The sequence below is a fragment of the Pelophylax lessonae genome (assembly GCF_965119305.1).
Source record: "Pelophylax lessonae genome assembly, chromosome: 8".
Classification (NCBI taxonomy): domain Eukaryota; kingdom Metazoa; phylum Chordata; class Amphibia; order Anura; family Ranidae; genus Pelophylax; species Pelophylax lessonae.
Window position 1 is genome coordinate 204,587,511 of NC_138775.1, and position 72,089 is coordinate 204,659,599.

A 72,089-nucleotide genomic window follows, 5' to 3' on the forward strand; every position below is an offset into this window, starting at 1 on the left:
TCCAGAGGAAACGGGTGTGGAGACGTGTGAGTTGAGTAATTAGGGCGATGATAGTGGAGAAGTCCTTAATAAATCTCCGGTAAAAATTGGCAAAGCCTACAAATCTTTGGACTCCCTTTCGGTCTGTAGGTGCAGGCCAGTCTAGGATTGCTGTGACCTTCTGGGGATCCATAGAGATTCCCCCAACGGAGATTACGAGGCCCAAAAATTGAATAGATTGTTTTTCAAAATCGCATTTCTCGGCCTTGGCATACAAACCGTGCCTGCGGAGGGTACTCAATACCTTCTTGACGTGGATTCGGTGGAGCTCGAGAGAGGGGGAGAAGATCAGGATATCATCCAGGTAAACGATCAGAAATAAGTCAAGGTATTCTCGGAATATATCATTGACCAGGTGTTGAAATGTTGCGGGGGCGTTGCATAACCCAAATGGCATTACGAGGTATTCAAAGTGGCCAAAGCGTGTTCTGAAGGCCGTTTTCCACTCGTCCCCCACTCTGATGCGAACTAGATTATAAGCCCCTCTTAAGTCCAGTTTCGTAAATACCCGGGCCGCTCGAAACCTCTGGAACAACTCCGGAACGAGGGGAAGAGGATACCTATTCTTGATGGTAATTTTGTTGAGCTCCCGGTAGTCAATGCAGGGTCTGAGGGAGTGGTCTTTTTTTTTCAACAAAGAAGATGCCTGCACCAGCAGGTGAGGAAGAGGGACGAATGAAACCTTTGGCTAGGTTCTCATCTATGTATTGTCTGAGAGCCTCCAATTCCACCTCGGACAAAGGGAAGATGCGCCCGAAGGGAATTTCCGCTCCAGGGAGCAATTCAATAGGACAGTCATATGATCGGTGTGGAGGCAAGGTTTCGGCTTTCTTTTTGTCGAAGACGTCAAGGTAGTCATGGTAGACTGAAGGGACTACTAGTCTGGTGTCTGTTGCTGGTTGTATGGTCAGGCAGGTATGGGGGTTGGTTACCGTGAGGATACCGCAATGCTGGCGGCAGTAGCTGGATGAGAAGGTGACCTCCCCTCGGGACCAGTCCACTGATGGGTTGTGGGCTTGTAGCCATGGGATTCCAAGAATAGCTGGAAAAATTGGAGAACTGATCACATCAAAACAGAGAAGTTCCTGGTGCCCGGTGTCTGTGGTTGTGAGAATAGGGACTGTTTCTTGGGTAACAGGTCCTGAACTAGGTTGACTTCCATCAGCTAGGTGTATGTCTAGTCTTTGATCCTTGGTAGTCAGAGGAATGTGCAGGTCTTTAGCCAGGTTGATGTCCAGGAAGCAGCTGCAAGCTCCAGAGTCAATTATTGCCCGCAGTTTGACCTCCCTTCCAGCCACCTGCAGAGAGATGGGGAGAAAAATGTGAGTAGATAGTGATCCGGACAGCTGAAGATATGTAGGGTACAGGTGCCTGGACTTACTTGGCCGAATCGGACAGTTGCGAAGGTAGTGTCCTGATGCTCCACAGTAGAGACAGAGATTGTTTTGCCTCCTGCGTCCTCTTTCTTCTGGGGTTAAAGCGGGTCGAAGCAGACCAATCTGCATTGGTTCTATATTGGAGGTATTTAGAGGAGCAGCGGCAGGAAGTGTTGAAACCGGGACCTTGGGCAGTACCCAGGTTGGCCGAAAGGTCTGAGAACGCTCAAAGCGTCGCTCCCGCAGACGCCTATCTAGCTGGATGGAAGTTTGGATCAGAGTCTCTAGCGTGGCGGGAGCTTCAGATCTGGCCAGCTCATCCTTGATTGTTTCAGATAGGCCTAAACGGAATTGATACTTCAAAGCTGCATCATTCCATCCGGTATCAGCTGCCCATCTACGGAACTCCCCAATGTAATCCTCTACTGGTCGTCTTCCCTGCACCAGGGAGTGAAGGGCAGACTCTGCGGTGACAGTTTTCTGTGGGTCATCATATAAAGTAGCCATGGCTTCAAAAAACATGGAGACTGAGTTCAGCACCTCATCCTGTCGTTCTAGGAGGTTATGGGCCCAGAATTGTGGTTCATCAGATAGAAGGGAGATGATGAACCCCACTCGGACAGTTTCTGAAGCGAAGGTCCTAGGTTGCAGGGCAAAGTAAAGTTCGCAGGCATTCCTGAAAGCTCTGAACCTCCGCCGGTCCCCTGAAAAACGCTCAGGAGTGGGAACTCTGGGCTCTGGAGAAGGCAGTACCACAGCGGTTGGAGCGGCAACAGCTGATGTGGAGGGCGCTGGTGTAGGGGCGGGGCTAGAGGCTTGGTTGGATTCGGTGGAAGTCATGGAACCTGTGAGGGCATGGAACCGCCCCTCAAGTTGGAAGTAACCCTCCTGCAGATTTTTGACTGCTTGTGTCAGAGCCGCCATCTGCTGACATAGGGTTTCAAGTGCAGAAGCACCTCTCTCGGCCTCAGACATCCTGGCTGTTTGATACTATCAGGTATCAAGTGCTGGAGGCCAATGGAGAGAGGGCTTCCCTTGCAGCTAAGTGCCAAACTCCCCTGGAGATGAGACAGGAGGAGTTAGGCCCAAAGTCGCACAGGTCGCCTGCAGAGTTGCTTGCAGAAACGGGTTCAGGAATACCGCTGTGGTGCTGCGGGGTTACTGCAGGCAGGTGGCACCTGTGAGATGAAGCAGGTACTTAGGATCGCTGAGACAGAGGGTGGTTGATTCAAGCCGAGGTTCGATGCCAGGTGGGTAGCGGAGGAGACAAGGTCAAGTGGTAGCCAAGGTCTGGACAGGTAGCAGGCAGAGGAGATCCGTTAAACAAGCCGAGGTCAAAGTCAGGAAGCAAGCTGGAGATGGAGGTGTAACAAGCCGAATCAGGAACCAGGAATCACAGGAAACAGGAAACAGGATGTTGGTAGAAGCTGAAGATCAAACAGCACTTAGAGAAGGGCTGGCTTCCTTATAAAGGCCCAGGTAAGGGGCTGACAGAGTTGCTGGGTCCTAGAGCCCTTCTCCTATTCTGACGGACACTGGGTCCTAGAGCCCTCCTGCTATTGGTACCCTGACAAGTGGTTTTGCACAGGGCAGCCAGGATCCTCCTCTTCTCAGGTCCCTCTTCACTATTCCCGGCCCCACCCTCCTGTCGAGTGCCTCCACAGCAAGCAGCTTGCTATGGGGGCACCCGAGTCGAGCTGCAGCTCCGTGTTTTCATTCAGACACGGAGCTGCAGTTTGACCCCACCCCATCTCTCTCCTGACTGGCTAACTGACTTTGATTAACAGCCACAAGAGCCAATGGCGCCACGGCTTTGTCTCAGCCAATCAGAAGAGAGAGTCCTGGACGGCCAAGGGACATGTGTACATCACTGGACAGAGATGGGGCTCAGCTAAGTAATAGGGGATGCTGGGGAGGCTACTGCACACAGAATGTAATTTTATATATTTGCGCTGGAAAAAATTACAGAAAAGCTGCTACCGTAGAAAATAAATTATGTACTGTGTGATAGGTATCAGGTGCGCTAATCCATTACTAACAATTATGTATAAATATAAAGTACAATCAACACAAATATTGATCAATAAAGATTGGAGGGACAAAATCCTATAAATACCAAACCAAGTGCTCAACAAGGTGAACAATGAAAACAAAATCAATGGTGGATCAAAACAATAAGTCCTTAAGTGATCTATGTTGATCTGGTTGCTATGACGAATCTTGTATGCGTTTCAGGAGAGTGCAGAAAGTTTGTGCGGAACGATTTCTGTAGTCATACAAGATTCGTCATAGCAACCAGATCAACATAGATCCAAAGACCTTGAAGCTTTAGAAGAGGTAACCCACACAGGTGGATTTTCTTGCACAGATGCAATATCATTCTTGTAAGAGGCTGACCTACTCCTTCCCTTAATTGGGATTAGCTTGTGGGATCCTTTTCTTAATTTCCTTGGGCTACACTTTCATTGGATCTGATAATACACACGCCCTTGTATTATCGCATCTGGTAAGGGGCTAATTCATTCATGGTGGAGGGCTTCGCTGCACCCATCTATTGTGTTGAGTTTTGCACCTGGAGATACTTCACATGCATGTTGGATTTATATGGACATCATATTCACTTATGGACTTATTGTTTTGATCCACCATTGATTTTGTTTTCATTGTTCACCTTGTTGAGCACTTGGTTTGGTATTTATAGGATTTAGTCCCTCCAATCTTTATTGATCAATATTTCTGTTGATTGTACTTTATATTTATACATAATTGTTACTAATGGATTAGCGCACCTGATACCTATCACACAGTACTGCACACAGAAGGCTTTTTATCTAAATGCATAGAATGCATTTAGATAAAAAAAAAAAAAAACGTCTGCCTTTACAACTCAGTTCTACAAAATCCCAAACTTTGTGCAAGTGTACAAAGTGTTCAAGTGTAAGAATTTATGCTGGTTTGAACCCAAAGGGTAGTCAGCTAAATACTGATTTGATTTAGATTTTTCTTCTGTTTGCTCACTTTGCATTTTGTAAATTGGTAAACATAAACAATTAAAATACATATTTTTGCAAAAAATCTTACTTTACAGCATTTCTTCATACCTAAGTAAAACATTTGTGCAGTACTGTATGTGTGTGCTTGTTTGTGTTTGTTTGTGTGTCAGCTAGTTTAGAGTTATGCCTAGTACACACGATCATAAAATCGGACATAAAATACCGCTTTTGAATCGATTCAATTCGCAAGATAATCTGATCGTTGGTACACAGTTTTCAAGAACCGATCATGACAAATTTCCCAAAATTGTCCAAAGGGACATACGTTACCAGATCATATGATTTTCATTTCATGAGTACAATCTTTGTCTGAAAATACAATACAAATTCAATGCAATACATTACATCACTTCTGAATATTTATTCTGTTGCACGAAGAACTTTGACTAGAGTTGAGCGGACACCTGGATGTCCGTGTTCGGCGGGTTCGGCCGAACTTAAAAAAAAGTCCGGGTCCGTGACCCGGACTTTTGCCGAACTTTTCCCAGACACCGAACCCCATTGAAGTCAATGGGGACCCGAACTTTCAGGCACTAAAATGGCTCTAAAACACCAATGGAAAGGGCTAGAGTGCTGCAAATGGCAGCAAAACGTAGTTAAGAGCATGGCAAGTGCTCTGCAAACAAATGTGGATAGGGAAATAACTTAAAACAACAAAAAAAAACAGAAAAATAAAACAATGTTCTTCATCTCTGAAGGACGAGGCCCATATGGAGTAGGAGGGAGGTTGAGGTGGTGGTGGATGTGGCGGTGTCATAGGCGTGCGCACAGGGTGTGCCGGGTGTACCTGGGCACACCCTAATCACCTAGGGCACATTAGCATTATCGCTCTGTTTGCCAGTGAGGAGATGGGAAAGATCTCCCTCAGACCTGCTCTGCTCTATTTCACTTTGCCAGAAGGGAGAGTAATGTATCGGGGCCATGTACATGTAGGCAAACACATGCATGTGTATTTCAACTTTGGGGTGCACACCCTAATGCAATAGGCTGCGCACACCTATGGGCGGTGTAGGTGGAAGCGGCGGTGGAGAAGGACCAGGGCTGGATTAAGAGCATCATGGGCTTGGTGCTGAGGATTTTGAAGGGCCTTAAGGGCCGTGCCTTGGCATGCACCCAGAGGAGGAAGGGTGCAGCCATGCATGCTTAATTCAACATGGGATGCTGTCTCTGTAGCCCATAAACACATCCATGCATCGGCAACTGTCCCTCCTTGTCCGGCCTTCGTGCTGTGTGGGGAGGTTCTGAGGGAGCTGCCTGGGGAAGCGAGCATAGAAGCCAGACTTCTGTGTTTACAAGTGACAGAAGAGCGGTAACAGTGAATATGGCCAACCCGGGGCCTATATTAAGGTAGCCTGGAGCTGCAGCTCCAATAGTCCCTATGTTAATCTGGCCCTGAGGAGGACGAGGTAGCCAACACTGCTTTTTTTCAGAAATTTTAAATGAGGGTACACCCCAAAAGAGTGAGAAAGAGCAAAAATAGAACAATGGCTGGGTAAGGTCGGTATCCATCGCTATTCTGCACAAGGTACGGAAAAGTCCCGTGGGATCCATGCCTGGTTAATTTTAATGAACGTGAGCTTGTCCACATTGTCTCTGGACAGGCGGCTGCGCTTGTCTGTGATAACGCCCCCAGCCGTGCTAAATACCCGTTCAGATAATACACTGGCTGCAGGGCACGCCAGCACCTCCAAGGCGTAAAGGGCAAGCTCAGGCCATGTGCCCAACTTGGAGACCCAGAAGTTGAAGGGGGCAGACCCTTCATTCAGTACGTCTAGGCGTGTGCACACATACTGCTCCACCATGTTGGTGAAATGCTGCCTCCTGCTAAGACGTTCCATATGAGCTGCTGGTGCTGCTGTTTGTTGTGGCATGCTGACAAAGCTTTTCCACATTTCGGCCATGCTAACCCTGCCTTCTGAGGTGCTGGCGGTGCCCTGGTTGCGTTGGTGACCTCTTCCTCCTCCTCCTCCTCCTCCTCTGCCTTGTGCTTCCACTGTGGCCCCGCTGTCAGGTGGGAATGCCAGCAGCATCGCGTCTACCAGCGTGCGCTTGTACTCGCGCATCTTGCGATCGCGCTCCAATGAGTGAATTAAGGACGGTACGTTGTCCTTGTAACGGGGATCCAGCAGCGTGGCCACCCAGTAATCAGCACAAGTTAGAATGTGGGCAACTCGGCGGTCGTTGTGGAGACACTGCAGCATGTAATCGCTCATGTGTGCCAGGCTGCCCAGAGGCAACGAAAGGCTGTCCTCTGTGGGAGGTGTATCGTCTGTGTCCTCTGTATGCCCCCAGCCACGCACCAGTGATGGCCATGAGCTGGCCTGGGTGCCACCCTGCTGTGAACATGGTTCCATCTCCTCCTCCAGCTCCTCCTCCTCATCCTCCTCATCCTCCAGAACTGTGCCCCTGCTGGACAATTGTGTCCCTGGCGTTTGTGTGTGCAGGAACCCACCCTGGGAGCCCCTTGTGAATGACTGCCCTGAAAGCCTTGGAAATGTTACCTCTTCATCCTCCTCCTCCTCCTCCTCATTCTGTGCCACATCCTCTTCCATCATCGCCCGAATTGTTTTTTCAAGGAGGCATAGAAGTGGGATAGTTAAGCTGACAACGGCGTCATCGGCACTGGCCATGTTGGTGGAGTACTCAAAACAGCGCAACAAGGCACACAGGTCTTTCATGGAGGCCCAGTTATTGGTGGTGAAGTGGTGCTGTTCCGCAGAGCGACTCACGCGTGCGTGCTGCAGCTGAAACTCCACTATGGCCTGCTGCTGCTCGCACAGTCTTTCCAGCATGTGCAAGGTGGAGTTCCACCTTGTGGGCACGTCACATATGAGGCGGTGAGCGGGAAGGCTGAAGTTACGCTGCAGCGCTGCCAGGCGAGCAGCAGCAGGGTGAGAACGCCGAAAGTGCGCACAGACGGCCCGCACTTTCTGCAGCAGCTCTGACATATCGGGGTAGTTTTAAGGAACCTCTGCACCACCAAATTCAGCACATGCGCCAGGAAAGGGATGTGCGTCAAACCGGCTAGGCCCAGAGCTGCTATGAGATTTCGCCCGTTATCGCACACCACCAGGCCGGGCTTGAGGCTCGCTGGCAGCAACCACTCATTTGTCTGCTGTTCCATGCTCCTCCACAACTCCTGCGCGGTGTGTGGTTTTTCCCCCAAACAGGCAAGTTTTAAAACTGCCTGCTGTCGTTTACCCCTGGCCGTGCTGAAGTTGGTGGTGAAGGTGTTACGCTGTCCGGATGAGGAGGCGGTAGAGGATGAGGAAGCGGTAGAGGATGAGGAAGCGGTGTAGGAGGAGTTAGGAACAGGAGGCAAACTGAAGCGCCCTGCAATCCTCGGTGGTGGAAGGACATGCGCCAAATTGTTATCCGCCTCAGGCCCATCCGCCTCTGCATTTACCCAGTGTGCCGTTAGGGAGATATAACGCCCCTGACCGTGCTTACTGGTCCACGTATCGGTAGTTAGGTGGACCTTGCCACAGATGTCGTTGCGCAGTGCACACCTGATTTTTTCCCCCACTTGGTTGTGCAGGGAAGGGATGGCTTGCCTGGAAAAGTAGTGGCGGCTGGGCACGACGTACTGTGGGACAGCCACCGACATAAGGTTTTTAAAACTGTGCGTCTCCATCAGACGAAATGACAGCATTTCAAAGGCCAAGAATTTTGAAATGCTGGCATTCAGGGCCAGGTATCGCGGGTGGGTAGGGGGGTACTTCCTCTTCCTCTCAAGTGTTTGGGAGATGGAAAGCTGAATGCTTCCACGGGACATTGTGGAGATGGTTGGTGACCCAGGAGGTGGTTGCTGACAGATCCTCTGTTTGCGGGGTGGCAGGTGCCGGTATCACTACAGATCTGGCTGGAGCGGCCGAGACTGCAGCAGAAGAGGAAGCAGGATGAGCCAGAGACGTTTCTTGGTTTTGAAGGTGTCTACTCCACTGCAGCTTGTGCTTTGCACTTAGATGCCTGATCATGCAGGTTGTGCTCAGGTTGAGAAGGTTTATGCCTCGCTTAAGGCTCTGATTGCACAGGGTGCAAACCACTCGTGTCCTGTCATCAGCACATTTTCTAAAGAACTTCCACGCTAGAGAACTCCTTTGAGCTGGCTTTGGTGCGCTCGTTCCCTTGCTGCGTTGGGCAGTAGCAGGCGTAGTGTCTAGGGCACGGCCGCTCCGCTTCTGCACCCTGCTCCCTCTTTTGCTGTGCTGGTGGCTCTGTGCGACCACCGCCTCTTCCTCCAAACTACTCAGGTCACCTGCATGACCTTCATTCCATGTGGGGTCGAGGACCTCATCGTCCTCCACATCATCTTCCACCCAGTCTTCACCCCTGCCCTCCTTGTCGGTCTCCACAATTCTGAATGCCGCAGCAGTTGGCACCTGCGTTTCGTCATCATCGGAGACGTGCTGCGATGGTCCTTGCATGTACTCATCTTGAGAAATAAGTGGTTGGGCATCGCTGCACTCAATCTCTTCCACTTCTGGGGCAGGGCTAGGTGGATGGCCCTGGGAAACCCTGCTGACAGAGTCCTCAAAAAGAAGAAGAGACTGTTGTATGGCTTGGGGCTCAGACTGCTTGCCTGATTTGCAAGGGGATGAGGTGAAAGACGGTTGGACATTGGCTGCAGGTGCCAACTCTGACCTTTCTGCAGTAGACTGGGTGGGAGACAATGTGAAGGAACTGGAGGCACTGTCAGCAGCAAACCAATCTACTATCGCCTCAACGTGTTCTGGCATCATCACTTCTAGAGACGTATGATGCCCTACCAAATACTGATGCAGGTTCTGTCGCCTACTAACACTTGAGGAAGGTGTTTCACTTGTGCGTGTAGCTGGCACAGATCGACCACGTCCTCTCCTTGCAACAGGAGCTCTACCAGCAGCACCACGACCCAGGCCACGGCCCCTATTTGACGGTCTCCTCATATTTCTGTAATTTATGATCTTGCCCTAGAAAGGTGTTTATTGAATAGCGGAACAAAACAACAACAGTATCGCACGGGTGTATCTCACAGTCAAATATGCAAACTATGCCACAATTTAATGTTTTTTTACCCCAAAAGGGTGTATATTGAATAGCGGAATAGGAAAAAGGATAAAAAACGGTGTATCTCACACGTACAAACACAGACTAGGCCCCGATTAAAATTTTTTGTACCCTAAAGGGAGGATGAGGAAGAGGAGTAGGAGGAGTAGGAGGAGTTGAGAAAAGGAGGCAAACTGAAGCGCCCTGCAATCCTTGGCGGTGGAAGGAGATGCGCCAAACAAATTTAAAAGGTGTATCTCACACGTACCGATACAGACTATGCCGTAATTTAATTTCTTTACACTCCAAAAGGGTGTATATTGAATAGCAGAATAGGAAAAATTTTATAATACAGTGTATCTCACATGTACAAACACAGACTAGGCCCCAATTACAATTTTTTGTACCCTAAAGGCAGTATGAGGAAGAGGAGTAGGAGGAGTTGGGAACAGGAGGCAAACTGAAGCGCCCTGCAATCCTCGGCGGTAGAAGGAGATGCGCCAAACAAATTTAAAAAGGTGTATCTCACATGTACCGATACAGACTATCCCGCAATTTAATTTTTTACACTCAAACAGGGTGTATATTGAATAGCGGAATAGGACAAATTTTACAAAACGGTGTATCTCACACGTACAAACACAAACTAGGCCCCGATTACAATTTTTTTACCCTAAAGGCAGGATGAGGAAGAGGAGTAGGAGGAGTTGGGAACAGGAGGCAAACTGAAGCGCCCTGCAATCCTCGGCGGTAGAAGGAGATGCGCCAAACAAATTTAAAAAGGTGTATCTCTCATGTACCGATACAGACTATCCCGCAATTTAATTTTTTACACTCAAACAGGGTGTATATTGAATAGCGGAATAGGACAAATTTTACAAAACGGTGTATCTCACACGTACAAACACAAACTAGGCCCCGATTACAATTTTTTGTACCCTAAAGGCAGGATGAGGAGTAGGAGGAGTTCGGAACAGGCAGCACCCTCAAATCTTCAGAAGTATGAGATGAACCCCAAAAATTGGAAAGGTGTATCTCACAGGTACCAACACAGACTATCCCGCAATTTAATTGTTTATACCCAAAGGTTTTGATTGAATAGCGAAATAGAAAATATTATCAAAAAAAGTGTATGTATCTCACACGTACAGAACCAGACTAGGCCCCAATTACTATTTTTTATACCCCCAAAGGCAGGATGAGGAGTAGGAGGAGTACAGAACAGGCAGCACCCTCAAGTCTTCAGAAGTATGAGATGAACCCCAAAAATTGGAAAGGTGTATCTCACAGGTACCAACACAGACTATCCTGCAATTTAATTTTTTACACTCAAACAGGGTGTATATTGAATAGCGGAATAGGACAAATTTTACAAAACGGTGTATCTCACACGTACAAACACAAACTAGGCCCCGATTACAATTTTTTGTACCCTAAAGGCAGGATGAGGAGTAGGAGGAGTTCGGAACAGGCAGGAGGCAGACTGAAGCACCCTCAAATCCTCGGCAGTATGAGATGCGCCCCAAAAATTGGAAAGGTGTATCTCACACGTACCGACACAGACTATCCCGCAATTTAATTGTTTTTACCCAAAGGTGTAGATTAAATAGCGGAATAGAAAATATTATCAAAAAAAGGTGTATGTATCTCACACGTACAGAACCTGACTAGGCCCCAATTACAATTTTTTGTACCCCCAAAGGCAGGATGAGGAGTAGGAGGAGTACGGAACAGGCAGCACCCTCAAATCTTCAGAAGTATGAGATGAACCCCAAAAATTGGAAAGGTGTATCTCACAGGTACCAACACAGACTATCCTGCAATTTAATTTTTTACACTCAAACAGGGTGTATATTGAATAGCGGAATAGGACAAATTTTACAAAACGGTGTATCTCACACGTACAAACACAAACTAGGCCCCGATTACAATTTTTTGTACCTTAAAGGCAGGATGAGGGGTAGGAGGAGTTCGGAACAGGCAGGAGGCAGATTGAAGCACCCTCAAATCCTCGGCAGTATGAGATGCGCCCCAAAAATTGGAAAGGTGTATCTCACACGTACCGACACAGACTATCCCGCAATTTAATTGTTTTTACCCAAAGGTGTAGATTAAATAGCGGAATAGAAAATATTATCAAAAAAAGGTGTATGTATCTCACACGTACAGAACCTGACTAGGCCCCAATTACAATTTTTTGTACCCCCAAAGGCAGGATGAGGAGTAGGAGGAGTACGGAACAGGCAGCACCCTCAAATCTTCAGAAGTATGAGATGAACCCCAAAAATTGGAAAGGTGTATCTCACAGGTACCAACACAGACTATCCCGCAATTTAATTGTTTATACCCAAAGGTTTTGATTGAATAGCGGAATAGAATATATTAGAAAAAAAAGTGTATGTATCTCACACGTACAGAACCAGACTAGGCCCCAATTATTATTTTTTGTACCCCCAAAGGCAGGATGAGGAGTAGGAGGAGTACGGAACAGGCAGCACCCTCAAATCTTCAGAAGTATGAAATGAACCCCAAAAATTGGAAAGGTGTATCTCACAGGTACCAACACAGACTATCCCGCAATTTAATTGTTTATACCCAAAGGTTTTGATTGAATAGCGGAATAGAAAATATTATCAAAAAAAGTGTATGTATCTCACACGTACAGAACCAGACTAGGCCCCAATTACTATGTTTTGTACCCCCAAAGGCAGGATGAGGAGTAGGAGGAGTACAGAACAGGCAGCACCCTCAAATCTTCAGAAGTATGAGATGAACCCCAAAAATTGGAAAGGTGTATCTCACAGGTACCAACACAGACTATCCTGCAATTTAATTTTTTACACTCAAACAGGGTGTATATTGAATAGCGGAATAGGACAAATTTTACAAAACGGTGTATCTCACACGTACAAACACAAACTAGGCCCCGATTACAATTTTTTGTACCCTAAAGGCAGGATGAGGGGTAGGAGGAGTTCGGAACAGGCAGGAGGCAGACTGAAGCACCCTCAAATCCTCGGCAGTATGAGATGCGCCCCAAAAATTGGAAAGGTGTATCTCACACGTACCGACACAGACTATCCCGCAATTTAATTGTTTTTACCCAAAGGTGTAGATTAAATAGCGGAATAGAAAATATTATCAAAAAAAGGTGTATGTATCTCACACGTACAGAACCAGACTAGGCCCCAATTATTATTTTTTGTACCCCCAAAGGCAGGATGAGGAGTAGGAGGAGTACGGAACAGGCAGCACCCTCAAATCTTCAGAAGTATGAGATGAACCCCAAAAATTGGAAAGGTGTATCTCACACGTACCAACACAGACTATCCCGCAATTTAATTGTTTATACCCAAAGGTTTTGATTGAATAGCGGAATAGAAAATATTATCAAAAAAAGTGTATGTATCTCACACGTACAGAACCAGACTAGGCCCCAATTACTATTTTTTGTACCCCCAAAGGCAGTATGAGGAGTAGGAGGAGTTCGGAACAGGCAGCACCCTCAAATCCTCAGAAGTATGAGATGCAACCCAAAAATTGGAAAGGTGTATCTCACAGGTACCAACACAGACTATCCCGCAATTTAATTGTTTATACCCAAAGGTTTTGATTGAATAGCGGAATAGAAAATATTATCAAAAAAAGTGTATGTATCTCTCACGTACAGAACCAGACTAGGCCCCAATTACTATTTTTTGTACCCCCAAAGGCAGGATGAGGAGTAGGAGGAGTTCGGAACAGGCAGCACCCTCAAATCCTCAGAAGTATGAGATGCACCCCAAAAATTGGAAAGGTGTATCTCACAGGTACCAACACAGACTATCCCGCAATTTAATTGTTTATACCCAAAGGTTTTGATTGAATAGCGGAATAGAAAATATTATCAAAAAAAGTGTATGTATCTCACACGTAGAGACCCAGACTAGGCCCCAATTACTATGACCGAACATGGATTTTTACCCGAATATACAGTAAAGTTTTCGGGTCCGTGTTCGGGCAACAAAAATTCAATTATTCGGTACGAACACGAATAATACAGTCCGTGTTCGCTCAACCCTAATTTTGACAGATAATAACCTCTTCATTTTTGATATGGAGACTAGCATGCAAAAAAAAAAAAAGAAAAAGGGGCAGTCATCAGTTTGATAATCTCATTGTTTGTACCAGGCATTAGGGGCTGTAATCTTCAGAGGTGGCTTTAACCTACATTCTAAAACGGTTTAGTTGGATATTTTTGCTGACTAGTTGCTGATAATTTTTTTTGTATTGTTCAGCAATAAAAACTTGATATAGGTTCTTACATTTCTGTACACTATACACAGCTAAAAAATTACAAGCTTAGACTTGAGCTGCACTTTAAATTTTCAGCCTATAAATAAGCTTATTCCTAGCCTAAGGATTTCTCTTTGCAGTGCACACATCATCATCACCGGCGTGATGAGGAAGGGTCATCCACTGATTCATTCCTCACATTCCTCTCTCTCTTCTCTTTGACTATAGAATCCGTTTTCTGCTTTTTTTCCTGCTAATACCTACTGAAAGCCATGCAGGCTACACTGAAGGAAGCTCTATACTTTCTGTTTTCACCTTTAAAATATGTCTGATTGATTAATTTGTGCCCATAGATCCCACAAAAATCTAATCCCCTCTTTCGCCATGCCTTGTCATGAAGTTGTCCTCCCTCTGTCTCTCTCTTTCTTTTTTCAGTGAGAGGACAAATACACTCAGGTAGAGATAAAAACTTGCAAATACTTGAAAAACATTGAAACCCTGTGCATTTTTAAGTCAAATGTCACTACATATAATTTTTATAAAAGCTAGGCAGTTTAAAGTATTAAAAAATAAATAATTATATAATAAACTTTTGTATATATATATATATATATATATATATATATATATATATATATATATATATACAGTGCCTTGCGAAAGTATTCGGCTCCCTTGAACTTTTCGAGCTTTTGCCACATTTCCAGCTTCAAACATAAAGATATAAAACTGTAATTTTTTGTCAAGAATCAACAGGAAGTGGGACACAATCATGAAGTGGAACAAAATTTATTGGATATTTCAAACTTTGTTATTGTTAACAAATAAAAAACTGAAAAATTGGCCGTGCAAAATTATTCAGCCCCTTTACTTTCAGTGCAGCAAACTCTCTCCACAAGTTCAGTGAGGATCTCTGAATGATCCAATGTTGACCTAAATGACTAATGATGATAAATAGAATCCACCTGTGTGTAATCAAGTCTCTGTATAAATGCACCTGCACTGTGATAGTCTCAGAGGTCCGTTTAAAGCGCAGAGAGCATCATGAAGAACAAGGAACACACCAGGCAGGTCCGAGATACTGTTGTGGAAAAATCTTAAAGCCGGATTTGGATACAAAAAGATTTCCCAAGCTTTAAACATCCCAAGGAGCATGTGCAAGCGATAATGTTGAAATGGAAGGAGTATCAGACCACTGCAAATCTACGAAGACCTGTCCGTCCCTCTAAACTTTCAGCTCATACAAGGAGAAGACTGATCAGAGATGCAGCCAAGAGGCCCATGATCACTCTGGATGAACTGCAGAGATCTACAGCTGAAGTGGGAGACTCTGTCCATAGGACAACAATCAGTCGTATACTGCACAAATTTGGCCTTTATGGAAGAGTGGCAAGAAGAAAGCCATTTCTTAAAGATATCCATAAAAAGTGTCATTTAAAGTTTGCCACAAGCCACCTGGGAGACACACCAAACATGTGGAAGAAGGTGCTCTGGTCAGATGAAACCAAAATCGAACTTTTTGACAACAATGCAAAACTTTATGTTTGGCGTAAAAGCAACACAGCTCATCACCCTGAACACACCATTCCCACTGTCAAACATGGTGGTGGCAGCATCATGGTTTGGGCCTGCTTTTCTTCAGCAGGGACAGGGAAGATGGTTAAAATTGATGGGAAGATGGATGGAGCCAAATACAGGACCATTCTGGAAGAAAACCTGATGGAGTCTACAAAAGACCTGAGACTGGGATGGAGATTTGTCTTCCAACAAGACAATGATCCAAAACATAAAGCAAAATCTACAATGGAATGGTTCACAAATAAACATATCCAGGTGTTAGAATGGCCAAGTCAATGTCCAGACCTGAATTCAATCGAGAATCTGTGGAAAGAACTGAAAACTGCTGTTCACAAACTCTCTCCATCCAACCTCACTGAGCTCGAGCTGTTTTGCAAGGAGGAATGGGCAAAAATTTCAGTCTCTCGATGTGCAAAACTGATAGAGACATACCCCAAGCGACATACAGCTGTAATCGCAGCAAAAGGTGACGCTACAAAGTATTAACTTAAGGGGGCTGAATAATTTTGCACGCCCAATTTTCCAGTTATTTATTTGTTAAAAAAGTTTGAAATATCCAATACATTTTGTTCCACTTCATGATTGTGTCCCACTTGTTGTTGATTCTTCACAAAAAATTACAGTTTTATATCTTTATGTTTGAAGCCTGAAATGTGGCAAAAGTTTGAAAAGTTCAAGGGGGCCGAATACTCTCGCAAGGCACTGTATATATATATATATATATATATATATAATAACCTTATATATATATATATATATATATATATATATATATATATATATATATATATTAACCTCTTTACAACCGCCCGCCACAGATGTACTGCGGCAGGCAGCCGCTCCTGCGCGAATCGCCGTCATTGTATGTCGGTCGCGAGCAGGAGGCGAGGGGGTGAGCGTGTGCCGCCGTTGGCGCGCTCCCGTCCCCACTCATCAGTGGGGAAGCCGATGCAACGGGCAGGTGGCTCCAATTGCTGCCTGACACCCCCCATCGTTTCCCACTGAGAGAGAAGAACAGTCGGCTGTTGTAAACACAGCTGACCGTTCTTCTCCCTGGAATTATCATAGAACCCCTGTGATCCTTCTATATAGGAACACAGGTCTTTATGGTCATTTCACAAGCCACGCCCCCCCCCCCACAGTTAGAATCACTCCCCTAGGCTTACATTTAACCCCTTGATCACCCACAATGTTAACCCCTTCCCTGACCGTGTAATTAATACACTAACAGTGCATATTTTTAGAACTGATTACTGTAGTAATGTCAGTGGTCCCCCCAAAAGTGTCAAAAATGTCAGTCAGGGGTCTGATCTGTCCGCCGCAATGTCACAGTCCCACAAAAAATCGCAGATTGAAGCCATTACTAGTAAAAAAAAATGACATAAATCTTTCCCGCGGTTAGTAGATGCAATAACTTTTGCGCAAACCAATCAAAATACGCTTATTGTGATTTTTTTTACCCAAAATATGTAGCAGAAAACAAATTGGCCTAAAATGTTAAAAAAACTTTCATTTTTACATTTTTTTGGGAATGTTATATAGCAGAATGTGAAAAATATTGATTTTTTTTTCATAATTGTCACTTTTTTTGTGTATAGCGCAAAAAATAATCATACAGGTGATCAAATACCTCCCAAAGAAAGCTCTATTTGTAAGAAAAAAAAGGACATCAAATTTGTTTGGGTACAGCGCCGCACAACTGCGCAAATGTTGAAAAAAGAGAGAGCAACAGATAGTGTTCTATTAAGGGCTCATTTAGGGTTCACTAAAAATATAGTGCACACCTCATAAATGGTAAATAATAAACCTCAGTAGATTACACTGTCCTGACTAGTGACCGTTGGTGTATAGGCATATGAACAAAAAGAAAAAAAAAGAAAAAAAAGTGTTGGGGAAATGTGAGAATACAAACGGAGGTCTGTTACCCACTACCCCAGCCACCAACTAAGGGCACTACAGGCGTGTAAATAATAAAAAGTATAAATTTATTAGGCACGTATGCCTTAGATGAGCAAATTCAAGACAGAAACATAAAGGCGGTGGACCATAGTGTTACACAACAATTAAAATCAACAATTAGTTGCACCCATGCACATTATTGTAGACTACACCATCTATTCAAATGCACTAGAACCTGGCGGACACCAGCATACAGTGTAGGCTGGATGATCCGTGAGGTACAGTGTGAGGACCTCTGGGTACAACTGCGCAATTGTCAGTTAAACTCACGCAGTGCCAAGTTGAAAAAAGTGGCCTGGTCATTAAGGGGGCAAATCCTTCTGTTCTTAAAGTGGTTAATAATCAGTGTGTGCTAAATCACAATGAATATTATTATAAACAATAAAAATATGCTTAGAAACTTGAGTAAATATCTGAATTTGACAACATTTTAACTTCTTATAATTCTGTATAGCAGCAGTGGGCAGTGCAGTATATCCTTATACCTTTGTGGTAGTTTAGTTCTTTCTTACCTTAGGGAGTTTTAAAATCCCCCCTCCCCCCCCCCCCCTGTATTTGGGATCAGTGCACCTTATGCTTTTTTTCAGTTTGCTTTTAAGTTTGACAGTTTTTTTAGTTTTTACATTGTTATCAATGGTTAAGTGCCATCTTACAGTGGTGAACATGTTGGGGGCCACTAAAGCTAAAAAAAAATCATTGAGAATACTGAGAAATATAGTTAACGTATAACTAAAAGCAAAACTTTTTTTATTTTAGTTTTGGACAGAGTGGAGATGGATTAGAACCTGTTTGTTTTACTTATTGCTGTGTCCCCATTAGGGAGATTCACCCTCTATTTGTCTTGTTCACCTTTATCATCGAAAGTTTAGGTGACATTTTGGGTTGTCACCTAAACTGTAAAAAGGGGGAAATCTTCCAATGAGAACACTGGTTCTGGTAACCTGCGGAAGGGAGGGGGGAGTTCCCTAATTGTGAGGGATTTTATCTCACTTCCTGTTCAGGCTATGGGGCAGGAAGTGAAGGGAAATCTCTCCGGCGGGACACAGATGGCAAAAAAAAAAAACTTACAGGGGTTTTTCCCTCCCTTACTTATCCAAAATGAAAAAGAAAAAGTTTTGCCTATAGTTTTGCTTCCAATCTGACTTTGCCCTGCAACTTCATGTCCGACTTCCATGCGACTTCAATGAACGGGATCCGACTTTGAGATGGTTGCGACTTATCCTTTGACCAATCAAAGCCATTTCCTTGCTTCTGGTATGGATGAAACCTCACGCCAAATTTATCAAAAAATAGAGGCCACAGTAGAACAGGTTCCTAAAGTTCAACACTTACTATTTCCTAAATGAAATACCCATTAGTTAGTCACACTGGTTATTTTTTAATGTGTTTTTATATTACAGTACTAATACTTCTCTGCATATATGCAATGCCTACATTTATAACATGAACATTAATGCCTTTCCTTACAATACAATGTCAACAAATTTGTTAGAATTCCATATATAACTACCATCACAGTTAAATCTCTTCCTATAAAGATAACAAGAACACCCAAACTCCAATAGATTTACATGAATAAATGGGAAAGGGATCTTAAGAAATCCCTAGTCATGGATGATCAGAATAAAGTTTGGAATGCTGCAGAAAAAGCCTCACCTAATATATTGGCACAAGAAAACTCTTACAAAGTGCTATCTCAATGGTATATGACACTGGACCACATTGCCAAATTTTTCTAAAATGTCTCTCCGGCATGCTTTAATGCTCGTAGGGCCTTCTACATATCGGTGACAATGCCCTAAAGCCAGTTGTTTCTGGACCCAGGTATACAACATGATTAGGTCAGTTCTAAACCACAACCTGGCATGGAACCCATGGGAAGCTTTGCTATATAGACCAGATTCAGATCTTAACAAACACATGCAGCGCTACCCCGTAAGGGCCGCTGGAATTTTGGAAATGTTCTCCCTCACATGTACAGCCAGGCAATGAGAATTTTCTGGCATTTACTCAATAGTCAAGAACCAGTCCAGGGTTCTTTGTTTTGTTTTTGTTTTATTAGGGGATAAACTTGGATAGGGATGGGAAGGTATGAGATGCACTTAACTGTAGTTTGAATGTAACTTGACTTGAAACTGTCTCTGGCTATCAGCATTCACAAGGCTGCCCTTCCATAGGAAAAATGGATCAGCTCAACTGATAAAGAAAGGTCTCTAAGTACTGGATACAGGTGCTGTATCTCCATAGAAAATGCCAAGGCACTTGGCTGCTCTTTCAGTTCCCCAAACAAGAGGTGTAGGGTACCTGTACTGGCTTTAATGGCTCGAAGCTGTCCCTTGTTAGAAGACTAGCTGGACATTGCACCTGGCTGCTTCTTCTCTTCTATAGGTTCTGGGATGTAGCAGTTGAAGCTACTCACTTAGTCCCTTAGGTCAATCCTGCGGCACATGTGACTGCTGGATCAAGTTTCTTTTTTTAAGCTTTTTTCCCTCTGTTTTCACTTGGTGATTTGGCCAGTAGCACACCTCCAGTATTACAGTGCTCCCACAGGGCACCTTTGGACAGCAACATTGTTATCCTAAAGGGAGGGGAGTTATAGATGGACTGGCAGATTTAAAGCAGAGTTCCACCCTGGAAAAAAAAATTTTTAGGTAAAAATACCCCCGGGACAGTCAGGGCTAGTGCATTTAAGCAACGATAGCCTCTGAACTGTCCTGGGTTGCACTTACCTTTTAGAAGAAATACTCACCTTGAAAATGTCTTGTCCAGCGCTGCCATCTCAGGTGTGGGCAGCTGAAGCCGGAGCGTCCTCTTCGGTGTCCTCTTCGGTGACATCGGAGTCCCAGAATGCCCTGCACCGGCCCTGCTCGTCACTTCCGGTGCAGGCGCGTCATCCCTGCACAGCTTCTTATGCCCCGAAGCTGTTTAGCAGGGAATGACGCGCCTGCATTGGAAGTGACGAGCAGGACGGGTGCAGGCACATTGACTCCTGGAATCAATGACACTCATCTCCCAGGAGTCAATGCAAGCAGGGAGTGACGTTGGCGGCCATGTCCGCAGAGAGAGGAAGAGGAAGGAAGGCAAGTATATTTTCTTTAAAAACAAGGTAAGTGAATAAAAAAAAAATTTAATTTTCCAATTCTTTTTCAGGTAATTTAGAGCCAGCGGATGGGGAAAAGTTATTTTTGAGGGTGGAACTCCTCTTTAAATACACTAACAAACTGAAACCAAACTCCAGTTCACACTTAAGAAGCAGTTACAGCAACATTATTTTTTATTTTGGGATATAGTTTTTTTTTATATAAATAAATAAAAGCTGATTATTGTACCCTTTCAGCGAAAAAGCATATATGACTAAGACAGGGACAGTTTTTTGGGGTTTTTTGCAGGCTAGCTGATAAGTGTGCTGGAAAATAATTTGCTTGTTTGTGATGTGCAATGCCCTTCCATGTGCACCTTGCTGAAAAAGCTAATTACAAATCGGGGTGACAGACATTTTTTATAGCTTGCTCACTGAATTGGATGTGGGGCTTTTTCAATGCCTTCAGCTGCCATTGTGCTCCTCCTGGGAATGTGCTCCCTCCAGGCATACCTTCCCCTAATTCATCCACTGCTATATATGCTTTGAGACTCTCAAATATAGAGTTAGGACTGCACTTAAACAGAGGAGCCATGGCAAGGGGGTACATCTTCTGCATATACAGTATTTGCAAATGTGTGCTACTAAACCTTTAGCTTTTAACGTGAATTGTTAGACAGGGTCAATTTGTTTTTTGTAGGATGGCTGGTAGGTGTGCTGAGAAATCTTTTTGGTATTTGGTTTTAATATCAAGTTAACCTATGCCTATCCCAATACCCCCCCCCCCCCTATTTTCTAACTAACTGTTGTGCAACCCCACAAAACAGAATCTAATACTCCTTCCTTCCTTCTCCCCAGCTATCTCTTTTGCCTTCTCCAAGAATGCTATTTTTCTTGTTGTCTATCCAAGGTGTACATCCAATATAATTCCTTTGTATAAGTGTCAGCACCAATTCTTAAGCATGGGTCCTTGAAAATTATCAAAACTCGATAAAAATCTTCGTGAAAGAAGGTAAGAAGAACATCATTATTATATCGCACAGAGACTGACTTGCTTGTAATGAGCAAAAGTTTGCACATTGAGGGTTCCCATCTGCAACTTTACACGTAACATCATTGTTTTATAATTATTCCACCGCCATTGTTTAGTAGTTTGTAGGATGTGACTTGGTTTGTAGAATGGGAATAGTGCCGATCAATTTAGTAAATTTACTTTTCATTATAAAAATAATTTGATTTTTGATGAGTATGAGGAGCACTGAGAAACAGCATTGATGAGTAGAACTGAGAAATAGTGTTGCAGGCCATGATCTTTCATGAACTTGTCCAATAATTTGCATGTCAAAGGTAATACCTTTGCCATATACTGATGTGATCACCAGAAAACTGACAGAGGTGGTGATGAAATCCGAGAGGTCCAGATGGTTCTCTTCTTTCAAACTATGTTCATTGCAGTTACCTTTTCTTGGTCATCCCCAGAGTGTAGTACCCATTGGCATTGCCTAGGGCCTTGTCTGTCAACATTATCCTTCCTTTTTAAAATGTTTTATAAATGAAAAGACATATGCTAGCAGTTCTAAGTCAACAAACAGGACATATGTTATATACCTGGGGACCATACAGAAACACATGTGCAAAGTAACTAAAAAGAGATGTGTCCTAAATTCTTCATTGGGACATTCACAGTAATTTTCACAAAGGGCCTTGATGAGAGAAGAAAAAAAACACAGAATACAGCGATCATTTTGAAGAACAAAACATAATGGAGAAAGAGGTTCAAATATTACAATTTTAATGCATGAACTTGATTTCTTTATCAGGTATTTTTTATAGTACACTGTTGAGACAATTCAGGTCTGACAGCTCCTTACATTTTAATCTATCAAATCATTTTAACTATTGTCTTGTTAACTATTGTCTTTGTACTTATCTCCTATTCTTGTTTCTGCAGACTATCCTGCTTCATAAACAGGTTTATACACTTTTTTTTTTCATTTAGACACTTTTGAATACAAGTAGTAAACTTTTGCTTATATGCAATAGACCAGGGCTTCCCAAACTTTTTTGGGCCGACACCCACTTCTGAATACAGTTATTTTTCGGGACCCACTTGCTTGTAATTGAATATTGTAAAGCTCTACAGAATTTGTTGTCGCTATATAAATGCAAATAATAATAATGAATAATAATAATGTTAAATTAAAAATATCAATTTACTACTTTTCAATTTATTATGGAATACACTTGCCAGATGTTCTAAGTGAGGGGGCAGAAACCTGTGGCACGTGTGGCATATAAGCAGAGTTGTAAGCAATCAGCACCCTCATAGACAGTATAAGGCAGGCAGAGGACAGAAATCAACCATCCCAGGACAGTGAACAGCAGGCTATATGGCACTTACCCTCATCGCTCCTTCCTTTACCAGCGGTCCACAGTGAAGGTGAAGCCCCTGTTTGCCCTCTCCAGGGCCCAGCTCCCCTCACCAGGGTCTCCATGATGAGGAGCTCTATGCTGGTCTTAGTGTCCTGGCTCTTCTCCTTCGGATCCTCTACTGGGGATACAGAAGCTGCCATGAACTCCTGACACCGCCGGGCCACCTGGTCCTCCTATATCACCGAGGCTTCCGTCTCTGCCCGCTACAGCTGAGAGAATCCTGCCAGTCTAGCCACCACCGCTGCCACCAGCAGGACTGAGGAGCTGTCTCACTACCCCATGAACATATCCTACATAACAGCCACCATACGTACTCCCTGATGCAAGTATCCTCATTGCGGGAAATGCAGACCAGCTACAGCTGAGAGAATCTGCCAGTCTAGCCGTCACCGCTGCCACCAGCAGGACTGAGGAGCTGTCTCACTACCCCATGAACATATCCTACATAACAGCCACCATACGTACTCCCTGATGCAAGTATCCTCATTGCAGGAAATGCAGACCAGCCTCCCTAAACTGCGTGGGCGGGGTCCTGAATCCATCGTGATTTGACTGCAGTGGCTCTCTGTAATTTGCGCAGGCTCGCACAGCACAATTTAAGCAGGCCCGCTCTCAGTGATTTCTGGCTCAGCGTGACCCATTCAAATACAGCTTGCGACCCACCATTGGGTCCCGACCCACAGTTTGGGAACTCCTGCAATAGACAACGTTCAGCATTAGTTTGTACTTTTCTTCTTCTATTCTTTGTGCTATATTTAGGTTTTACTACATGCTAGATCAAAAAAACTGTTCCTAGTTCAGACCCGTGTGCGGCATAGCACTCGATACAGGGAAGACTTCTTCTCTTGACTTATTAGTGGCAGCTGATATGTCATATGACCACAAGTAGAGTGAACTGTAAATGTATAGTTCAGGGTCAAAGGATTTCTCCGTACTTGGCACAGTTTGAACTCAAAAATATAGAACCAACTGTGAAGAATCAGCTGTCATAGGCAATACACAGATCAAGACATCTGCAGGGAGAATGTTCTGGACCTTGTGGGATATCTATGAAACACAGACACAGTGGGACAGATTTTAAAACCGTAAGACTAAGAAAAAAGAATCCAGGAAACTTGTTTTCTCTGTCAAACCCTTTTCTGCTGTAGAACCCTTCTAGTTTATTAGTAGTTAGGTACATTTAGTTGGCTCCTTTGTAGGCAGAGGAGCAGAGGTTATTTGTGTTTGGGAGGCTGTGTATTGCTTCACAGGCTGTGGCTCAGTTACCTCCCCCTGTCTCCCCCCTGTCTTCTGGAACTTACTGGAAATTTCCAGAATATAGTGGGTGGGGGACAGATGCCGTAGCCTGAATATTCATGGAGCTTTCACAAATTCCTGGGAAGGTGGGCCTAGAAGGTGGGGAAGCAGTCCATACATTCTCTGAAGCATGGAAGTCTGAAGGCAGAGTACAGGGTCCAGCCCTCTGGATGTGACCCCTGTGCTGGGGGCTCTGCTGCTTGGGGCAGAAAGGAGGGAGAGAGGAGGACAAGGTGAGCTTCAGGAACTCACCCAGCATTAGTCTCAGCTAGGCTTAGCTGCAGACTCCTAACCAAGCCAAAAGCAGACTGTCCAGCAGAAAGGCAAAGACAGCAGCCTTCTGGATCCTGGGAGTTTCATAAAGGGACTGAGTGAGTACAAATTTAGCCATCACCCCTAAGGGAAGGAGAAGAAAGTGAAGTGCAATACCTCGCGTGTCTGGGACCAAGTGTAGCTCAAGTAGTCAAGACAGCTAGAAGCATGCTTAATCTGTAACCTTGGGTCTAGAGCAGCCAGGTGCCATGCAATACAACCAGGTGCTGTGTCCTAAGTACAGCTGTTTGCAACTTTTATTCCATGCTGCTGCTGCACTACTACTCCCACTGTTGTGCATCCCAGTTTGCAATTTGGAATAAAGCAGCCAGAGACTTTGCAGGCTCTCAACCCTTTGTTTGGAGTTCACAAATTTTCTTTAGTTCTGGGTATCCCATGTACCCCCAATCCCCATCCAAGTTCAGCATTCCTACAGTAAACACCAAAAAACAAAACCCCCAGACTGTTTATTGAGCCATCAGAGAGTGTGGAAAAATTCCATTTTGCCTGGCTTTGGCTCCTGTGTGGGGGGAAAAAGACCCAAAATCTAATGGCTTCTTTAGGGGTAGCACTATACAACTTAAATAAATTTTTCTAGTTTTAGCAGGAAAATGTTGAAGCTTTGTGTAGGATTTTATTGCTGTCTTGGTCCTCACAAGAATTAGGTGTAAAATCTTCAATTTGATAGAGGTTCTAATCTTTCCACACTTTACTAACCACTTCCGGACCACCTCCCGCATATTACTACTTTGGCGTTAAATACTGGGGTTATGGCAGCAAATACCTGCCATAACCCTGGTATTTCTATTCATGGCCGGCGGTCCTCTTTCACATAAAAGTGGTCCCAGCAGATTCGCTGCGGGATAACTTTTATGGGTGGGGGGAGAGTTGCCCACCCCCTCCTGCCGCTTCCCGGTCATTTTCCCCGCTTACCAGAGCCATCGTTAGCAGGGAAAACGATCCAATCCATCCATGTCCCAGGCTGGCAGTCAAGTGAGGGCAAGATAGCCCCGACTCGACTCTATGGCCTTCAAAGATCAAAGCAAGGTCATATGTCACTTCCTCCCAACTGCCTTAAGGGGCCCATTTTTTTCTTGCTAAAGAAAAAATTACATTTTGCTACATATGCTTTTTTTGACCAGATCTCACATTAAAGAGGACCTGCCCTGCTAATTTCTATTACAAGGTATGTTTACATTCCTTGTAATAGGAATAAAAGTTATTTTTTAAAGGGACAGTGTAAAAATAAAAAATAAAAGGTAAAATAAATAAATAAAAAAAAAAAATTAAAGCGCCCCGTCCCTCTAAGCTCACGCACAGAAGCGAACACATACGTAAGTCACTCCCACATATGTAAACAGTGTTCAAACCACACATATGAGGTATCACCACGATCGTTAGAGTGAGAGCAATAATTCTAGCCCTGGACATCCTCTGTAACTCTAAACTGGTAACCTGTATAAATGTTTAAAATGTCGCCTATGGAGATTATTACGTACCAAAGTTTGTTGCCATTCCATGAGCGTGTGCAATTTTTAAGCCTGACATGTTAGGTATCAATTTACTCGGCGTAACATTATCTTTCACATTATAAAAAAATTGGGCTGATTTTACTGTTTTCTTATTTTTCTTATTCAAAAAAGTGTATTTTTTCCAACAAAATTGCGTTTCTAAGACTGCTGCGCAAATACGGTGTAACATAAAGTATTGCAACAATCTCCATTTCATTCTCTAGGGTCTCAGCTGTAAAAAAATATATAATGTTTGGGGGTTCTAAGTAATTTTCTAGCACAAAATACTGATTTTAACTTGTAAACAACAAGTGTCAGAAATAGGCCTGGCTAAAACAAGTATTTTTATTGCTATATATGTCCCTATCTGAGAAATTTTTCTTCATTATTTGTTGCTGTGACCATTGTCCTTAGAAATAGGAAACAAAGAGAAATCCTCCCTGCTTGGCAATTTGGGTTCTCTGTTTTGTGCCTCTACTCCAAGAACACTCTCAGCCCATCTGACACATTTACATATTGACATATTTAGAGTACTCGGGTTCCAGTTGGGTTGTCTTTTGCTCTTTGGTTTTGGATCCCTTCAGCTGTTTACCTGTGTTACCGAAGTTAGCCTGGATGACACCAAGAGCGATGCTGTTTATGAGGCAAATTGAAAGTATCTGTTTGTGTTTTGAACTGTTTTACTAAAGTAGAAATTCTCAGCTAGACTCTGTGTAGTTATAGAGTCTCACAGAGATTATGCTAGAAGCTATAGTACCCTGATGGAGCCACAGTAACATTGCTGTGAAGAGTCCATGTTTGTGCAGCTTTTATAACCTATTTTCAGAGATGTATAGTAACAAAGTAGAACTACTTAAGTACTGTACTTAAGTACCGAAATGCGGTATCTGTACTTTCCTAGAGTAGAATTTTTTTCTCCTACTTCTACTTTTACTTCACTACATTTTTTCGATGATTTCGATACTTCTACTCAAGTATTTTTTTTTTGTGCTGCATAGTTACTCGTTACTTTTAAAAAAATTACCACTGCCAGAACAGTAGATGGCAGGTTGCATAAAGCTCAAAAAATGTGTATAATGTCATTTGTAAATCAGCGCATACGAAAATAAAGGCTGTGTATAATAAAAGCTGCTATACCAAATCTTTCCAATAAAAAGAAAATATGAAACAAACAAATAAATGGTGCTACAGCGCTTAAAGTGCATCAAGAAACTACTAACAAACACAGGTTAATCATCTGAATAAATCATTTGAAATAATAAAAACCAATATGATGTTCAAACTTTTGACTTCTTTCTTTAATAACTACATAACACAGTACTTGTACTACTACTTTCAGTACTTGAGTAGAAATTTTTTTTCAAAACTACTGGTACTTTTTACTTTTAGTACTTAAGTAGCAAATTTTTTGAAAAAACTACTTGCAATACTTAAGTAAAAAAAATGTTGAATACTTTAGTACTTCTACTTAAGTAACTTTTTCTGCGAGCACTTCCACTTCTACTCAAGTCACTTTTTGATTGAGCACTTGTACTTTTACTCAAGTAGAAATTTTGAGTACTTTATACAAGTCTGCCTATTTTGTATTATTCTGCAGGGTAGGCATGCTCTTTGCCATTGTGAACCTGTTTTACACCATTGCTTCTATCTTTGCACTTGTTTAGTAAAATGCAAGTTACATTTACCCCATGTCTAGTTATTTGGCCAATTACCTATTTGTTAATGATCTGCACCATGGACTTGGCATAGTAAATCATACTATTCTTAAATGTAATGTTGGGGATACTTTTACACATTTTATTTAAACATATTGGACTTGGTGGGACTTTATATGAGACCCAAGCTGGTGTTGCCCGGCGTCTCCATCCCTATAACAAAACACAAAATGAGGTTGAGGGATTGTAAGAGGTGCATGAAAGTCAGCCAGCCCCCAGTCTGATGTACTCACCCTCCAGTCTGTCACCAACCAACTGAAACCTGTCTCTTGGTACAAAGAACAGGGGTTTAGTTGACACACATTTGCAAACGCATGTGAAAGCTGCAGAGCCACTTCACGGCACCCTGTTATATCTGCAGTCCTACACTCTTAATTTAGTGTCCTCACACTGGAGGCACATGGCCGCTAATGGGTGGATGGGCGACAGGTGAGAGGGAGACAGCCCAACCTCCCCCAACCCATCCTCATCCACGACTGGCTGTTGTCTCAAAGACTCAAATAATTAGGTTTATAACCATGGTGCAAACTGGACCAGACCAGCTGAAAAGCATTACACCTCCATCCCCTTGGTGAATGCAGCATATAGATAGGAAGGGATTTTATGTATGGGGCATGGCCTGTAAAGCACACTGCCTTTGAAATCCCTAATTTCCTTTTGGGACTTTATGTGAGACAAGCAGGTCATGCTATTGGTCTCCATCCCTGTATACGGAAAACACTAAGGTCAAATCAAAGCTGCATCCACCAAAAACGCACGAAAATCGCACGGTGGGACTTTATATGAGGCACCAAGCTGTAAGCAAGGCGTCTCCATCCCTGGTTGCTTAAACATATTGGACTTGGTGGGACTTTATATGAGACCCAAGCTGGTGTTGCCCGGCGTCTCCATCCCTATAACAAAACACAAAATGAGGTTGAGGGATTGTAAGAGGTGCATGAAAGTCAGCCAGCCCCCAGTCTGATGTACTCACCCTCCAGTCTGTCACCAACCAACTGAAACCTGTCTCTTGGTACAAAGAACAGGGGTTTAGTTGACACACATTTGCAAACGCATGTGAAAGCTGCAGAGCCACTTCACGGCACCCTGTTATATCTGCAGTCCTACACTCTTAATTTAGTGTCCTCACACTGGAGGCACATGGCCGCTAATGGGTGGATGGGCGACAGGTGAGAGGGAGACAGCCCAACCTCCCCCAACCCATCCTCATCCACGACTGGCTGTTGTCTCAAAGACTCAAATAATTAGGTTTATAACCATGGTGCAAACTGGACAGTTATAGGGATGGAGACGCCGGGCAACACCAGCTTGGGTCTCATATAAAGTCCCACCAAGTCCAATATGTTTAAGCAACCAGGGATGGAGACGCCTTGCTTACAGCTTGGTGCCTCATATAAAGTCCCACCGTGCGATTTTCGTGCGTTTTTGGTGGATGCAGCTTTGATTTGACCTTAGTGTTTTCCGTATACAGGGATGGAGACCAATAGCATGACCTGCTTGTCTCACATAAAGTCCCAAAAGGAAATTAGGGATTTCAAAGGCAGTGTGCTTTACAGGCCATGCCCCATACATAAAATCCCTTCCTATCTATATGCTGCATTCACCAAGGGGATGGAGGTGTAATGCTTTTCAGCTGGTCTTGTCCAGTTTGCACCATGGTTATAAACCTAATTATTTGAGTCTTTGAGACAACAGCCAGTCGTGGATGAGGATGGTTTGGGGGAGGTTGGGCTGTCTCCCTCTCACCTGTCGCCCATCCACCCATTAGCGGCCATGTGCCTCCAGTGTGAGGACACTAAATTAAGAGTGTAGGACTGCAGATATAACAGGGTGCCGTGAAGTGGCTCTGCAGCTTTCACATGCGTTTGCAAATGTGTGTCAACTAAACCCCTGTTCTTTGTACCAAGAGACAGGTTTCAGTTGGTTGGTGACAGACTGGAGGGTGAGTACATCAGACTGGGGGCTGGCTGACTTTCATGCACCTCTTACAATCCCTCAACCTCATTTTGTGTTTACACATTTTATTACCTTTATAAAGCTAAGAAATAACTTGTGGGTGCTACATCAAGAATAATCAGACTCTTGTGAAATCTGTTTGTGTGGAATTTGAGTATGAGGTTTTATAGTTTTGACCTACGTCCTCTTGATAAAGCAATAGGAATATATTGATTAAGAAAAGTCCTTTGTGCATTTATTTATTTTGTCATGAAGTAGGTATCTTTTTTTTACCAACAGACGTTTCTAACAAACCTATGGCCAGTATTGTGCTCGTCTTCTGTCCTGTAATTAGACAAATCTTCTGCAATCACATAAGTATGTGACAATAAAGACATAACTAATCTCTTAAGACTGTGCATGAAACCAATTAACGTTATGAAATATTTATGCAAACACATGAAAATAATTTATTAGAATTCTCTAAAGACTGTACAAAACGTCTGGTTTTATTTTTAACCAGTACAAAGACAAAGAACAAATGTTTGGAATCAGCTTTTTTTTTCTAATTATTACTATTTACCAGCTGCCATGGATCATTGGATGATTCTATAGTATTTTAATGAACTGAAACTGATATGTATTAGAAAAGAGACACGTCATGTTTTTGCCAGCGAAGCGTGGTTTGTGCTTGTGTACATTTTTTATTGGTGGTTATTACACAGCTGAAATATACTAGTCTATCATCCCTTGTGCTGGTTATTTACTACAACCAATTATTTTAAATACATTTTTATTGCCTCATTATATTGAATTAAAGTATATCTAAAGCCAAGATTTGTTTTTTGTTTTTTTTGGATAGAGTAGGGAATGGTTCAAACCCCTTTCTGTTGGGGAGATTTACTTTTACTTCCTGCCCTGTAAACATAAGAATAGGTAAAGAGGAAATCTCTCTAAAGTAAAGAAACCCCCCCCCCCCTTTACAAGTGTTACTGAAACAAGTCATTGACGACTCACAAATTTAGCTTTTCCCTTATTTTCTGTCCTGATAATGTTATTCATCAGTAAAAAATAAATAAATAAATAAATATGAATCTCGCTAGCAGAAATACAGACAGCTAAAAAAAAAAAATCTGACAGGGTTTCTGACCTCTCACCAATCTATAAAAAACAAACAAATGGCTTTAGATGCACTTTAATTGTATTATTGCTTGACTGACTGTACAACTGATTTCCACTCAAAAATTATATTTCAGTTAGAGATTGAGCAGATGAGTTGATCCAACTCCAACATACGTTCTGGTTATTCCAGTTGTAAGATCTTGTCCACCTTGGAACATTATTTGTTTCCACCCATGTCCGTGTGTTCAAGAATCTACTAATGCATAATTCCTTTTTTTTTCTTCAGATTATATTTTTATTGAGAACATTATTTAAAAAAAATACAGTACAGAGAAAAACAACATAGTGTAATTTGTTTGTGTCGACAAAGGGAGCATATGTAAAGAGGAAAGGATCGCTGCTACTGCTGACAAGCCCAGGTGAATAAATGATAAAAAGCAATAAAAAGCCGCCTTGGCATTCAACAAACCACATACCTGATGCATTTCGCCCTGCCCATCAAGGCTTAATCACATAAATAAGCCCTGGTGGGAGGAGGGAAATGCATTAGGGTGTGTGGTTTGGTGGAGACATGTAGGCTGAGGCCAGTCTTTTTCATTCTTTATTGCACCTTATCGTTTATTCATCTGGGCTGGTCGGGAGTAGCAGCGATCCTTTCCTCTTTACATTTACTAACCCCCTGGATTGGTATAAGGACAAGCCTACACCCCACTCTGGGACACAAGGATATGCTTATACCTCTACTTTAAAACTGCACCATAAGCAATAAAACAGGTCACAGGGAGCATATGTGTTGCATCGTACCCCAACATGTAGTAGGGAATACAACATATAACAAGAACAGGTCACAGTAATAATGCGGTACAGCATTCTCTGAGAAGGCAGTTAGTTCAAAGTAGCCATACAAAATCTAATAAGAATAGTTGTGCAATATACCATTATAGAGATCCCTGTGAGGAAAAGGTGAGCTAAAAACAACAAGTGTCATTCGAGTAGAGGCAGTGTTAATCAACAGAGAGTAGATGTTTAAGGAGTGAGGAAGAAAGAGCAAAGGAGGAAGAGAGAGCAAGAAGAGGGATATAGGAAGGAGAGATATAGGAGGAAGGGTAGGAAAGGGGGTGGAAAGAGGACATTAAGCATCCTTGTTGGACAGTATTTCCTGAAATTTTGGTAAGGAGCGGAAGTGAATCCAAGAGCTCCACGTTTCCCAGAATCTAGTATATCTATCATATAAGGCAGCAGCCAGTTCCTCCATTCTCATCAAGAGCTGCATTTCTTCCACCCATTCCCAGGGGAGGAACATGTGATTTCCAGTGTTTGGGTATAGTAGACCTAAAGGCCTTAAGAAAAAGCCTCTTTTGGCTGTATCTACACTGCCTGGCAACATAGATAATAGGGCAATATGAGGTATGCGGGGTATAGACACACCTGCCACATAGTCTTAAGCACCGAAGATGGTGGACCAAAAGGTAATAAAACATGGGCATTCCCACCATATGTAGAGTAGTGTCCCCTTGCCGCAGTGGCATTCCCCAGGATATGTCTGAGATATTTTAAAAGATGGCATGCAGTCTAACAGAGAGTCTATATCACCTATTTTATTGTTTGTATGTCGCCTCCGGGATTTGACTGGCTATAGTCATCTTTTGTTTCAAATAGGAAGCTTTTGTTATATCTTTATTTGATAAAGTGCAGTCCACCTCCCTCTCCTTCTCTCCAACATAATACGGCCACCTTGGAGAGGCATAAGATAGCAGCCAAGAATACAGTGTGCAAATAGGGTGATCAGGCAAAATGTTCCATCGATGAGGAATAAGGCTGTAAGGAGTCAGTGAATAGAGCCGTATATATCTGGGAAGTGGCAGAGGAGGACTATTGCAGCAATTTGAGTGCTGAGAGACCAGGAGGGAATTCAGGGTTTCTCAATATGGTTGTCATGGGGCCTACATGGGATAAACAATTCAGCTCTTTACCAGACAAATGCATTATTTAAAATTTAAAAGAAATAAAAAATCCAACAGTGAGAGTGGTATTCCAGCAGGTTTGCAGACACAGGAACTCAACAATAGGATCTCCAAGTGATAGTAAGTTAAAGGGGAGTGCCACCCAAAAGTGGTACTTTTGCTGATGTGCTTCCTCCCCCTCTCTGTTGCCACATGTCATACTCCTGACCGCTGCACTCAATGTATAGTGCAGTGGTCAGATATGTGAAATATACAGCACAACATACAGAGCAAACCTATAAGAGGTGCCTACAGTATTGTCATGGACATTGGTTGGAGATCAAGTTGACAAGAGAGCTTTCCTTGCAGCTCTGGTCCAAGCACATCTGAATGTGGTGACAGAGGTACAAAGCTTAAAAAAGCATGGGTGCTGGTAGCTTGGTAGCAGGTAACTGCCACAATCAGAGATGTAGTCAAGGTGAGCCAGGGTCATACACCAGGCTGTGGTCAGTACCAGTAGGGCAGGCAGAGAATAGTCAGAGGCAAGCTGAGGTCCGTATTCAGAATCCACAATCAGCAACGAAAGATCAGTTAGCAAAGCAGAAACACAGGAACATGGATCACAGGAAAGCTGAAGAATGTCAAGCAATTAGCAAACCAGAATCTCTTTTAAATAGGCAGTTTGGCGCCAATGTGCATGGACATGCACGCCAATGTGCGTGGACGTGTGCGTAAATGCATGCTGGCACACACATATGTGCTTATGTGTCAGTACCTGCTGAATACTAGCCTGAGCTAATCTGTGTGCTGGTACATATGCTGCATGGGAATGAGCATTAGCTGCACTAGAATGAGCTTTAGCTATATTAGTTTCTTGACAGGTATGCTCTGTGCAGAGTGGTTGGTGCAGTGCTCCCTTCCATTTTTCACCTGGTGATTATTGGTCTGTGGTGAAGTACTCCCTTATATTGGTGGTCAGTGAAGAAGTACCCCCTTAAATTCGTGGTCATATTAGGAGGGTGCTTAGCCACATAGATAAGTGGTGTCGGTGGTTAGTTACCTAATCAATGTTTCGATGCTCCCTCATCACTGGTGCTGTTTCTGCTGAGTGATGTCAACGCCGCACCTATGCAGGCACCATCAGCCAGAAGATTAATCTGCTCAAGTCTGCTGCATTCTAGCTAGGTGTTACCAGACTCAGGCACCGAACAGTAGGGTTGAGACACTTGAATTAGGTGTGAGGGTCTAGCAATGCCATTGGATGGTTTATCTCTCCAGCAGCTACCAAATCCTACATCCTTTTTTTAATACATCGTAATCTTCACAAAGTTGTAATGTGAGTGCTTATATCACAACTGCTGTTATCTCAAGTCTGTCCTCTGGATTCTCCTCAGTCATCCTTTTGTTATTGTAGTTTGGTCGCACTGCTGGTATTGTTCAAACTGTATTTGTTATTAAAGTTCTGCAAAGACAGTGATTTTGAATTATGGGAAATGTAGTTTCGGGAGGAGCCAGGACCATAGACTGTTATGTAAAGTGACTCTACTCCAAGGGAGCAATGTGACCCGCGGAGCCTGCTGGGAGAGTCTTTATAAAGGGGGGCGGGATCCATTTTCACTCTCTTGCCTTGAGGACAGTATGCTGTAAAGAAGGGGAAGAGCTGCTGCGGATCGCAGAGGAGTAGGCCAGAGGTCTAGGGGCGGACACTATGTGTGTATGTGGAGGAACCTCGGTAGCGTGACCGAGCGGAAGTATGTTTGACAGGCTGAGAGAGTCGCTGAGCAGAGCGGGGCCTGGCTGCAGTGGGGAGCGGAGTTCCTGGTATTGGGTGAGAGACATCCAGCATCTACATCTAAAGTTATATCTGTCAAATCCCTAGACTGAGCCAGGGCAGGATTTGCCGAACTGTTTGGATAGAAGGGCTATACTGACTGATAGTATTACCACTGGACACTGCCATTACATTTAGTGCGAAGTGGGTTAACTAGGCCTTAAGCCCTTTCCAGTACTAGGCTCTCTGCCTGATGAGAAGCATCCAGACTAGTGTCGCATTTATCCTTGTGGATTACAATTACTGACTACTTTGGGGATTATAACTACCAATTACCTTTATTTGGATTACAATTACTTTCCTTGGATTGACTGAGGATTCCTTGCTGCCGAAGAATAGTGAGGCCTCTCTCTCCAGGAGACTGTTGCCATTCAGTATAAAGGGGGCCACCGTTAGTACGCAGAGTGCACTCTGATATTCAGGTAGTAGAGTTATACTGTTCATTTCACAGTTATTTTATAAGTGTGGTTAACCTTAATTTGTGGTCACTATCTAATCACTAAAACCTAAATGTGTCTTCATTGTTACTGAACGCAATCCTCTAGCATATATATGTATGTACTTACATTATATATGTGTGGCTTGTGTTCCAGATCCTGAGTGCTGAACCCTATTCAAATCTTTGGTTGGGGACTCTACATTATTGGCAATTGCTGCATTATTTCTAATTCTGTTTGTATATTTTTTTTTTTGTATATTTTATTTTAAATTCAAAAGCAGTAAACTTGTTATTTCACTGCAATACTTGTGGTCTAAATCATTTAATATGACCGAACCAATAGTGTCAGTTGGGTTGGAGCAGGCTCAGGGTGAAAGAAGTGAAGAGGATTTGCTCGCATTAAGCCACTCCCCTGGGAGCAGGGCTACATTATTTTTCCTCATTGCAACAATACATCTTTATGCAATGACGGTTGCCTACTTTGTTGGTGAGCTGTTATTTAGTTACGATTTTGCTGAGTTTGATCATGCCGCATGGAAGTACTTCCTGGTTTTATCTGACAATGACCTTCTCTTACCACTGTGGCTGGTGAGCTGGTATACACACAGGTGTTTGTTGTCCACTCTAACAGGGGGGCACACGAGATCTGGTAAGCAGGATTTGAGTGTAAGAGGTGTCACTTGGTTTGCATAAGGATCTCCTCCCTATCACAACAGTTGTGGGACTATCATCTTCACTGGATTTTGGAAATTTTACATACTGTATGATTATTAGACAATTTTTTTACAGCGTGCACTATTTTTTGCTTTATATTTGTTGTGTTTTTGAATCATGAAAACGGTGTTCAGCAGCTTTTTGAGTTTTATTCTGGCGCAGATTTGTTTTTATTGTTTTGATTCACTTAAATCACCACTATTGGGTGAATAAGCTCAAAACAATCTGATCATTGCAGGGGAGAGAAAGAATCTGTTATTCATCTAACATGGATACATATGCCTTATGCATGGACAGAAAGAGCAGGCTATTGGCATGCTACAAAGTAGAAATCAGTTGCAGGCTGCCTTTTCTGAAGTTTAGTGGTAGAAGAGCTAGCAAAAAAAGTAGAAAATTAGAAGCTCTAGGGACTGCCAGCTTGTAACAAGTTTATTTATGTTTTTAATTCTAGGGACACTGTTAAAACTGTATATATACAGTTTGTCTACTTATTCATTTTATATCACATTTATGGTACAATGGTGCTCTGAGAGCTTTGAATTTCTATTGTTTATATTTTATTAGCAGAATGACAGTAGACACTTGCACCAGCATTGATTGTTATTCATGTGTATAATCTGGCCTAGTCTCATCTAAGTCGCTCCACAAGCATTATGGAACAGGGCCTCTGCCATATGCAGTACTGTGCAAAAGTTTTAGGTAGGTGGAAAAAAATGCTGTAAATTAAAAATGCTTTTAGAAATAGAAGTGGTAGTAGTTTAGGTCAGGATCATTGGGTCCTCGATGCTGAAATACAGGCAGATACTTATCCATCAGGGACCTGCCCCAAATGTATTCTGTAGCAGGACAATGACCCCAAACATTCAACCAGTGTCATTAAGGACCATCTTGTAAGTATTAAAGAAGAACAAGGAGTTCTCTGGAAGTGATGGTTTTGCCCCACACAGTGCCCTGATCTTAACATCATCAAGGCTGTCTGGGATTACATAGAGACAGAAGAATTTGAGGCAGCCTACATCCACAGAATGTCTGTGGTTAGTTCTCCAAGATGTTTGGAACAACCTACCTGCCAACTTCCTTCAAAAACTGTGTGCAAGTGTACCTAGAAGAATTGAAGCCTGTTTGAAGCCAAAGGGTTGTCACACCAAATATTGATTTGATTTAGATTTTTGTTCTGTTTGCTATATATTTTTCAAAGCATTCTTACTTCACAGAATTTCTTCACAACTGCCTAAAACTTTTGCACAGCACTGTGGGTCTTCCAGATTTGAGTCAATGATATCAGCATTTGTAGCTCCAATTCTGCAATACAGAGACCAGTGGAAACAACCCAAGACTGACTGTTTTGAGATTCTTTTTTCTTTCTAATAAATTAATAAAATTAAATGAGATTAACCAAAGTATGGCATACTCTGCGCACACCAGAAAACTACTATTTCGTTTTCCCTGGTGGATGGATAAGAGTAATGTGAGGTGATGGTAAAGGATTTTTTCAGTTGAAACCTGATCCAGAACAAAATTTCAGCTGAACGATTGAGTTCGTATTCAGAAGAAGATTTCCTGCTGTGAGCTAGCGAGAATGTGTGGTATGGAGACCTTAAGTGGAGAAGGAGTCGCCTGTTGTTTTAAGGTCATTGAGAGCAAGCTAAATTGCAGCCTACGGATTCCAATTTAAGGGAATAGAATAAACCTGAACTGACATTAGTTGTGACACAATTGGACAAACTGATTATTACTCATTTAGTCCGTGAAGAAGGCCTCCCTACTCAGTTTATCTACCATGGAGAATTTTCACTACTATTAATTGGGTGAAATGTATTGAACTGAAATCTGCTTGGTTGAATAGTGGGGAGATTCTGTAATTGTTGGGTTATATAAGTGTCGAAGAATGTTTTAAACTCGTTTGCTGTATCTGGTTAAAAAAAATGTTAAGCCAAGGGTTAAAGGAATCAGCTATTAAAGCAGATATAGATACAAATGTTAACACCCCTGCTGGGACAAAGAACTGTAGACTATCAGTAGACTTATTCAGAAAAAAATGCTATTTCAGATTGGCTTTGGTGCTAGACACATATGTAAAGTTATGGAATTGAGTTATGTAAGTTAAAGTTCTAATTGGCTCAGCCTCTCTTTCACCAGATATTGTGGGGGAAAGGGCTTAAGCCTTCACACATGTGTTCAGCACTTGGTTTCTCTAGAAAAGAGGGTATATCATCTTTTCGGTTTCTTTTTTACTGAACCTAAAAAAAAAACCCGTTACATTGATTTATTTTAACGTATCACTGTAACTATTATTCGAAAGTGTTCTACTTAAGTATTTTCACTGTTGGTTATAGGTATACGTTTGTTAATAAAGCATTCAGTAAAGCAAGCTTTCTTGTTCGTCTGAATGTTTACTTGCACCAGAGTGTGTGTTTGCATCCACCATTCACGGGTTGCTCTACCAATATAAAGCAACTGTAGTGTGTGCCAGGGGAACAAGAAGAAGCCACTCAAGGGACATGGATTTTGTACATCATTCATGTTGTCTATCACAAGTAAAGGAGATGAGTTGTTTCCAAGGAAAGAAAAGACGATACATTACCTATGCGAAGGGACAATGCTAGATTAAGAGCCGGTTCACACTGAGGCGACACGACTCCTTACTACTTCGGGGGCAACTTGTGCATTACATTGCACCACGACTTCGGAGCGACTTGCAGGGACTTCACATAATGGAAGTCTATGCAAGTCGCTCCGAGGTCGCCCCGAAATAGTACAGGACCCTTTTTCTAAGTCGGAGCGACTTGTGTCGCTCCTATTAGAACAGGTCCTGTAGCGGTCAATGGACCGCGAGGGAGCGACACTTGTCAGGCTGACAAGTCGCCTGACAAGTCGCGCTAATGTGAACTGGCTCTTAGGTTTCCAGCCTGTCAGTAGACTAATGTTCTTATTATAGCTACCAATGACTTCAGAGCTTGAGAGCTGATCACATTAGAGCAACTGCCCACGTGGTTTGGGAACAATTTAAATTTACTGTGTCTTGTCTTAAAAACAAATACTTTACCAGTGTTTTTTCTAGAGCATAGTGGCTATATTGTTGTAGTATTTGTAGTATATGTAGTATATACAGTATTGTAGTATATGACTTCAAACTGGGCCCAAGAAGTGGTCAAGTTTTAGTATAAGTTACAGAAACAACAAATGTAATTTAAAGACTTTAAAGAGAAAGCTATGATTAGTTTTATGCAAGAGTTAAAATGTTTAGTTATAAATTATTATCATTTTACAGGGTTATATATGAGTTTTCCTATATGGCCCTCCAGTCTTTACTTTCACTAGATATCATACTTCAGCTTAGAAGTCAGAGTCGGTGATCACACTTCTTCAAGCGGTTGCTGCCCAATCAACTAGCTGACCCCATATTCTGTCTTTCACCGTCTGTACATCTGCATGTGCATAATACAGGTAAATACTTTTAGTTGTTTACATTCTTCTTTAAGTGAATCTTAAGCTCAAGCTTTTTTCCCAGTTTTGAATAGATCAGAGAAGTTAAATAGAAAGAAAAACCTCTGACCTGTTTTACTGCTGTGTGTCTGCACTGGAGACATTTGCCCTTTCTGTGCTGGTGACCATTGTGGATGGAAAGGAAAGTGATGGGAAAAACAAAAAATAGAACTATGGCCTCCCATTAAAAAAGATGGTCTGCGACAGCTAATTGTAGCTACATCTACAATAATCGTTTCTTCCTAATCCCCCATCAAGGTCCCAATACCAGTTGAGCCTGCAAGCAAAGTTCACCTTATGCAGCTTCCTTTGATAATGAAAAATAATGCTGCTCCAGAACCCAGAGAAGAGTTGTCACTCTCATGTAGGCTATACTTGTTGCACTACAGCAGAATGATAAAATGTTGCAGGGTATGTGGGCGGGCCTACTTGCCCTGCACGTGTGGGTATCTCTTCGAGTGTACATGCTCACTAATGCCTGAGACCAGGGGGGGCCATGTTCATGTGAACTCAACATTAAGGCAGAACCTCATCTTAGAAGTGAGCTGTACACCTTGTACAGCTGTGTAACAATGTGAGGATTCCTACTGTGAAACACTCAGTCCTATATCGCTGCATACCTTGTCCAGAATGTAGCATTTAGAGGGGGATTTTTGTATCTCGCTCCACCAGTTCAGCTTTCCTCTGCCACCTCACTCCCAGTGACAGAATGGAGTCCCTTCATGCACTGAGTGCAGACCTCACTTCAGCTGAACTCATTCAGCTCCCTTGTACCTGTGGCTAGGTCCATGGGGTCTCTGTGCTGCGGATTTGATCCTGAATACTGTGGGGCACTGACCTCTATGGAGGGAATCAAAGCACCAACCCCCCCTCTACCAGAGGACCCCTCGCCCATGCCTGTTACCATTCTCTGCTTTATAGCTGCCATTACATTCCCACCAGTTCATGGTTACCTGTAGCAACCACACACTTTCCACCAACTCCTTTGCTGAGTTAACCCTTTGTGATGGCCTTTCAATTGCTTCCTCTTCACCCCTAATTCTGTCTCCCTGGCTAAGCCCATGAGTGGGGAAGATCTTTATGGCAATCCTCAGCTGGGGAAAGCTCAATCTGGAGAAGCCTAAATTTTCCTTGCAAAGGCCCCAAGATTTCCCACAGGAGCCAACTGTACTCTTCCTTCCCTGGTACTGGACTTCACTCACACCCACTCCACAGCTCTATATATATCCTCTCTTTCTAGAGAAAAGGTCCCCTCTGAGGTATTCCCACACAGCCTGATCATAGATTCGCTGGTTCATCTACCAAATCAAACCCCTCTTTAGGTGCAAGTAGGGCATGCCAATTGAATGGCTTGGGCATCAAAAGGTAGAGAGACAAGCTCCAGAGGAATTTTCTCCATGGTGGGGTTACTTCCATCACCTCCACAGTATCCACACTGTCACCCTCTGAAACTTCCAGTACACCCCCAGTTGGGGTGTCCTTACTGGTCACAGCCTTTGAAACAGGGCAGTCAGTTGAACTTGTATCAATAGAGAGACAACAGGTTAACACCATGACAACTTCAGTCCCAGATCCCTCACTGACAGAAAACCACTTCACCTTGTTGGACAAACTGTTGCCTACCTCAGATCACTCCACCAAAGGGGTTCAACAGCCAACAACACAATTTTTTCTTCAAATGTGGGCTCAGGTAGAGGCACAGTGGAACAGTCCAGTTTGTTGGGCTCACCACATTCATACACTGTGCTAGGTGCAGTAAACTCGAAGGACAACACTCCCACCCCATCGGGAACACCGGACTCTACCCAACGGTAGTGGGGATTCCTCCCAGGCTTCAGTGGTAGGGACTTCCAAAAAACAGGAACATTCAATATTCAATGCTCAGAGCTTCAGATGATGTCACTCCCATGCAGTGTACATAAACAAACAGGCAGGGAAAATGGTTTATGACCAGGGCCTCCTCTGTCATAAAAATCCTACCTGTTGTTTTCTTTTAGGTTTAATTGCACTGTAGCGTTACACGCTGGAAGATTGCCCAGGTTCTTTTCCCAGTGGATCGCCCCGCAGCCAAACACATGATCACAATCACTCTTTGTCTCAAAAAAAAGTTTAGGGGTGTTCTTTTTGTTTTTTTTATTTTTGAATACACTGAGATAGGATTGAGGGAATTGAGCAGGATACTCCATAAACAGAACTATGTACAGGTTAAGGACAGTAAATTACTTTCTGAAAAGCTGAAGCACAAGTCCTTGGAATAGCAAACTGTGGACTTTGTAGTAGAAGCAGTTAAAAGCAGGCTCTTTCTTTAGAGCAACCAGAGCAGAGTTCCTTCACAACGGATTAGATAGACAGAGCTCTTCTGTAGTAGAAGTAGTTAAAAACTCACAAGCTTATTCTTTCAGAGCAATATGAGCAGAGTCTCTTCACAAGGAATTAGATAGATAAAGCTCTTCAGGACACCATTCGATGTCCCCTTTAAACAAACACACAGCTAACTCTCTAGCACAAAAAGGATGGCAGCAGCCCAAAATTCTCTAAGATCTCTCACAACAATTTGTACTTACAAATGTCCAGGGAACATTGGTTGCCTGCTTCCAACTTCCACCTTTCTCCTATGATACCAGACTAGATCTTTAGAGGACAACCCCTCGGTCAGCTCTCTTTATCTTCAGCATGCAGGCCTTCAGGTCTCCTGAGGCCTCATGAATAGGGATGATCGAACGGTTCGGGTTGACCATCGGTTCGACCCGAACATTGACTGTTCGAGGTTCGGCCGAATTTAGAACTTTTTGCTGAAAAAGTTCGGAATTCGGCAACCAGAACCGACCAAAAACGCCTGCAATAACAGACCTGGGCGTTTTTTTTTGGCGCAGGCGTTTTTTTGGGCATTTTTTGGGGGTCTATGGAGGCAGGCAAAACATCTGAACTTCTGTATAGGGGTATATATACACACACACTTATATGTATATATACACATACACATATATAGGTGTGATAGGAGCGGAGCCATATGCCTGTTAATTATTTCATTAGCTCAAGCATAGTGTTCTGCTCTTTTCACACCTATATATGTGTAGGTGTATATATACATACATGCGTGTGTATATATACCCCTATACAGAAGTTCAGATGTTTTGCCTGCCTCCAAAGACCCCAAAAAAACGTCTGCGCCAAAAAAAACGCCCAGGTGTGTTATTGCAGGTGTTTTTTTTGGGCATTTTTTGTGGGTCTTTGGAGTCAGGCATGACATCTGAACTTGATTATAGGGGTATATATACACACACACTTAGATGTATATATACACATACACATATATAGGTGTGAAGGGAGAGAAGCCACATGGGTGTTAATTATTTCATTAGCGCAAGCATAGGGTTCTGCTACTTTCACACCTATATATGTGTATGTGTATATATACATATAAGTGTGTGTGTATATATATACCCCTACACAGAAGTTCTGATGTTATGCCTGCCTCCAATAACCCCCAAAAAATGCCCAAAAAAACGTTTGCTACAAAACCGGCAAGGTGTGAAAATAGCGGAGCCATATCCCTGTTCTATAAGTGACCTAATAGAAACAATCTTTTTTTTTTCTGGTTCTGGACATGCTACAGAGCTGAAACTTCACAGGTACATTTTTTAGACCCCACAGACACTAAATCCAAAGAAATCCTATTTTTTTTTCAATAATTTTTTCAATAATTGGCTCTCTATCAAAAATGACAATTTTTAAGAACTTTTTTTTGTGTGAATAATAGTCTCTGGGGCATGACCCAGAACTCTAGGCACTTTTTAGGGGCATTTATTGGGTTTTAGGGCTTCAAAATTGGGTTTTTTGATTACCGAAATTCGGGTCCCATTGATTTCAATGGGGTTCTGAAATCCGGGCCGAACTTTCTGGAAGTTCTGGTGTTCTGGTCGAACCGAACTTTTGAAAAGTTTGATCATCCCTACTCATGAACAGAAAGCATATGGTAGATGCTGCCCTGCAGTGCAGGAAGCCCTCCAGGCTGGACTTCCCCTCTGCAGGCAAAGACCCAGAAGTTCTCTGTCTCAAGAGTATTTATACATACTCCCAGCAGCCTTCAGGGCCACATTCCCTGTATAAGTATTTATGCTGCTATTTGCATTGCTCTACACCTATGTTCCAGAGAATTTGACTGTTCTCTGGAAAGCAGAGATATCTCAGCTCTACGGAACATAGTAGGCCAGCACTAAATCTAACTAATCCTAGCCCCAATCTAGGAGGGTGCTATACCACTTTAAGTTAGGTTTCAGAAACGTCCCTGAAAGACATTCATGGTTCCTTGTACTGATCTTTATAAAAAGGTGTTCTATCAGTTCGAGGCCAGGACTCTGTGCAGGTCAGTCAAGTTCCGCCACCCCAAACTCACTCATCCATGTCTTTATGGACCTTGCTTTGTGCACTGGTGAGCAGTAATGTTGGAACAGAAAGGGGCCATACCCAAATTTTTCCCACAAAGTTGGGAGCATGAAATTGCCCAAAATGTCTTAGTATAATGATGCCTTAAGCATTCCCTTCACTGGTACTAAGGGGCCAAGTCCAACCCCTGAAAAACAACCCACACCACAACCCCCCCCCCCCCCGCCACCAAATGATTTGGACCAGTGCACAAAGCAAGGTCCATAAAGACATGGATGAGCGTGTTTGGGGTGGAGGAACTTGACTGGCCTGCACAGAGTCCAGACCTCAACCTGATAGAACACCAGTGTACTAGGCCCTCTCATCCACATCAGTGCCCCCTCCACCAAATTATTTTTACCAGTGCACAAAGCAAGGTCCATAAATACATGGATGAGCATGTTTGGGGTGGAGGAACTTTACAGGCCTGGACCTCAACCTCAAAAAACACTTTTGGGATGAATTAGAGTGGAGACTGTGAGCCAGGCCTCCTTGTCCAACATCAGTGCCTGGCCTCACAAATGCGCTTCAGGAAGAATGGTCAAACATTCTCATAGACCAGGGGTCTCCAAACTGTGGTCCGACAGCCATATGTGGCCCTTTGCTAGCCTTTATCTGGCCCTTGGGGAACTATGCCTCCCACTGATCTCAGACACTATTCCTCCCACTAAAACCAACAATAGGGCAGTATTTCTTCCACCAATACTAATGATGGAATACTATTCCTCCTACTAATAGAGGCACAACTCCTCCTCCTCCTATTGGCCACCAATCATGAGGCCATATTTATTCTCACTGATGTCGGGCCTGCAACATTTTCTGCCCCTGCTGGTCACAATAAAGGTGTCTTTTTATGAAACGGAGATGAGCAGTGATGTTCTTCGCTGATCATCTCTTCACACGGGAATCTGTCATTGACTGACACAGAAACAGCCAGGTCATGAAGCTGCGATCTCCGCACTTCACTGGCGATCTGTGCCAGAATTCACACTCCCGGGTTCACCAGCCTGGAGCTTGTGAAGCGGGGAGTGAAGACAGAATCGGGGGAGAACTGAGGGGGAAAAACGAAGATTATGGACTTCCTTATTCCTCGTTCAGACCCCCCAACACAGTAATCATGTCCCCCTGCCATATTTATGTATATACTGTATATACATGTATATATATTCACACATACATGTAGATATATATTTAATGTGTATATATATATAAAATGTATGCGTGTGTGTATTCAGTGTATATATATATATATATATATATATATTTATGTAAGGGGACTATTATTTATTAACATTAGTGGGGATCGTGTACTCGCAGTGATAATTTATCACTGCTTGTTAAAGAGCGCCAGTGATTTTCATACTACGGTAATCTCGCTTTGTCTCACGAGATTACAGGCGCTCCCATTCACTTCTACACAGATCTCAGCAGTTCTCAGAGAAAACAGTTCTCCTCTGATCACCCTGGGAGAACTGAAGTTCTCCGCTTCATAAAAAGGGTGCCAGAGGAGATCATTTTCCCCGGAGAACTGCAGAGAAGCGAACAGAGAAAAACATTCACCCTTTCATAAACGTACACCAAAGTGTTTCCTAAAGTGTGAAGGAGAATAAGCTGGCCCTTTGTTTGAAAAGTCTGGCGATCCCTGCCATAGACACACTCCTAAACCTTGTGGACAGCCTTCCCAGAAGAGTTGAAGCTGTTATAGCAGCAAAGGTTGGGTCAACTCAATATTGAAACCTAGGGACTAAGACTGGGATGCCAATAAAGTTTATGTGCATGGCACAGGTGTCCCAATGCTATTGACAACATAGTGCATATGTGTGTACAGTAAACCCCCGTTATATCGCGGTTCCGTTTTTGCGTTCCCGGTATATTGCGTTTTTTCTTCTGTAAGACCTATTAATATTGTTTTGCTAACTAAATCATTGTTAATTAAATATTTTTGTGTTTTCCATTGCTCTTGGTCTGTCTCTCAATATCTTTTATGTGTTTAAATGTGTTTCTATTGTTTTAAAAGTGTGTTTAAAGACCTTAAAATGCATTTAAAAGTACAGTAAAAGTTATAAAAACATGCCTAGAGTGTATTTAAATAGGGTCTTACTATTTCACAGATTTTCACTTTTCGCGGGTGGGTCCGGAATATAACCCCCGCGATGGAGGGGGGTTTACTGTATATATATATATATATATACAGTATCTCACAAAAGTGAGTACACCCCGCACATTTTTGTAAATATTTTATTATATATTTTCATGTGACAACACTGAAGAAATTACACTTTGCTACAATGTAAAGTAGTGAGTGTACAGCTTGTTTAACAGTGTAAGTTTGCTGTCCCCTCAAAATAACTCAATACACAGCCATTAATGTCTAAACTGCTGGCAACAAAAGTGAATACACCACTAAGTGAAAATGTCAAATTGGCCATTTTACCTCCCCGGTGTCATGTGACTTGTTAGTGTTACAAGGTCTCAGGTGTGAATGGGGAGCAGGTGTGTTAAATTTGGTGTTATCATCCTCACTCTCTCATACTGGTCACTATAAGTTCAACATGGCACCTCATGGCAAAGAACTCTCTGAGGATCTGAAAAAAAGAATTGTTGCTCTGCATAAAGATGGCCTATGCTATAAGAAGATTGCCAAGACCCTGAAACCGAGCTTGGCATGTTGGCCAAGACCATACAGTGGTTGAACAGGACAGGTTCCACTCTGAATAGGCCTCGCCATGGTCGACCAAAAAAGTTGAGTGCACGTGCTCAGCATCATGTCCAGAGGTTGTCTTTGGGAAATAGACGTATGAGTGCTGCCAGCATTGCGGCAGAGGTTGAAGGGGTGGGGGATCAGCCTGTCAGTGCTCAGACCATACGCTGCACACTGCATTAAATTGATCTGCATGGCATCCCAGAAGAAAGCCTCTTCTAAAGATGATACACAAGAAAGCCCGCAAACAGTTTGCTGAAGACAAGCAGACACGGAAGAAGTCACGACGCACGTGACGTAACGCGTAGGGCAATACGGAGCATACCCGGAAGTGACGTAGTACCCGGAAGAGACGCACACACAGGGAGACACTGCGCTGTCTGATACAGTCTTAAATAACCGAGTGTATGTGCCAGGAGACCCTCTTCTTTCACTACCCAAAGTGCAGGAGAGAAAAGAATATACATCTTAAAGCCCTCCTATATCTGGGATCTGGTAAGAGGCCCTTTGTATATTAGGTGAGGGAATTTGATTCACTCCCACCTGTGGTGTCACAAGAGGCTCTCCCTGGATTGATTACTGCCTATTTATGCCCTTTATATTTCTACTATCTGGTGAGGTGGTGGGAAACTGTCACATTTCTTGCAGGAAAAGCCACTTCAGCACCAGTTTATAATTTTTTCACGTTTTCCATAACTCAACACTTTTGGATACTGAGTTGGAGCGTTGGGACTTATTTATCACTCATTGTGGACCTGAGTTTTTAATTGTTTTTGGACTTTATGCACGTTTATACACCTTTGTTTTAGTTTATATGCTAATAAGGATAATACTCACATGCAAATGTTTTGATCATTTAAAATTGTTCACCATTATAATTGTAGCGCACCAGACTTTTTTTCACAATACTTTTATTCCAATACATTGGATCTTTGGTTGCAGCACATTCACATTTATCAGCGCACTTTTTCATATTTTCGATATATTAAGTGGCTTTTGGGAAAGATTTGGACTTTATGCACCAGCCCCATTTCTCTTCCTTTGTATTTTATACTGGCTCCCCACACCCATGTGTGTTCCAAAAGTTCATCTCCCTTCGGATTTGTAGTGTCTGTGACTTGTTAAGGTAGTTATTATAGCACTATATATACATACCTTGATATATTATAGAAAATATGGCCCTTATAGGTGGCAATATATATTGATGAACCTATTATTATTCTACTTTAAATAGGCTCTATACATAAAGAAGTGTCTACCTTTTCCCCTCTGTCTGCCTGGGTGGGGATTGATAAGGCCCTGGGATTGATCCTTCCTTACTCTGCATACATAAGTATGTGCAGATACGTTTTGCATTTTAACATATTACTGTTTTGTTTGATGTTTTTTTGATGAAAATAAAGATTATATTTTTATAAAATTGATTTTTCTGTCTAACATGTCTGTAACAATGACATATATTTGGTTATTATACCCTGAAAAATCCCCCTCCTCCACAATTGAATAGAGTGACTGAACTGTGGTTCTCCTCCCTTCTTTCTTTCTACATTAATTGGGATGTGGGTATTTATACCAATGATATACAGTTTGGGCTCGTTCAAAAAAAAAAAAAAAAATCTTCAGTGTTGTCACATGAAAAGATATAATAAAGTATTTACAAAAATGTGAGGGGTGTACTCACTTTTGTGAGATACTGTACTTTAAGAGTGTAATAGCAGTCAATCAACAATACACAAACTCTCATGTAAGGAGGGCAGTGTCAATGAACAGAATGTCTATGTTTTCAATCACACAATACAAACACATGAATATCAGATAAAGTTGAGGCAGATTGCACTGTGTATGGGGCAACAAAGCAATCATGCCCCCAATCATCTCCAAAGGATTACTATCAAAAACAAAGTAACAGAACATGATTGTAAAGACTGTAGATGATGGTGATGTTTGTATGAGGCCAGCCAGAGAGGCCATCAAGGGGAAGGAAGATCCACTGACAAAGGTGGGGAACCTTCTAAGTGGGGACTAAGGTCAGTCTGGAAGCAAAGTGTGTGGGACCCCAGGGCCAAATGGGTGTTTTAAGAACTTCTGCTAAAGCAGATAAGTTATAATTACTTATATTTCAATAATTTTTTAAATCATATCATACCCATACCCAATCAAATATAACGATATTCTGGAATTTCATTTTATACTGCAGTTTCATATAGTGGAACCCTATCATTTTCTTTGCCGCAGTATAACTTTGCATGAGTTAACGACCCATACCTCAGTATATGACATTGGTGCTTAGTAGCCTAAGTCTATCTATTGAATCCAGCAGACTGAAAGGTAAAAACACACTTGACTGTTCACAAACACCCGCAAGGTATTTGCGGGTGCTTGTTAATTAGTAAATAATTCACATCCACTAAAAATAAACATTTTTCTGTGATATTTCATTTTGCCATGTGTTTATCTAAGCAAGGACGAAAGAAAAACTCCAACTTGCTGTGGTTAATGTAGTGGATTACTATTTGCAAGTAGGAAACCTCTTTTCTCTACAAATTGGTTTTAGCGTCAACCAAATTGCCAGTTCACAAACATCCCGGGAAAAATATGAAGTGACTAAAAAGTATTCTGTTTCAATGAATAGAGCCCTTAAAAGCCAGAATTCACTTAATGGAGTGAAGTTTAGAAGCTGCAAGATCATTATTCCTATAACTTAATTGAAATACAAGAAGTAATTCACATGTACTGGCTTTATTTCTCACATAAATAATTAATACTGCATTTAAGACATATAAAGTTTGTATTTTTAATCAGCTTATTTGACTGTGGAACAAAGATGTCTTTCTTTATTTTGCCTTCACTCTAACTAAAGTCACTTGTTTAAAAGTTCACTCAGAGTTTGGCTCCAGTTCACCTCTCTGAAGCCAATTAGTTTGCTAAGTCCAGATTCTACAAAATACCTCTCAAATGTTAAATTGCACATCACACAGCTCTCCACATGCATTACAGAACCCAGAGTCAAACATTTTAAGGTTGGATAAGGTCAGCATTAACAAAAACTACTAAGTAAAAGTCATGGTGTACAGGCAGGCAGATTTAAAGCCTACAAAAGATTGTCTTTGGGGGGAACGTCTTTCGCCAAATATGGCTTGTTAGTAAATTATACACGTGTCTTTAACTTGGAATACTGCTGTGCTTATATGATTAGTGGGAGCCTGTTGCAGTCTATTAAAATCAAGTTTTCTTATGTCTTCCTTTTATCAAGACTTAGGTGACTGTGTTCATTTGCTGTAATGTAGCATAGCTGGGGAAATGTTGGATTCTAAAATGTAAAGTATTAGTTTAAGAACCTTTGTCTTATTAAAAGTTACCATACTGAGTTCTCATGCTTTGGTTGCTTGATTTTTAACTGCTAATAAACAGAAAAATATGAAGATGAAACATATATTGTATGTAACAATTGTACTACTTTCCAAAGATTTTGTAATTATGTTCAGCCAGATTTGGAGTTCAAACATTCCTGCCAGAATGCACAAGAAGGAAAACCTATTTGCTATTATTTACAGTTTCCTGGGACAACCCCTTGATTTTTCTTGTTCATTCTTTTTATTGGCTTTTAATAATAGGGGAGTTACAGGTATGCGAGTGAAGAACAATTAGAAGCCGAAAAGAACAACACATCACGGGCAATATGAGCACAGTATCCTTCCAACAAAGTACAGAGGTCCAATTCATAAAATATACATATGCTTCGATATTATTGAAGTAAAGATTATATATTGATTATATTGATAGATCTAAACTCAGGACCTCCACTGACCTGAAATGCTGGACAGGGACTTGCCAGATATCTTGGACAACCTTTCTTACTATCGTGTTCCTTGTGAAGCTTGAACTCCTTTTTCCACCATTAATTTCCCACTTAAGCCATGCATTTGCACTTCCTGTTTGCCTGATTATTGTGCTCTTCTCCAGCAAATATCTTACTCCATTCACTCTTGCTTCCATCTGTATCTTCACTACTACATGTTACTGATCTTTGGCTTGTTGCTGGATTAAGCTTCTACTTCATTCATACCTGCAACCATATGTTATTGATCTTGACTATGTCTCTGCTTGATCCCAACCTGCAACCATCTGTTACCAACCTTTGACTTGTTTACTGACTACACTTCTACTTGATCCCTACATGCTACATCTGCTACCGGTTTGCTTACCACCTGGTGGGGTGATCCTGAGAACCACAACCTGACACTAGCATGCAGCAAACCCCATCTCCACCATCAGGGGCTCTGGTGAAGTTCAGTTAGTGCTTATGCTCCATTCCTCCTCCACTGAGTCTGTGTCTTCTGCCAGGGTGATCTGTTCGTACACTTATCCTGCTGTTCGATAGGAACATCTCTACTGCTATAGCTACTGGCCTCCGATCCTGACCATGACAGAATAATGTGGTCCAAATAAAAAGGTAACTATGGAAACTGCAGAGGCTCCTTTTAGGCACCGAATTGCAGAGCTGCAAGAGTTCAGTGTTACCTACCAAGAAAAATTGTACAAACTGGAAAGAGTAGTAAAAGGGCAACAGGAGGAAATCCATGCTCTGCACAGACAGTTTCTTGACTTATGTTCCCAAGCTGATGCTAACACACATATGTCACTACTGCTAAAGTTCAGTGGAGACCACTGCCATTACAGAAGTTTTCTTAACCAATTTATTTCTGAGAAAAAGAAGGTATTGTTTGAAGTTTGCTTAACCAATTTATTTCTGAGAAAAAGAAGGTATAGTTTGTTATCAACCTCCTGACTGAGCCCTAGCTTGGGCCTCCGTTTATGTAGAACAAGATAGAACAACTCTGAATAATGTTGATCCATTATTTAGGCATTTCAAATTATTGGTTATGCCTTTTGGCCTTGGCAACGCTCTGGCAACTTTTCAACACTTCATCAATGGACCAGTTTATGATTGCATATCTGGATGATATTGTCATCTTTTCTGATAACCTGGAGCATCACAAGCATGTTTGCACTGTCTTTGAAAGATTAAGTAAGGACAGACTTTACATCAAACTGGAGAAATGCGAATTTGAACAAACTCAGATCCAGTTACATTATTTCTCTAGTAGTAAACATGGATCCCAAGATTAAAGCAGTGGTGGATTGCACCAATTACAAAGCTGACAAAGGAAGGTATGCCCTTTGTGTGGTCACCTGAGACATGGACTGCCTTTAATAAGCTAAAGACTTTTCTCTTCGGCAGTATCGGCACCAATATTGGTACATCCAGATCCTGAATTACCTTTTATCTTGGAAGTGAATGTTTCAGATTTGGCCTTGGGTGCCATCCTTTCCCAATAAAGAAAAGATGCAACTTCATCCTTGTGCTTATCTCTCCCATTTAGTGTCTCCAGCTGAAAGGAATTATGACATTAAAAATAAAGAGTTGCTGGCAATGAAGTAAGATTTTTCTGAATAGCGGCATCTGCTGAAAGAAGCTAATCGTCTTGTAGTTGTTCTCACTGATTATAAAAATGTGAAATTTATTTGTTCTGCCAGTAGATTGTCTTTTAGACAAGTAAGCTGGCTTCTACTTTTTTTAGGTTCAATTTTATTACCTCGTATCGACCTGGGTCAAGGCATGGTAAGTCAATTGCTGCATCGAGGATGTTGTATGAGCCTCTCTAGGAAGGCAACTCTGAATGTACAATCCTGCCCCAAAATAATTTCCTAGGGGCCACAAGTTCCAAGATATTGAGTCTCCTCAAAGAGAGGTATGAGAATGACTAATTTCTTAGTCATTCTCCTAAGGACATTAACCTCTAGTATAAGAATTGTTAGGCCTGCCTGAGACGCCAACCGCCCCTCCGGTTTTCATGACCAGTAGTCTTGTTATCCCGGTATCAGGTGGAGGAGCAGATAGGGTCCTGCAGCTGAAATAATGGGGCCACAAAAGAAAATGCAGCAAGCAAACACAGGGGATAACGGAAAAAGTATGATTTACGGTTGGGAGCTGTAGGTTGGAAGCCAGTTCCCAAGGGAATAAAGTCCAGAAGAGAGGACAGAAGTGAGCCGAGACTAAAGGAGACCGTGCAATCCAAAGGGGTGAACTAAAGAGTGGTCTAGGAAAGCCAGGGTCAGTAACAAAACAGAACATAAACAGCAGTCTAAACAGGAAGCAAAACCTATACTAAGGCGCCAGCACGAAGTGGAAGAGGGCATTTATAGGTCACAAGTTCAGGTAACTGACTACAGCTGGCCACAGGGTGGAGCAAGAATCACATATCAAAAAGTAGAAGATAATGAAAAGCTTGCCCAAAAACTGGAATACCCCAGTGGCCCAGGCAGCAGGAAAACGACCCAGAAAATACTCGCTTACAATATAGACTCCCAGCCAAGGCATGACAGTACCCCCCACCATAGGCGTGCGCACGGGTGTGCCGGGTGTGCCTGGGCACACCCTAATCACCCTGTGTCTGTTAGTGTAGGGCCGGCTGTCTCCCGAGATCTCCATCTTTGGCACTGAGGGTAGTGAGATACTTGGTGGAGAGGCGGCTGTGCTGTTGGCTCCAGCAGATAGTGCGGCTTACCAGAGCCGTTCAGTGTGTGACACTGTCAGGTAATGTTACTGCTTGCAGGGGAAAGACCAGCTGTCAGAATTCAGGGGTGATGTCGGGGATGGGCGGGACCGAACAGCTATCAAACACCAGCCAATGGGATGGGGTCTGGGCGGATGCTTCATTTATGTGGCTCCGCCCCTTTCTTAAGCAGCCCAATCATTGGCTGGTGTTTGACAGTTGCTCGATCCCGCCCACCCCCGACATCACCGCAAGCAGCTACTACAGGACAGTGTCACACACACAGCTGCAGTGGCAGCGCCTTCAATCCGTGCTGCAAGCGGGGGGCGGAGCCGCGGCGGGAAGAAAGGGGGCAGAGCCTCGGCGGGAAGAAAGGGGGCGGAGTCTCGGCGGGAAGAAAGGGGCGGGGCCTCGGCGGGAAGAAGGTGAGTGCCCATTGCTCAAGGGTGTGTGCTCTGTGCTGGATAGGAGGGGGATGGGGAACCTGCATATAGAGGAATTCATCCTTCCCTATTCTTCCTGCAGCTGCTGAATAACTGATTGTCCTCCTCTCCCTCCTGCAGGAAGAATAGGGAAAGATCAATTCCTCTATATGCAGCTGCCCCATCCCCCTCATATACAACTTCCTTTGCTGACCCCCCAGTGATCTTAACCCCCCAGCGCACTAGACCCCCCTGTTCTTTAGCCCCCCCCCCATGCTCTTCAGCTCTCTTTTCATCTCCCTCCCCCTATTCTCCCTGTCCCCCCAGTGCTCTCCACCCCCCTGGTTTTCCCTGCTCGCCCCCCCAGTCCTCTCCACCCCCTGCGCCTTCCAACCCCCCTACAATGCTTTCCAAACCCCCTCTTAATTCTCTCCTGTCCCCCCCCCCCCCACCGTGCCCTTCACCTCCTCCAGTGCTCTCTGCTTCCCCTGTGCTCTCCGGCCCCCCTAGTGCTCTTCTATCTTCTATCATGTCCTCAGTCTCTAACCATCTCCTGTATCACATCTGCAGTCTCTGACCATCTCCTGTACCATGTCTGCAGTCTTTGACCATCTCCTGTATCACATCTGCAGTCTCTGACCATCTCCTGTATCATGTCTGCAGTCTCTGAGCATCTCCTGTATCATCTCTGCAGTCTCTGAGCATCTCCTGTATCACGTCTGCAGTCTCTGAGCATCTCCTGTATCATGTCTGCAGTCTCTGACCATCTCCTGTATCACGTCTGCAGTCTCTGACCATCTACTGTATCACATCTGCAGTCTCTGACCATCTCCTGTATCACATCTGCAGTCTCTGACCATCTCCTGTATCACATCTGCAGTCTCTGACCATCTCCTGTATCATGTCTGCAGTCTCTGACCATCTACTGCAGGGGTGGGGAACACGCGGCTCTCGAGCCGCATGCGGCTCCCGGCCGAACTGAATGCGGCTCTTTGGCTCTTTGCCTCTTTTGGTATACTGTGGCTCGTCTAGCGCAGTGTTAGATTTAAAAAAAAAAAATGTAAAATTTTCGCCCATTGGCGGGCGCCGCACTGTGTCCTGGGTATGGGGGGGTGGAGTCAAAAACCAGCAGGGGCGCTGATTGGCGCTCTTCAGCGGGACACTCCCACTTTTATGATGTCCGGGCTGTGATTGGTCCAGACTCCAGCCTGGACCAATCACAGTAGGACATCATCTTCCTCCTTCCTTCCCGCCCGAGCATAGTGTGCGCAGCAGCGGAGAGAAGAAGACGTCGCGAGTCACCAGGAGGACCGGAGCGGACGGAGAGCAGGACTCGGCGGGAGTCGGCACTGCAGAGACCGGATCCAGACCAGGCCGCAGGCGCAGCGTGAGGAGGTCATCTGGAACCAGTCAGTCAGCAGCCCGGTAAGTGAGTCCTCCTCCTCCTCATGCCTATTCCATCACCTGTGCCATTATTATACCATCTGTGCCATGCCATACCATCTGTGCCATACCATCTGTGCCATGCCATACCCTCTGTGCCATGCCTGTACCATCTGTGCCATGCCATACCATCTGTGCCATGCCTATACCATCTGTGCCATGCCATACCATCTGTGCCATGCCTGTACCATCTGTGCCATGCCATACCATCTGTGCCATGCCATACCATCTGTGCTATGCCTGTACCATCTGTGCCATGCCATACCACCTGTGCCATGCCATACCATCTGTGCCATGCCATACCACCTGTGCCATGCCATACCATCTGTGCTATGCATGTACCATCTGTGCCATGCCATACCATCTGTGCCATGCCATACCATCTGTGCTATGCCTGTACCATCTGTGCCATGCCATACCACCTGTGCCATGCCATACCACCTGTGCCATGCCATACCATCTGTGCTATGCCTGTACCATCTGTGCTATGCCTGTACCATCTGTGCCATGCCTGTACCATCTGTGCCATGCCTGTACCATCACTTGTGCCATGCCTATTCCATCACTTGTGCCATGCCTATTCCATCACCTGTGCCATGTTATAAAGTTATATGCTTTTGTGTGAGTGTTTGTCTGTTTTGGCAGGTCACTGCGAAGTGTGGCTCTCTGACTCTCACAGTTTAAAATTTTGGCTCCTTTTGTCGAACTTGTTCGCCACCCCTGATCTACTGTATCATGTCCTCAGTCTCTGACCATCTACTGTATCATGTCTGCAGTCTCATACCATCTCCTGTATCATGTCTGCAGTCTCTGACCATCTCCTGTATCATGTCTGCAGTCTCTGACCGTCTCATGCCAAGGTTCGCCATCACTGCTCTATATATATATATATATATATATATACACACGCATGTGTGTTTGAGCTTTGGGGTGCACACCCTAATGCAATAGGCTGCGCACGCCTATGCCCCCCACACAAAGAAGCCCCCAGGACTACTTGGGTTTGGAGGGATGTTTATCATGAATGGACTTAACAAGCTGCAATGCAGGAACATCATGAGCAGGGACCCAAGTCCTTTCAGCAATGGAGTAGCCCTTCCAGTCCACTAGATATTGTAATTGCCTACCCCTGCGTCTGAAATCTAAAATTTTAAAAATCTCATACTCCTGATGGCCATCAATCGAGACAGAAGGAGGGTGTCTAGAGGGTAGAGAAAACTTATTCTTGAAAAAGGGTTTTAACAAGGACACGTGAAACGTATTGGGTATACGTAAGTGTGAGGGTAGACAAAGTTTATAGGCTAAAAGAGAGGTAGATGGCGCTGCCCAATAGGATCAAAGAAATTAGACCCAATCAGAAATACAACACTGTAATATATCAATGCAAGTTCATAGATAATAGAAGGCATGCCAATTCACCAAATCCTGAAAAAATACTTATTGGTGGGTGATAAAACTTCAGTGAAAAAATAAATATAAATGGCTAGGATATGGTATTAATAATCAATAAAGCAAATTAAAGTGACTCAGTGCTGCAAAAAAATTTAATAAATGAATCTGGATATATAAAGATTCAATAATCAAAAGTGCATATAGTGACATAAATCAATATCCACATAGGTGTATAAAAATCATTGTAAATAACCAATATAATTAAAGTGGCTCTGTGCATAAAAAGAAGAAAGGAAGTTCCCCTGGTGTGGGACTTTTAAGGCACTAATAGTAGTCAAAAATAGAATACAATAGTATGATTTTATTTGAAAAAATGAATTAACAATAAAGAATATTAAAAAAGATACAAGCAGTGTATTCCAATGAATGTACAAAGCACAAGGTGGTCAAGCTACAGCACAAAAGATACTTTAAGTTTATGGGTTAACCTGATGACGTATGCAGAAGGGTCCTATGTATTTAGGGCCCAATTTGGGAGAGGGCTGTTGCCGCTTGACGTTCTTGGTAGATGACCATATCAGTTGATTGAGACCAAAACAAGGTGCGGGTCGTGACGATCAGCGCACCCCTGGTACCTACGAATGGAATGAAGTGGTAGCTTCCTTATGTCTTTCCAGTGTTTGGTTAACTTGGCTACCATGTGGGCAGCCATGGGTACTTCTTTCGGAGTAGATTGAAAGGGTAAGACCTTGGGTGGGTAACCGAAAGCAGCTTGAAAAGGGGAACATTTATTAGAAGAGTGCCACTGTGAGTTGTGCGCTAATTCAGCCAGGGACAGCATTTAACTCCAGTTATCCTGTTCAATGTTAACATAGGCCCTCAAATAGGTTTCTAAATCCTGATTTACCCTCTCAATCTGGCCATTCAATTGAAAGGAATTTTTGACACCCAGATGCTTGCAAATGGCTCTCCAGAAATACGAAAGGGATCCTGAGTAAACAAATTACTTTGTCAAAAAAGGTAGGGCCAAACTAGGGGCGGAAGGTAAGGTCTGCAGAGGAATGAAATATGCCAGTTTCAGAAACCTGTCTATTACAGCCCAGATGTCCATATTCCCATACTGTTTTGTGTCCAGGGAGAACGAGGGACAGGCAACGGTAGTAGTAGACCTAGGGGAGCAAATCGAGGGGTTTTGATGGTTTCAAAAACAGTACAAGCTTTAAAGAGGAAGTAAACCCTCCTCAGGAAGTTGTACCTATAGGTAAGCCTATGTTAAGGCTTACCTATAGGTACTGTAAATATCTCCTAAACATGTACCGTTTAGGAGATATTTACATTTGATGCAGCCAGTGACGTCACTGGCGCATGCGCTCTGAAGGAACGGCAGATCGTGCCGTTCCTTCAGAGCCCTGTGCCGTGACCGTCGGCTCCCCCGCGCGTGCGCGGGAGTGACGTCACCGCGGCTCCGGCCAATCAGATGGCCGGATGTCGCGATCCCGGAAGACGGGCGACTGTACATGTCGCCCGTCATAGAGGTAAGAGAGCGGCGCGGCGAGGGCTCGTTCTAAGGTAAGTATTTGATAATGAGCTAGTATGCGATGCATACTAGCTCATTATGTCTTTATCTTTCAGGATGTAAAGAAAAGAAAAAAAAAAATGATCGGTTTACAACCTCTTTAACAAAGACTATGAAGTCCTTGATTAGGGTGGGTCACCAGACTAGGGGTTTTAGGCATAAAAGGGTTTGTTTACTACCCGGTTGCCCAGAAATCTTTTGTCCATTGGCCCATTGCAAGACTTCCTTAGGTAGTTCCGGAGGAACATATAATGTATTAGGCGTAATCGAAAGATTAGTAGGGACACAAGACTGAGCCACCAACATTTTCCTTTGCAGGATGGTGTCCAGAAGAGCGATGATTCACTATATGATCCGGAGAACTTTGAAGAATCTCGCAAGGGAATTGCTGAGACAGAACATCTGCCTTGGTGTTCTTGGTACCCGGAATGTAAGTCACAATGAAGTTAAACCGAGTGAAGAACAGAGCCCAGCGGGCTTGCCTGGGATTCAATCTTTGTGCTTTCGCTTGGTAAGTCAAGTTTTTATTATCGGTCTGAACTACAGATGTTCACTACCTTCTAACAAGTGTCTCCACTCGGAGAATGCCAGTTTAATGGCCAAAGGCTCACGATTCCCAATATCATAATCTTGTTTAGCGAAAGAAAACTTATTGGAAAAGAAGGCGACTGGGTGTATCTTGTTGGTAATGTGGTCTTGTTGTGATAATACTGCTCCGGCACCTATTTCTGTGGCATCAACTTCCAAGATAAATTGAGCTGAAGGTTTGCAGATGGCTAAGAACGGGTGCGGAGCAGAAGGCAGATTTGAGGCGGACAAAGGCTTCCAAAGCTTCCGGAAGCCACAGAGAACAGTTAGCTCCTTTCTTAGTGAGGGCCGAGATGGGGACCATGATTTTGGAAACGTTTTTAATGAATTTCGATATTAGTTACAGAAGCCGATGAAACGTTGGATCTCCTTCAGGTTGGAGGGTCTGAGCCATTGTAGAATGGCATCGAGCTTCCTGGAATCCATTTGGAAACCCATAGAAGAGATTATGTATCCTAAGAAAGGAAAGCACTTGGATAGTTTGGCGTACAACCAATGCATTCTGAGACGTAGGAGAACCCTGCATACGTGACTACGATGGAGCCGTAGGTTCTTAGAGTAGATTAGTATATCGTATAAATAGACGAAAATGAACGAGTTGAGAGGGTTGTTCACAAACTCTTGGAAAATGGTTGGGGCATTACAAAGTCCAAACGGCGTAACAAGGCACTCATAGTGGCCCCTTCTGGTGATAAAGGCAGTCTTCCACTTGTCTCCTGCCTTTAATCTAATCAGATTGTATACAGAGCGAAGATCCAGTTGGGTAAAGATCTTATATCCTTGAACTCGGACAAAAAGTTTGGTAATGAGAGGAAGAGGATACAGATTATTTATCGTAATATGATTGAGGACTCTGTAGTCTACACAGGGTCTAAGTCCACCGTCTTTTTTCTCCACAAAGAAGAAGCCTGCACCCACAGGAGAGATAGAGGGCCAAATAAATCCTTTCCTAAGACTGTCCTTAATGCATTCCTCCATTGCCTTAGTCTCCGCAAGGTTAAGAGGATATATCTTCCCCCTAGGTAAGGGAGACCCAGGAAGCAGATCTATGGCACAGTCATAGGGGCGACATGGCGGAAGCTCCTCAGCATCATGTTCAGAAAACACATGGGCAAACTCAGCATAGGCAAAGTGTTCCACAGAGCCCGACGACACCTCATGAATGGAAACATTATTATGTACTACCTTACAGAGACAGTGGGCAAGACAGGAGGTGCTCCAGGTAGAAATTTGACCCGTGGACCAGTCAATAGACGGGTTGTGTTCACATAGCCATGGGAACCCCAGAATTACTGGGTGTGTCTGAGACAAAATAACTTCAAACGTTAGGATTTTTTGATGAGATGCACCCAATAGGACAGAGAGTGGTTTGGATTTGTGGGTAATAAGTCCATTGCCTCCGAGAATGGTTACACAAAGTGGAAATTTCTTTAAAACAATAGGAATTTGAAGTCTTTTAACCAGTGCTGCATCAAGGAACACACCGCCAGCACCAGAATCTATAAAGGCTATGGTGGAAAAGCACTGGTCTGCCCAGGATAGGGAAATAGGAATTAATAGCTTCCCTTGAGGAGCATTCAAAACTTTCTGGCTTAATGGAACTCCTCAATCCCCCATTAAGCACTGCAGTCTTCCGGCCGAAACAGGACAAGCACGCAGGAAATGTCCCTGATTCCCACAAAAGAGACAGAGGCCTAGGGTTCTGCGTTTGATACGTTCATCATTGGACAACCGCACCACACCTACGTCCCTGGGTTCTTCTACAGAAGAGACGGGAAGAGAAACGGAAGAAACCAGCGCAGGCCGTGGCAGAGGATTGTGATCCACTCTGTGAGGATTACACAGTCTATTGCACTCCCTCTCTGCCTAAGGTTCAGAGAAGCGAGCGTATACCCGGATAGAAAGATTAATAAAATCATCCAGAGGCTCAGGGCTCTCTCAGTAGGTCAATTTGACCTTAATGCATTCAGCAAGATCCCTGCTGAAGGAAGCCTTAAGGGCCTTATAACCCCAGGAGGTCTCTGCCGTGAACGTGTGAAATTCAATAGCATAGGACGCTACAGTGAGTTTACCCTGATATAAATCCGGGATACTAGACTCCACCGCAGACATCCTGCCAGGCATGTCAAAAATGCTTTCAAATGTCTTGGAGAAGGCAGAGAGATCATTAAGTATAGGAGACTCTTTCTCCAGAAGAGGTGACACCCAGAACAAAGATTTGCCTTTAGGTAGGGAAATTATGAATGCCACCTTAGCCTGAGCAGAGGCAAAACAGAGGGCTGATTCCTACAGTGCAATAGGCAATTATTGAGAAAACCCCTACAATCAGAAGGGTTACCATCGTACCTTTCAGGAAGAGGTATCTTTAGGGCCTGCGGACCGCGGTGTTTACCACGGCAATCGATTCCCTAGCTACAGCCCCTTGACTGATGGGAGCAGCAGAACTGTGACCATGCACAGTAGACATGGAGGGCAAGATAGTTCTGATTGCCACTAATTTTTCCTCCAATGACTTTACCTGTTTGGCCTGCTCACCCAGTAGTTGTCACTGAAGGGAGACTGCCTGAACCAACTTGTTGAGGTCCATCTGGCCTTAGTATACTGTTAGGCCTGCCTGAGATGCCAACCGCCCCTCTGGGTTCCCGACCAGTAGTCTTGTTACCCCGGTATCAGGTGGAGGAGCAGATAGGGTTTTGCAGCCAAATTAACAGGACCAAAAAAGAAAGTGCAGCAAGCAAACTCAGGGAACAACGGTAAGAGTATGACTCACGGTTAGGAGCTTTAGGTCAGAAGCCCGGCCCCAAGGGAGCGAAGACCAGAAGAGAGGACGGGAGTGAGCCGAGATGAAAACAGGAGACCGTGCAATCCAAAGGGGTGATCTGAAGAGTGGTCAAGAGCGAGCCAAGGTCGATAACCAGTGTCGGTATAATCCAAAGGGGTGATCCAAAGAGTGGTCTAGGAAAGCCAGGGTCAGTAACAAAACAGAAAATAAACAGAAGTCTAAACAGGAAGCAAAACCTATACTAAGGCGCCAGCAGAAAAAGGGTATTTTTAGGTCACAAGATCAGGTAACTGACTACAACTGGCCACATTGTTGAGCAAGAGTCACATATCAAAAGGTAGAAGATAATGAGAAGTTTGCCCAAAACTGGAATTCCCCAGTGGCCCAGGCAGCAGGGAAACGACCCAGAAGACATCCGATCACAAGATCGACTTCCAGCCAAGGCATGACAAGAATGGCTTTTGGACTCAAGTACTTAGTCTTTATGTAAAAGCCAAAAGTGCAGCACTATACTAAAAAAATTACATTACCCAGACACCTGACAATATGTGAACAATTGTAGTTACAACATTAAAGTGATTAAATAGCATTCAAAAATAATAAATGCAAATGAACAGGCTCCGGGGTGAACTTAGCAAGTATACACTGTGCCTCCCAATTGGTGAATCCCAGAAGACTTCAACTCTGTGCCCTACAACACCCCAAGCTGCTTACTGGATTTAATGATCCAGGAGGCTCAAGAATAGTACTAAAAGCTGCTGACAGACAATGCAGCTCACTCCCTACTTTTCATGTGGGTGATAAAGTTTAGTTATCCACCAAAAATGTGAAGGTTCATGTTCCATCTGCTAAGTTCGATCAAAAGTTTGTAGGACCTTTTCAGATCTCTGCTCAAATCACCCCATTCACATTTTGCTTAAAACATCCTCAAAATGTGAAAATTGAATCTGTTTTTTACATATCCCTACTCAAACCATTTCATGAAAAACCTTTTTCTGGAAGAATTCGTTCATCTCTTCCTCCTGTTGAGGTACAGGGTAAAAAAGAATGTGTGGTTGAAAAATTCTTCTTCCAGGATCTTTAGGAACATATTTCAATATCTGATTCAATGGGAAGGATATGGAAAAAAGAGAAACATTTTTGGGAACCTGAGGAGAACTGGATCTAGATTAACAAGAGAATTTCACCAGAGGTTTCCTCTCAAACCTGGCCCTAAGACATCCAGGGAGGAAAGTACTGTCACTACTTGGATCTGAACCTAGGACATCTGCTGCATCTCAAGGTAGCTCTACTTACCAAGACACATGAGATGCTGGACATCTTGTTTCTCATGAATATTTAATTATTTGCTTCTCCCATGAACTTCCTACTTAAGCCATGTCTTTCCACTTCCTGTTTGTCAGATTATTGTGATCTTCTTCAGCCAATATCTTTCACTTCGCTTGCATCCATATCTTCACTACCACTTGTTAACAACCTTTGGCTTGTTACTTGACTATGCTTCCGCTGGATCCTAACCTGCAACCATTAATTATTGACCTTTAGACTCATTCCTTGACTATGCCTCTGCTTGATCCGAACCTGTAACCACTTGTTACTGATCTTTGTCTTGTTAACTGACTATGCTTCTGCTTGATCTCTACCTACTACATCTGTTACCAGACCCAGGCTTGCCTACCACCTGGTGGGGCATCTCTGAGGGATAGGACTTGCCAAATAACACACAACAAAACCCATCTCCTCCATCGGGAGCTCTGGTGAAGACTGTTTAGTGCTTAGACTCCATGTCTTGGGTGAGCCCACATCACCTGCCAAGGTGACCTTCTCATATACGTATCCTACTGGCCACCATATACACCATCCCACTGGAACCTGTCTATCCCTATAGCTACTGGTCTCTGAGCCTGACCCCTGACTGTGATAGAAAGACCTATGTAAGAAGAGAGTAAACTGCTGTTGGAAGAGGGTGTCTTTTACATGTTTTGGTAAAGAATCAAAAATGGCCTTTTGTAAGAATCATTAAGTGGAAGAGGATAAAAATGTAAAGTAACAAAACCTTACATTTTCATTCCAACAGTATCTTTATCAAAAAATTATTTTTTGCAGTGAGCTCAAACAGGAGATAGTAAGTTCTTACATTACAGAGTTTAATTATTACAGACTTTCTCTAATAACTGGTTCTCTTTAAGGTCAGAAGTTTGAAATGGTGGCGAATATAGTAAAAAAAATTTTCTTCAAACACAAAGGGTGGGGGTGGGAGATGCAGTGGAAGGCCAATAGAAAGTTCCAGCACACACTCAAGTTCATGCAGATTAAAAAAAAAGACACAAATGCATGTTTGTGCTCAATCCACTATACAGCATGATTCAAATTTGGAGAGGGAGGGACTATGCTAGGTGCCAGTCTGGTACTCTACATGCAAATGTACCTACAAGGAGTTGAAAGTAAAGTTAAAAGAGAGATGATCTTATAGTCTGCTACACATCCTTCACTGTTGAGTCAGTGGCTGATGGTGTTATTTACTTGTACAAAATATCATCCTCCTGGCTTGCTGTGTGGCAGGACTGTGTAACCCTCAGAAAATGAAGTGGAACTAAAGACAAACTTTTTTTTTCTAGATATAGTATAACCCTGTACCACATTGAGGAGATTTACCTGTCTCCTTGCTAAAACAAGAAGTTAGAGGAAATCCCTCCCCTGACAGGGGTTCTAATCCCTCTCCAATCTATCCAAAACTAACAAAGAAAGTTTTGCCTTTAGCTCTACTTATTTACTATGCTAAGAAATGAAATGCAGGTAAAACATTTCTTTTAGGCCTCATGAGCACTGGGCATTTGTCCAACTCTTCTCAATGCCTTTTCTCTTGGCAGGAAAAAAGCAGTTTAAAAACATGCCTAAAGAGTGTTTAGATGCATCAACAATTTTTTTTCCACCCAAACGCTCCTCTACTAAACATGTTGGTGATTGTTTTTTATTTATGCCTCTAAACACTCCTCTTCTAATTTACCTGAAAACGCCTTTGTGTGCATGGCCACATAGGCTAACATATGGGGGGGGGGTTTAGAGGATGTAAAAAAAAAAACCCATCAAACTCCTTTAAAAGCAGCATTTTTCATGCCCGGTGTGATTCACCTGAATGTAGTAAATCTAAAAATGGTATCTTTCACCAGAAGCTTTAGAGACTGCTAGGGAAGAGATGAGAGGGGGCATCAACACAGTTTTTTAAACATAATCTAAATGAAAGAATGTTCTGTATGTCCATTGAGCTGTAACCTTGTTTTGGCAAGAAATTGATACATTTGGTAAATTGCAGACAAAAAAAAAAAAAATGTAATGAGAACCTGATAGTGTAAACCTAGCCATAAGGTTATACGTATAGAACAACATCAAAGCCATTCTCATTTTCATAGTGCCATGGAATGAATCTTTCGTACCAACGCTAAAGGCATCGTAGCAGCAGATCGTTTCATAGAGCAAGAAACAAACACATATTCACTCATTAAGAACAGCAGGATCTACGCTTCCCAAGCTATAGTTCCTGTAACTGCTGCTTGCGCTAATTTGGAATGGACCCCGACACCAACACACAGGCCATAACTCAGAATGCTCATTCCGATAACAGGTGTTGCTTTGTGACTTATAGCTCAGTAGTAGTTACTATTCAATTAAACAGTTTTACAAACAAGCCAGCTTTTTTTTTTCTCCTCTATACACTCTTCATTACCCGCAGGCTTTCATATTCTTTTAAGTACAGAAAATTTAATTAGATTTTGACCACAGATCTTGCATTTGACTTTCCCTGACAGGGTTTCCATTAGTGTAATCTGTAGGGGAATTCGCTGGTTTAACATCTGTGTGCCTGGGGCCTATCACACATTTACTGCACAAGTCTGAGAAAGACTTCCTTGTATGCTTGTATATTCCTGCGTGCTCCCAATTTCACAGAAGTCATTTCAGCACCACAAGGTAATTAGCAAAGGGATGGGCCTCGCCTGACATGAATGCGATTTATTGTTTTTCTAGAAGGGGCCTGAACAGCAAACAAAGAACACAGTCTTGCTGTCTGGAATTTTATTAACTTAATTGTGCCATATAACTTACTGAAGGGAGATTGTGCGGCAGAAATTCAGCCGTCATTGTTCGGCAAAATGTGAAAAAATATTAATTTCGCTTCTATTAGACAGAGTTTTGTGGCGCCTGGCACAAGACAGCGGATTTCATAATTATGTTGCGTATTAACTTCATCATGACCAGGGCTTTGCATCTAATATGCATACCCTTTTCACTTTAAAACCCTCCCCGCAATCCTTTCTTTTGGCAGCTTGAACAGCATTGCTTATTGTTTGCTCATTAGGTGCAGTTAACTAATGAATCATTAATAAATGAATTGCTAATACGTTTTATGGTAATTGGATATATAAATGATTGCAGCTTCTCTGGCCTTTCATACTGGAATGGAATGAGTAGCAGAGACCTAATTGTTTGCAGATGATCTGCCACTGACGGGCTCTCTCTCCCTTGTTCTCTGTAACTAGTGACTCATTATTCTCGTAGAAAAACCTGCACAATAACAGCTAAGTGCAGCAGATAAGAACACACACCAGAGGGGGAATGACGCATTTTGTTTTTAAGAAATCTGTCAATAATATTAATGGTTTCTGGGACTATACAAGTCAACCCTTGTTGTTCAAGAAAACCTACTGATGTCTATTTCCAGCTCCCATTGTACTGAGCTCTATGAGTGCGTTCAAAATAGATTAGGAGTGAACATTATCCAATTGTGTTTTTATTTATAAGAACATAACCACATTATTCAATCGTTTTGATATTTATGTTGAAAGGACTACTAGTTTTGATTTGTATAAAAGGACATTAAACATGCTTTAAATAATTACTCTTCTTTCAAGTCACCCCTTTGGCTTGGATTTCATCCCTTTTGCAATGCAGCGTGACTACTTCAACTATACATAAATATAAACCTTAAAAGTTGAATAGGCTTCCCCCTGGTGCACCTCCAGCCCACATTCCAACCTACTGCCTGCATAGTATAATGGTTGAAAATATGGCTGCCTTAGAAGAGGTGGGTTGCCTAAGCATAGTACAGACAGGCACTAATAAACTGCAACACAGCACTAGTCCTTGCTTTTATGTCCTACATTGACAGGTCACTCCCCCAGTTCCTGGTAGAGACGTTTCTAGATGGTCCTTATCACCATGTGTTTAAACTTTAGGCTGAACTGTGAATAATACTTGTGATGGGCACTGTTTTATCAATTGATGCTCTTAATGTACAACCAACTTTTGTCGTGTACCCAACTCTACAGCGGTTTATATTTTTCTCATAGATACGCTGATTGCAACAGCTTCTGAAGAAGTGTAATTTACTCCACAAAACACGTCGAGCATTATAGGATGCAATCATTCTGCTGCAACTATGCATTTTAGATGTTTGCGTTATTATTTTTTTTATATTACATATATTATATGATACAATGCAACTTTTCTCGGAATCAGCTCTTATACCCAATATTCCCATAAGAGTGGGGTATGATTCAATTCTGTACAACTGTGTATATGGTTTATCACATGTATCGCTGTAAATATGATGTACAATTCGTTTTTACAATCTGTTACTGATATCATTCAAAAAAGCATTGGTTTCATTAATTTTAAATAGTTTTTCTGGTATATACATTCACATTAAGTTCATGATATCAACTATTTACCGTTAGTGATGCACTTCATTCAAAGTCCTAAACCCTCCCTCTTTTTACATATATATATATATATATATATATATATATATATATATATATATATATAGGATAGGGATGGAGGCACATGTTTCCATGTGCCTCATTTAAAGTCCCTAACTCTTCTCTTTCTGCACTAGTGAGTTAAAAGGATTCAGTATTAACCAGTTACCGACTAGCCTATGGCTGAATAATGCGGGCACCGGCCTCTCGTCGATCCGGGTGGACATCATAAGACGTCCTCCCGGATCACGCCCCCGCACGGGGCTGTGCAGCAGCGTAATCTGCCACCACCCATGTCCACAGGACATGGCCAATAACTGATCTGTGTACTGCCTCATTGCCGCTATCATGTGACTGCGGTGGGGGTCACATGACAGTTGTACACAATGGATGGCTTTCTTTCATGTCATCCAATGTGTACAACTGTGTTGCTAGCTGTGATTGGTTAATTTGATCACATGGTACAGATGGGGCCAATCACAGCCCATCTGTACCATGTGATTAGCTTTGACCAATCACAGCTAATAACAGCAAAATAGACTGAAATAATCAGTTGTATTCAGTAAAAAGCTTGCTTATAGCAATGTAATGCACTGATATAATGAAACATAGTGTGTAAAAACAGAAAATCCCGATCCCGAATCCCGAATCCTATGGTAACATTACATTGATCTGGTCACAGTGTGTACAAAAAAAGTTGTAAAAAATGTATATTTTTGTTTCGTACTGTCACCAGTCAGTGTCCCTGATCACCGTCACACCAGTTATATGATGAGGCTTTACTGCACTGGTGGCAGTATGTAAAGAAAAAATGTTGACAACTTAAAAAACCCGCCATGCCTCCTACTTCATACTGTGGACTGTCTACTTTCCAAAAAGGGGTCATTTGGAGAGTAGGTTTACTGTCCTAGCATTTTAGGGGCTCAAGAAAAGAAATCAGTATTGATCAATTTCCAGATATATACCATAGTTTGTGGACTCTATAACTCTCACACATACTAAAAAATATACACTGATTTAGTAGAATACATTTTGGGCTAAATTTATGAAAAACAATTATTTATTTGCAAAATTTATAACAAATATAAAGAAAAACATGTTTTGTTTTGTTTGTTTTTTTCAAAATGTTCAGTATTTTTTGTCTATTTAGAAAAAAATAAAAAACCCAGTACTGATTAAATACCACCAAAAGAAATTATTTGTGTGAACAAAATTATAAAAATTTAGTTTGAGTACAGTGTTGCATGACCGCGCAATTGTCATTCAAATTGCAACAGTGCTGAAAGCTGAAAATTGGCCAGGGCAGAAAGGGGGAAAGTGCCTGGTATTGAAGTGGTTAAGAATGAATAATTAGATTGAACTACATGTTCGAGACTCTCAAGGCAAATTGGCCTTCAAAAACTGATGCTACATCTCATCCAAACACTTTACTCCACCCCAACAGCAGAAATTTGAGTCAATGGCCACTTGTCCAATGCCTTCTCAATCTAAAATGGAACATGTCAAGGCTGTCCCCTTTCACCCCTAATCTTTGTTCTAAACCTGGAACCTCTACTCTGCCATCTTAGATCCAATCCAGACATTAAAAGTATCACAATCTCTAAACAAACCCACAAACTGGCTGCCTTTGCAGTTGATGTCCTATTATTCTTATCGGAACCGCACATTACAATTCCTAATATTCCTAAAGTCTTCGCCTTGTTAAAATCACACACGTTAACATATCTGGGTATTAAATTACTTGCCAGACTTTCAAATCTATATGCCAAGAATTATCTCCTGATTCATTGAAATGTACAGCGTGATCTGAAATTCTGGTCCACGGGTCTTTATTCATGGTTTGGGAGAGCGGCAATTTTGAAAATGAATATCCACCCCAGGATCCTGAATGTTTTATAAACCATACTGATAAAAATACTCCCAGCCTTCTTTGTCCTACTGCAGAGAGTGTACATCTTTCCTGTTGGATACATCATGGCCGCGACTAAGTACATTGACTATCACTAAATTGAAAGGAGGCATTAGCCTCCCAGATATCAAAAAATATCATATTGCCTGCCAACTAACGAGGGTGGTCGATTGAAACATCCATTCCCGAATTAAAGCGCGGGTCCAACTAGAAGAGGCCATGTCACTACCACATCTTCCCCAACTCCCTTGGATATGCCCCAGCCACCTCCCTCCATCCTGCAAACTACACCCCCTCATAGGAACAACACTATTAGCTTTCCATGAAACTTGCCGTAAATAAAAACTGTCATCATCCCTGGGTCCCTTAACCCCAACTCTTCCTAATCCGGAATTTCTTCCTGGCATGCCAGATTAGTTCTCTTGGACAACTGACCTCACCCCACCGTCCGAGCAGAACATTTCTTTGACAAAGGCTATTTCCTATTCTTACCATCTCTGACATCCAGAACTACAAACCATTCTTTTCCATTCTGGACATATGCTCAAATCTGGTACTTCCTAAGCAGACCCCAAATTCTCCCTGATTTGTCCCGACAACACACACCTTTTGAAAAATTTGCCTCAAAACATCTAATATAATTTCAGACATCTATTCTATGCTATTTGCCAACCATGAACTCAAATTCAATTTAGCCAGTCGCAAATGGGAACAAGACCTAGCTATAGATTTCTCAGACAATGAATGGGAAGGGATATACACATATATCCACAAGGGCTCAGTGAATGTGCTGACGAAAGAAAACGATTACAAAATCTTCTCCAGATGGTTCAGAACCCCACTTAGAATCCACAAATTCACCCCCACAGTCTCCCCTCAATGCTGGCATTGTAATGAGGAGTTGGGCTTGCTACTAATCCTGCCCCCTAATCCAGCTATTTTGAGAAGAGGTCCACAGACTTACTTGCCAGATCTCCACCCTCCCATTAGACTTCTCTCCAGCCCAATTTCTATTACACCACTCCAGCATCCCAAAATCTCTCTACTTTCACTCCCTAGCCATGCATCTGGTCAACGCTGCCAAACTATGCATCCAGTCTTATTGGCGTTCCCCAAAGCCTCCAACTGAACACAATGGTTCAAACGTATACAGAAAATTGCAGATATGGAGGAGCTTATCCACCAGACAAGAGATACTCCTGACAAGTTCAGGACAACCTGTTTCTGATGGCAGCATTTTAAAACGACGGACAAATATATTAAACAACTGACTTAAAATCACATGTTTGAACCCCAAAACAGAGGGCGAGGAGGAAAGCATGAGATCCCATCCCCATCTGCCTTCCCATTTTTCTCTATCTTATACTTGGATACTATCAGCCCCTCCCTCCCCCCCCTCTAAATTCCCTGCCAACCATCCCCCATCCCCCATCCCCCCAGTCACATTTCCCCTCTCATCATCGACCTTTATGGTTACATTTCTCTACCCTTACCCCCATATGGATCTTTACTCCCTATATCCGTTAGGCATCTTGACGAATACACATTCCTAACCTTCCCTTACACCCCGGCTATTGTGTGATCTCATCTACCCTCAACTTGACCACCTAGAAAACATTTGAAGACTCCCAAAACCAAGTCCTACAAGTCAAGGATTCGGAAACATTTGTGGCCACCCCACTTTGACAGTAGCCTGTATTTCCGCCTTTGATTAAATCCACATGTTGTGTCTAGTTCTTATTGCTTGGTTTGATCTATTTTCACCTGTTATACTAGCTGTAGATCTAACACCTTTAAAGTTGAATCCCTCATATGACTTTCTTTATCTTTGTCTTACTGTCTTACTAAGGACATTCTAATCAATGTTCAATGTTCTTTCCACCCTGTACCAGTTATGACATTGTCACTTTGATATTTGCTATATGTTCACTACAGTGTATTTGTTTTTGACAAATAAAGCTTTTAAGGGAAAAATAATTTGATTGTGCCTCTACCTGGAGAGTTGGTCTTTAAAGAACAGTTGATTTAAATTGAGCTTTTTCAATAAAACTAAAGTTTGACTGTCTAATGGGGATTCTTTATTAGCACAGTTTAATGTGGCAAAGCAAGCAGTAAACAATTGTATCTCTAGCATATAAATCCCGATTGTAAGTAGCAGAGCATTTCTGCACAGTGACTAGGCATTGTCCTGGCGTAATAGAAGCCTCTCAGGCCTATAATGTGGACCTAAACTTAAAAAGTAAAGATGCGCTATGGTATAGGGTAGTGATGGCGAACCTTGGCACCCCAGTTATTTTGGAACTACACTTCCCATGATGCTCATGTACTCTGCAGTGTAGTTGAGCATCCCGGGAAATGCACTGTAGTTCTAAAACTACAGTTTTACGAGGTTCGCCATCACTGGTATAGGGTATATTTATAGATAGTAACTGTGCCTAAGCTGTACCCTGAAAGATTTATCTTTTGTCTTCAATTCCTCGATAAGTATCGGGGGCAGGGTCTTACAGGACTTATTTGGTCATAGCACTGCTACTAAAATGGTGGCTGCCTCGCAACAAAACAGCACTGTGGAATGGATGAAAAAAAAAAAGCCTAGGCAAGAGATCAGCTGCACAATGCCTACTGTCTGTGCCATATCATTTACATTTTATCTCACATTTTGCCTATGTTTAGGCCCTTTTTAAAGCTTAACTTCAGCCATTTTCTATTTAGTTTCGGATGTAGTAAGGAAGAGTTAACATTTCTGTCAGGTTTTTCTTTTTGTTATGCCGTTGGGGAAATTGTCTCCCCCTTTCTGTCCATGTGACATTCTTGCAAAAAAAAAAAAAATGGTGGGGGGCATTAATGGAACATGAAGGCACAGACACCAATAATAACATAGTCCAGAGATCTAATCCTTTCTCATTCTACAACAATTAGGTTTTGTACATGTCAACGATGGGTTGATTTACTCAATAGTGACATAGAGAGCATTGAAAACCTTTCAGGCTCGAGTCACACTTGATTCGCATGCAGCTCACAGCAGGGGTCCAGTGCGTCTCTGTTCTCTGTTTCAGGGACGAATCCAGCCCAAATTTTTGCCTGAATTCAGACCTGAAACTGAGCCAAACACGCACAAGATCCCTGTGCAATTCATTCTATTGAGAGCCGGTCACAGTCTCCTATAATGCGAATCAGATGTGGGGAGATTCGCATAAGTGTGAACCCAGCCCCAGAGCTTCAAATCCTTCCCTACTCTATCCAGGAAAAAAATAATATGTTTTGGCTAGAGTTAGGCTTTAATGTACACGTATGCATTACATACATAAGACTTACATATACTAAACAAAATTATAAACAAACACTTGTTTTTGCCCCCATTTTTCGTGAGCTGAACTCAAAGATCTAGGGAAACTGGGATTCATCCGTAAAGAG